The sequence below is a fragment of the Neolamprologus multifasciatus genome, chromosome 11 (assembly GCF_963576455.1).
Source record: "Neolamprologus multifasciatus chromosome 11, fNeoMul1.2, whole genome shotgun sequence".
Taxonomy (NCBI): domain Eukaryota; kingdom Metazoa; phylum Chordata; class Actinopteri; order Cichliformes; family Cichlidae; genus Neolamprologus; species Neolamprologus multifasciatus.
Genome location: NC_140449.1, coordinates 2,710,778 through 2,771,725, shown reverse-complemented (window position 1 = coordinate 2,771,725; position 60,948 = coordinate 2,710,778). Strand labels below are relative to the sequence as shown.

General features: G+C 41.6%; 5 protein-coding genes across 12 annotated transcripts in view; 2 read left to right on the top strand and 3 right to left on the bottom strand.

Moving 5' to 3' along the window:
• The first annotated feature begins 6,011 nt into the window (after window positions 1-6,011).
• On the top strand, window positions 6,012-27,191 carry slc6a20 (solute carrier family 6 member 20). 3 transcript variants are annotated; one of them, XM_085176706.1, is made up of 11 exons: window positions 6,162-6,447; window positions 7,791-7,931; window positions 8,346-8,437; window positions 8,550-8,777; window positions 10,885-10,995; window positions 11,096-11,337; window positions 13,963-14,131; window positions 18,004-18,205; window positions 20,305-20,464; window positions 20,601-20,766; window positions 25,158-27,191. In XM_085176706.1, exons 1-11 carry the CDS (start codon window positions 6,324-6,326, stop codon window positions 25,326-25,328), a joined length of 1,806 nt encoding a protein of 601 aa, XP_085032832.1. In that variant the 5' UTR covers window positions 6,162-6,323; the 3' UTR covers window positions 25,329-27,191. The 3 variants fall into 3 exon arrangements, with proteins under 3 accessions (XP_085032834.1, XP_085032832.1, XP_085032833.1); XM_085176707.1 differs by lacking the exon at window positions 6,162-6,447 and adding an exon at window positions 6,466-6,736; XM_085176708.1 differs by lacking the exons at window positions 20,305-20,464; window positions 20,601-20,766; window positions 25,158-27,191 and adding an exon at window positions 18,487-20,153 and having other exon boundaries at window positions 6,012-6,447; window positions 18,004-18,272.
• A 3,427-nt stretch (window positions 27,192-30,618) lies between these two features.
• Window positions 30,619-32,340, top strand: LOC146507586 (uncharacterized). Its single transcript, XM_085176761.1, has 4 exons — window positions 30,619-30,763; window positions 30,905-31,156; window positions 31,735-31,824; window positions 31,995-32,340. The coding sequence occupies exons 1-4, from the start codon at window positions 30,634-30,636 to the stop codon at window positions 32,252-32,254; spliced, it is 732 nt and encodes a 243-aa protein (XP_085032887.1). The 5' UTR covers window positions 30,619-30,633; the 3' UTR covers window positions 32,255-32,340.
• Window positions 32,341-47,250: 14,910 nt separating this feature from the next.
• Window positions 47,251-48,153, bottom strand: LOC146507585 (uncharacterized). Its single transcript, XM_085178007.1, has 2 exons — window positions 48,101-48,153; window positions 47,251-47,997 (listed from the first exon to the last, which is right to left on the bottom strand). Exons 1-2 carry the CDS (start codon window positions 48,151-48,153, stop codon window positions 47,379-47,381), a joined length of 672 nt encoding a protein of 223 aa, XP_085034133.1. The 3' UTR covers window positions 47,251-47,378.
• Window positions 48,103-53,340, bottom strand: LOC146507584 (uncharacterized). 5 transcript variants are annotated; one of them, XM_085176772.1, is made up of 7 exons: window positions 50,053-50,427; window positions 49,186-49,257; window positions 49,010-49,098; window positions 48,797-48,897; window positions 48,489-48,593; window positions 48,358-48,409; window positions 48,103-48,260 (listed from the first exon to the last, which is right to left on the bottom strand). In XM_085176772.1, exons 1-7 carry the CDS (start codon window positions 50,263-50,265, stop codon window positions 48,167-48,169), a joined length of 726 nt encoding a protein of 241 aa, XP_085032898.1. In that variant the 5' UTR covers window positions 50,266-50,427; the 3' UTR covers window positions 48,103-48,166. The 5 variants fall into 5 exon arrangements, 1 of the variants encoding a protein (XP_085032898.1); XR_014876758.1 differs by lacking the exons at window positions 48,103-48,260; window positions 48,358-48,409; window positions 48,489-48,593; window positions 48,797-48,897 and adding exons at window positions 49,669-49,757; window positions 49,854-49,886; window positions 52,864-53,340 and having other exon boundaries at window positions 49,083-49,098; window positions 50,053-50,138; XR_014876757.1 differs by lacking the exons at window positions 48,103-48,260; window positions 48,358-48,409; window positions 48,489-48,593; ... (1 more) ...; window positions 49,010-49,098; window positions 49,186-49,257 and adding exons at window positions 49,669-49,757; window positions 49,854-49,886; window positions 50,434-50,459; window positions 52,864-53,340 and having other exon boundaries at window positions 50,053-50,138.
• Window positions 53,341-57,313: 3,973 nt separating this feature from the next.
• The window catches only part of sacm1lb (SAC1 like phosphatidylinositide phosphatase b), a 45,358-nt gene continuing 41,723 nt past the window's right edge, over window positions 57,314-60,948 (bottom strand). For both annotated transcript variants that reach the window (XM_085176710.1, XM_085176711.1), the window contains 4 exons: window positions 60,479-60,572; window positions 58,832-58,924; window positions 58,697-58,754; window positions 57,314-58,620 (listed from right to left, as the gene is read on the bottom strand). In XM_085176710.1, coding sequence (XP_085032836.1) covers window positions 58,484-58,620; window positions 58,697-58,754; window positions 58,832-58,924; window positions 60,479-60,572 — 382 coding nt within the window. In that variant the 3' untranslated portion in view covers window positions 57,314-58,483. The remainder of the gene's footprint in view (window positions 58,621-58,696; window positions 58,755-58,831; window positions 58,925-60,478; window positions 60,573-60,948) is intronic.

Sequence of the window (60,948 nt, the reverse complement as noted above, 5' to 3'; positions counted from 1 at the left end):
TGTCTGTTTATCTTTCTTTTAATTTAAAAATGTCTCAAAACTCTCACAGCAGTGGTATCTGCCGATTGTTCCTGGGACACAGACTCTTTCTGTATCTTCATAGCTGTTCTTTGCTGAAAATAGTAACAATTTCCTTGTATCTATTAGTCTTCACATCAGCTGACTGTGTACATGTATTGTCTGGCATCCTGAAGGTTTTCACTCCACATCACAGTTTGTTGTGTTGCAGCCTTATTCCAAAACATTAAATGAATTTTTCACCTCAAAATTCTGCAGAATACTAAATGAACAAAAGTTTGCTTCAGATTCTTACAAATGTATCAGTATTTTTACAGAATGTTACATGTGTTTACAGGCTTTGCTCAGTGGCACAATGATCAGCACTGTTGCCTCACAACAAGAAGGTCCTTCAGTTCCACTACGTGGGTGCTCCTTGTGTGGAGTTTGCATGTTCTCCCTGTGTTTGCGTGGGTACTCCGGCTAACAATTTACAAAAGCCTTGATAGAAATCTGGTTTTCTAAACCTCATGCCCCCCTTAGACTCATCACTGTGATAGAAAGTGGAAGGCTACCTTCAGTTAGCTGCCTGATTTACAAATCATGTCAAACTAAGTTAACAGCTCATCTGTAGATTTTAATATAACTTCAGTAACTTTACTACAAAGCATCCATCCTGAGCTCTTCTGTGTGTGTGTGTGTGTGTGTGTGTGTGTGTGTGTGTGTGTGTGTGTGTGTGTGTGTGTCATCAGGTTTGTTGGTTGTGGTCAATACTACTGGAAGTCTAACTCATAACAGAACTAATAACTCACGGGAATATAAAGACAATACAACTAAAAATCAGTCAGTGGGAGTTACTTTGGCTGTGACAATGAGTTTTCTGTCCACTGCACTAAAATGGGGAAATCCCCCAGTTAGCCATAATGTTCGGGGTCTGTAAAGCACTTTATGAATGAGGACTGTGTGGAGGAGCCTGTATGAGTCAGGTGGTCCACCGGACTGACGAGCTGCAGCCAGAAACTGATTGTCCGTTTCTGGCCGAGTGTACACAGCAAATTCAAAAGTGTTAAATGTTTTGGTGTTAGTAGTCTTAGAGTTAATTTTACTCTAAGTAGAGTCACATTCTTTTAATGTAACTCTGAGGTGTAAAATGATAGTAGTTAAAATCGAGTGTTAAAAATGAAAGGTGAAAAGGTATTGTTTGCGGACAAATACCACAGCCTTGAAAAAAAGCTTGCATGTGAATTTTCAGTCAAACCTTTGGTCAAATACACCTAAAACAATGTCTAGAATGTAAATGTTGATATAATGGTGCTACTTGAAGCCTGAAAACGATCTCCCATAAAAAAAACGAGCAAACAGCAGTAGCAGATGTCCCGAGTCCCGACTGAGTTCTACGTTAGCATTTAGATCCTCCAGAGTTTTGTGCACACGGTTTAGGTAAAAATGAAAAAGGTTGAGGTTTTACATTTAGTTCAGTATTACCTGTTGCCTGTGTCCTTGTCTTTTGGGGAAATACTTTACACAAGTAATCGCTCAAAAAGGATTCCTTTTTTTTTACTGTGCTGCAATTGATTTGTGGCATTAATTAGTGTCAACTAATTTTTATTCAATCTCCACATAGGATATGCTTGTGAAGATGGAATATGGGGGAGAGCAGAAGTGCGTTGAAGTTCCACAAAGTGATGAATGAAGGACATGCATTTTGTATTTTGTATTTATTGAAATAAGTGATGAGAATGCTGTTATCTGCATTTACCAGCTCACCTATGTCAGACCTTTTGATAAACAAAATTCTAATGAAAGTGAGAACATGTACACTGTTACATCTTTCAGAAAATGTTTTGAAATTGTGGTGCACAGTTCAGAATAAATGTTTTTCAAAAACCAGTGCGTCTTTTTAGTAAATGTTTATTTCCAAAAGAAATTTCTAGAAGTTCAGAACAGTAAAATTCCCGCTTTTTAGAATTAATTAGAAGATAACTCTTATGTAGTTAAACTAAAATACTCTTTGAGAGTTAATATATAAACTCTTAACACCAAGTGTTAAATTATCAACTCCAGACAGATTTGGTGTTTAACACTAAATCAGAGTTAACGTACCAACTCTCCAAAAAGAGTTAAATTAACACTCTCTGGTGTGGACCCATATAGACACTTTAAAAGTGTTGAAATCAAATCTGACAGTGTTAATTTGGACATGCTGGATTTGCTGTGTACTCAGCAGTGCAATCAGCTGAAATTTGTGTCATTTTTTTCTGTTCATTTCATAACAGGATCCAGAGTCCACATTATTATCAACATTCACCCTGCAGAGGGAGAGCATCAGGACCAAGCTGGGTATCTTGGGTCTTGGTTTTGGAGAAATGTCCTCGCTTTCTTTCATCACAGCTGTCCCATGGCAGACGTTCTGTTGACCCACTGAGAGACGTCAGTTCAGAAGCCCCAGAAAGACTGAAACTCATTGCAGGGATCAAGCAGGAGTCACAGTCTTTACTGATAACTCCCTCAGTCCTGTAGAAACGTATATAATTATGTCCACAGTTGGTTTTAGCACATTGGGCTTTGCTGTTTTAATCCTGTTTCTTTTATTGTGTGGACAGCAGCTGTGTTAGGAGCAAACGGAGATATCAGAAACTACAGGCAGTCAGTGAGTGAAGAATACTGTGAGAACATCTTCATTCCTCAATGATTCATCTTCAGTTAAAAGTTTGTTAATGAGGAGATACTGAGTGCAAGCATTTGTGTAATTTGGTGTTGCTGTCCTTACGGTGGTCAGGAGACAGAAACATGCTGCTGTCTGCACATATTCAACAATCAGCTCTGCACAGGAGCTGAAGGAGAGCCCAGTCTGTTGTTTGATGATCTTAACACTCTGCTGTGGAGGAGCAGTACCTCTGATCTGAGCCCCTCCCAGCCATCTATCTGTACGGCCTTACCACGTATATTTGTGATCGTTCACTCAGTGTCCACAGGTAAGACCAGAAACAGTCTGACTGGTGAACAAACATTTTCACTTCTCATATCCAGCTCATTTCATCATAGCAGGCTGCAGACACTGTACCCCCTCAACAAAGGAACTCTGCGTGATGTGTGCTACAAAGGACATCATGTGGGAGTCCTTCTCCTTCCCTCAGCTGCTCCCTTTAGGGGACACCGTAGGGCAGGGGTCTCAAACCCGCGGCCCGGGGACCAGTTGCAGCCCACGTCACTCCTACTTGCAGCCTGTATATTGATGTGAAGAAATGCAGTTTGGGCAGTGAAGTGACTTTTTTTGTTAGGGAGGATTTGTTTGTTGTTGAGTGCAATGTTAAAATAAGTGATTTCATATGAAGGCAGCGTGAGCAGAGAGCACAAACATGCTGAGGGATTGGCTGTTAGTTCAGTGAGCGAGTCAAAATCTCACGTGTACACTAATGTCTGCATTTTGATTTTGTTAAACACACTGATAGCAGAAGTGCTGCCACGTGTCGCAGCAGATGGCCCCGCCCCTCCCTGAGCCTGGTTCTGCCGGAGGTTTCTTCCTGTTAAAAGGGAGTTTTTCCTTCTCACTGTCGCCAAAGTGCTGCTCATAGGGGGTCATATGATTGTTGGGTTTTTCTCTGTATCTATGAAGCGCCTTGAGGCGACTTTTGTTGTGATTTGGCGCTATATAAATAAAATTGAATTGAATTGAACGTGTGTGACCACAGAGCACCAGTGTGTTTATTTGGTAGTTCAATGAAAGGCTTCAGTTAGTTACAAGTGAGAAAAAAGCGTGTTCACATTGGCAGTTTTGTCTTGTTAAACAATATTTGAAATTTTAAAAAACACACTAAATGCTACATTTTTGGAAATATTTGTGGGTGTTTTCTTGCTTGTTTTTTCATATAAAACACTAAAGTAGCCCTCCAATGAGATGACAGCGCCAGCAGTGGCTCATTCAAGTTTGAGACCCCTGCCATCTGCCTGTTTCATCCTCTTTAGTCACACCAACCCTCTGCATGTGCTCCTTAACTACATCCATGAACCTCCTCTGAGGTCTTTTCCCGCCTTCCTACCTGGCATCGCTGTCTTCATCATTCTTTGTTCATTACATCCACTCTGCCTTCTCTGCACATGTCCGAACCATTTCAACCTTAACTCTCTAATATTGCCTCCAAATCACTCAACCTGAGCTAATGTTCTCATTTGTAGCCCACTCTGGTCACTTCCAGCTCTGCCTCCTACTTTTTTGTTGGTTGGTTGTTAGCGCCACCATCTTCAATCCAGCATCTTGTAGACCTGCTAACCAGGATGTTTTACCAGTCAGTGGTTGCTGGAGTACTTTTCTATGCTGTGGTGTGCTGGGGGAGCAGCACAGCAAAGAAGGTCTCATCCAGGCTGGAAAAACTGATCAGGAAGGCTGGCTCTGTGGTCGGCATGAAGCTGGACACTCTGGTGTCAGTGGCAGAGAAAAGGACACTAAAGAAACTGCTGGACATTATGGACAATGCTGGGCATCCTCTGCACACAGCCATTAACAACCAGAAGAGTCTGTTCAGTGACAGGTTGCTTCTCCCAAAGACAAGAACCAACAGACTTAAAAACTCCTTTGTCCCACACGCCATCAGACTGTTTAACTGCTCTCTGGAGGGGAGAGGGAGGGGGAGCAGGAGGACAAAGGAGGGGGGGGACAACTAAGCTGTAGTGCCTCTTCACTGTGCAATACTTTTTGTGCAATACTTTTTGTTAATAGTCAACGGTGCAATAGACCTCAATACTTGAAATGTGCAATTCACTTGTATTTTTATTTTTATTCCTATTTATTCTATTTCTTCATATATTTTATTTATATATGTCTCTGTATTTATATATATATGTGTATGTATATATATAATATTCTGTAACTCTATAACTTCTGTAACTTAAAGCCGAATTTCCCAGAGGAACCCACCCGAGGGATTAATAAAGTTTTATCTTATCTTATCTTATCTTGCCCAGTCATAAATCACCCCTGACACTCACTCCACTCTGCCTGCACTCTCTTCTTCACCTCTCTTGGCCTCTGTCAGTTGTTTTGAATGGTTGACCCCAGGTACTCATCTGGTTTCACTGGCTGTACTTGCAGCCAGTGTTGGGAAGGTTACTTTTAAAATGTATTCCATTACAGAATACAGATTACATGCCCCAAAATGTATTCTGTAACGTATTCCGTTACGTTACTCAATGAGAGTAACGTATTCTGAATACTTTGGATTACTTAATATATTATCATGCTGTTTACAACTACATGAATGTACTATTGCTGTGATTTATTACTGTTACTGAAGGTCCGCGGCTCCGAACCGTAGTAAAGGGACCTCTGGCTAATACGGTGGGTTCTTGTCGGCTCGTAGCTGAAAACTAGCTTTACTTTGTTGTCTGGGTCAACTTTGCTAGCAGAGACAGAGAGAGGCGTTGAAAGGCTGCTCCAACAGAACTTATTGTTTCAGAGGAAAACACGAACACGGTGTACAGTCGAGTCTTAATAGCTTACTTACAGCTGGGCTCGTCAGGCTCTCTTCTTGGCTGCAGTGGTTATTATTATATTTACATGCTTCCAGCTCCCGTTTCTGCTCGATGACAGCTCGTACTTTTCCTTTTTCTCCCTCCCTCGCTCACAGACACATAACGTGTATGGCAGTCCATTCTCCCTGCAGCACGGACTACACTGCCCATGATGCTACATTCTTTAGAGCTATACCTGTAGCATTCTGCCTGTTAGCTTAGCACAACAACAACAAAAAGGCCTCTCTCACCCAGGAAACAACCCTGTAACCATGGCAACCGTAACGCTGCCGCCTGGAACAACAGAACGTAGCTGTCAAACAAAACCCAAACAGTCCTGACCCGCCACAATATGAAACAGGGAAGTACCGCCGTGTAATCCATTTATTTCAACAAAGTAACTGTATTCTAAATACCACCTTTTTAAACGGTAACTGTAACGGAATACAGTTACTCATATTTTGTATTTTAAATACGTAACGGCGGTACATGTATTCCGTTACTCCCCAACACTGACTTGCAGCTTTGCTGTTACACCTCTCTCCCTCTCATTCACACACATTTATTCAGTCTTACTAGTATTGTGCTTCTTAAGGACTTTGTTTTTTCTTTGCCCCTCTCTCTGCAGTATGTATCAAATGAAACATCCACCTGGGTTATTTTCCATGCCTCACCCCCTTTACTAACACTTTGAATGACAGAAGCTTTTGGCTCCGCCTTCGCTACAGTCGCAGAGGGCTTATAAACCAGGCTCAGGTTGAGCACAGCTTCACCCACACAGCGGACACTATTTCTCACTGAGGCTACAGGACCGAGTCATGGAAAAAGATGCAAGACCCAACTGGGACAGCCCCATGCAGTTTGTGCTGGCGTGTGTATCATATGCAGTCGGACTGGGAAACGTGTGGCGGTTTCCATACCTCTGTCAGTTACACGGTGGAGGTAAGTCCGTGTGACCCTCTTACACTGAGTCATGAGCAGCACTTTCTTGTGCCTCTGAGTGCGGAGGGAGGTTACCAGGTTTGCGGAGATTATGTTTGATCCGCACAGAGTGTATTTGATTTGAAATGAAAACTCTCAACACACTCTCTCTCTCTCTTCAAAGATTCAGTGGAAAGCAGTGATGTTGTACATAACGGTTTTTACTCAGCTCAGCTGTTAACGACAGTTACTACAGCCATGTGTCCTGTAAACGTCCGTTTATAATTGTCTCAATACCATTGATTGAATTGTAAGTAAGTAACTTAATATTCTTTAATTGGTGTGAAGAGTTGTTGATTAAGATTTTATCAAAGGGGGCGGGGCGTTCTCGTGGTAAATTTCCTGTGGAATCCGTATCGGACTATTGTCAGCTGTCTCACTGCTGAAAACAATAATAAAAGTAGATGACGGTCATTAAGCGTTTGGAGCGAAAAGCAAATAATAATAATCAGAAGGGTTTCGAAGTCGGTTTGTTTAAACAGACTCCGTTTAAGTGATGAGAGTGCGCAATTTAAAGACGAACTTGTGTAAAATAAACGCAGCGCAAGCATTCAGACATTTAAAAAAGAAAAATGTTTTCGCTTCTTCCCTGGAAATGTTTCCAACATATGGCACTTTGTGCCGGGGGTGTTTGTCCCGATGTTTCTCTCTGACTGCCAGAATCGGACTCTGTGCGTCACCCTTCATTTACTGTGTGGATGTGGAATTTTTCAGCGTACTAATACGTACGACAGGACTGTGTCGACCGACACCATAACACTTTTTGTCTTGACAACAAATCACCTTTGTGAGTGTAATTAGAAACTCAGCACACTGTGAGTTGCAGAAGGAACAACGTGAAAAGATGTTTCACACATACAAGGTTGACCATAGCCAAGCACAGATAGATGGTCTTCTGCCAAGTAGGGGGACTGGTGCCAGTTGGGTCAGGGGTTTGTTGGCACACTGTAATGCTTGTCCTCAGCCACTTATGCAAAACACCTGAAGGTCACAAGAGTATCAGGTGAGGACACAGACAGGGGAAACGAGTGGAAACCAAGTTTATAGCAAAATGCATTGATTTTATTTGGGGTCATTTTTGACCCCACTTGTGGAAGAGTGTAGGTAGGTATTGGTAGATTGTGCATCCAAGGGTTAATATGGCTCCTATCAGCTTAGAAAGTGCGCTTCTGGTTTACACTCATGGGATTCTTAAAATGCTATGGTTGCATATTTTTATAATTATTTAGAATTGTGGTGATGTTTATATAGCAAATTTGTCCACTGTATAACACCTGTACTGTATTCACCCTTCATGCTTTCAGGGGGGTTCTTAATCCCGTATCTCATCATGTTGCTTTTGGAGGGGTTGCCCTTATTCTACATGGAGCTCGCCATTGGTCAGAAGATGCGTTTAGGTAGCATCAGGGCATGGACTTCGATAAGCCCGTATTTGGGAGGATTGGGTAAGTGCCTGATTAAAATGAAGTCACAATGCATTTACTGCACACTTTTAGCTACACTTTTGGAAAACTAGAGGTGTTATAAAGGAGTATCAGTGAGAGCCTTTCTCAAACAGTAAGCAGTTTAAATGTTGCATTAGAAGAAGCTAAAAAGGAGTCTGTGCAATGGAGCTACAGACAGAACGTAGAGTGCTGTGAATGAAAAACACCTGGACTTTGTTTAGGTTTTAATCTTTCAAATGAACAGTTTAATTTTATGTAGACAATTTGATTTCATTTCATTTATATAGCGCCAAATTACAATAACAGTTGCCTCAAGGCGCTTTATATGCAGGTACCCTACAATAGTACAGCAGGTATAGTAACAAGTGTCAATGTGAGATTGGTGATTTGATTTGCTGTTCTTCTCTGTTTTAGGGCTTGCTAGCGTTGTGACATCCGTGTATCTCTGTCTCTATTACAACGTCATCAATGCATGGAGTTTCTGGTACCTCTTTCATTCATTTCAAGTGAGCTGCTAATTTTCAAACTACTGCAGTTTTTTCAAACACATGCTACATTGTTGTAGCTCATTTGGATGTAACACATCTCTGCTGCTCTTCATGTTTATGTCAATTGCAGTCAGTCCTGCCCTGGGCAGTATGCCCCATAAATTCAAACCGAACGGGACCTACAGAGGAGTGTGAGGTGGCCACACCCACCCAATATTTCTTCTACAGGGAAACACTGAACATCTCTTCTTCTATTGAAGAGAATGGAGGCATTCATACAGGACAGGCACTGTGTCTCATGCTTGCCTGGGCAATAACCTACCTGTTCATTGTGCGAGGAGTAAAGTCAACAGGAAAGGTAAGGAGACTCATCAGTTTGTGTGATATGAGCACAACAATCGCCATCATGAAAATGCCACTTCATAAATTTTGATGCCAAGTAACATATCCCGAAATGCATTGTCACATAATTAAATGTAAACAAACCAGTTCTTATATACTGCTTTTCAACTCTGCCTGAGCACTCACAGTGCTTTATACAATATAACAAGTTCAATTCAATTTCAATTCAATTTTATTTATATAGCGCCAAATCACAACAAATGTCGCCTCAAGGCGCTTCATAGATACAGAGAAAAGCCCAACAATCATATGACCCCCTATGAGCAGCACTTTGGCAACAGTGGGAAGGAAAAACTCCCTTTTAACAGGAAGAAACCTCCGGCAGAACCAGGCTCAGGGAGGGGCGGCCATCTGCTGCGACCGGTTGGGGTGAGAGAAGGAAGACAGGATAAAGACATGCTGTGGAAGAGAGACAGAGATTAATAACAGATACGATTCAATACAGAGAGGTCTGTTAATACATAGTGAGTGAGAAAGGTGACTGGAAAGGAAAAACTCAATGCATCATGGGAATCCCCCGGCAGCCTACATCTATTGCAGCATAACTAAGGGAGGATTCAGGGTCACCTGGTCCAGCCCTAACTATATGCTTTAGCAAAAAGGAAGGTTTTAAGCCTAATCTTAAAAGTAGAGATAGTGTCTGTCTCCTGAATCCAAACTGGAAGCTGGTTCCACAGAAGAGGGGCCTGAAAACTGAAGGCTCTCCCTCCCATTCTACTTTTAAATACTCTTATAATTAACAGTATAAATCTTAGGCTGCAGACCCACAGAATGACAAAATTCCCAAACCTAATGAGGACATATATCTTTTTTTTAAAAAAGTCATATCAACACAAAACCAAAAACAAGGTGCACAAAGCTGAAAACCACTCAAGGCAGTCCTACATATTTGTTTAATATGTGCGTTGAAGGACATGTCCTGGTCCAAAATGACTCCAAGGTTCCTCGCAGCGTTACTGGAGGCCAAGGTAATGCCATCCAGAGTAAGAATCTGGTTAGATACCATATTTCTAAGATTTTCCGGGCCGAGTACAATAACCTCAGTTTTATCTGAATTAAGAAGCAGAAAGTTAGCGGCCATCCAGGTCTTTATGTCTTTAAGACATTCCTGCAGTTTAACTCATTGGTGTGTGTTATCTGGCTTCATGGACAGATAGAGCTGGGTGTCATCTGCATAGCAGTGTAAATTTATGCTATGTCTTCTAATGATGCTGCCTAAGGGAAGCATGTATAATGTAAACAGAACTGGTCCTAGCACTGAACCCTGTGGAACTCCATAATTAACCTCAGTGTGTGAAGAGGACTTTCCATTTACATGCACAAACTGGAGTCTATTAGATAGATATGATACAAACCACTGCAGCACAGTAACATTAGATGAGTCCACTGTCAGAGGCCATAAGAAGATCATTTGTAACCTTCACTAAAGCTGTTTCTGTGCTGCGATGAGCTCTGAAACCTGACTGAAACTCTTCAAATAAACCATTTGTCTTTTAAAATCACTCTTTTAAGATTTTTTTGAGATAAAAGGAAGGTTGGAGATTGGCCTATAATTGGCTAAGACTGATGGGTCAAATGATGGATTTTTAAATAACTGTAACAGTTAACTGTTTTAAGTTTATTAACAGTAGTATAAAAAGTGGCTGTACAGAATGTTCCATCTGTGAGATGGTTATGAGTAATTAGTTCTCCCAGTTCACTGTACTTAATATGAATCTAGCACAGTTCTTTGCGGTGTGGTGGAAGTGGAGATGTTCCTAGATATGGACCAACAGCAGCAACTGTGTGATGTTTTGTCAATATCCACCAAAATCTCTGAGCAATATTAACAAGTCTTCTATACCACACAGCATATGGGGTATACCCCATTAGCAGCAATGTGTACCTAATGGAGGATTTGGTGAATGTAATTTACAAATATTTTTTAAACCAGCAGACCCTAGTGCCTAACTAAAAAAATACTGTAACACAAAGTTACCAAGTTATGATAAAATTCATTAACATTCCATCATCACACTTACACATTTGACCTTTTCTATGATTGTGCTGGTTGGCTTCTACAGGTGGTGTACTTCACAGCTACATTTCCTTATCTGGTCCTGTTTATCTACTTGATTCGGGGTGTGACTCTTCATGGTGCCATCAATGGCCTCAAATACATGTTCACACCCAAGGTAAGAGTGTCTGGGAAATGTGCTACGCAGATAAGGCTCTTCAGGTTTCATACTTAGAGTGGTTTATCTTTTATGTGTATGTACATTTGTCTGCTTTTAGATGGCTGAACTTGCCAATCCTAGAGCGTGGATCAATGCAGCCACTCAGATCTTTTTCTCCCTCGGTTTGGGTTTTGGCTCACTAATAGCCTTTGCTAGCTACAACCAGCACAACAACAACTTTCAGAACCAGGCCATCGTTGTCTCACTTATCAACAGTGGAACCTCTATCTTTGCCAGCATCGTCACCTTCGCCATCTATGGCTTCAAGGCTACTCTCAACTACGAGAACTGCCTGGACAGGTATGTATGTTTTGTGCTAATGCAGGGTTCCCGCTACACATGCAAGCATGCCTGTAAATTTACAGGTGTGTCCCTATAGGCGTGATATATTATACGGTTCAACAAGTTATTACAAATCCAGGCATGTGTACTTCAATTTCCAAAAATCAGAATATCACACATGCTTTGTAACATGCTGTTATACTAGCTCATTTTTAAAGAGACTCTTTGTGGCCTCAAATCCAACTGAGTAACATAAAAAATACCACAAACTTTATCTTTGAACCAGTATTTTATATGTCAAAACAGCCAAATTTGCATGTCGTGATATGATGTTACAATTATAAGATCAGGATTGTAACAGTGTAAAACACTGGCATGGAAAATGACTTGTAAATGACTTCTGGTTAACAATACAAGCTGCAAACGACAATATTTAAGGCAGAGTGAGTAAACTATTGGCCATAATTGGCATCAAAATATCTTGAATAAATCTTTTTTCTCATCTTAGAGAAAATAAGACATGGGGATTTTTTTTCTGTTATGATATTTGTGAAAATAACGTGTGTCAGCTATTATTTTTAAACCATTCACCAAGCTAATCCCATATCAGTACTATCCACATCAGCACAGTAGGGTCAGCAACATTTATGTCTTGAGCAGGAAAAGTTTTAAATTCAGCATAATTCAGCATTCCCGGACCATGAAACTGCAAACGCATTTGTATGGAGGTCAAACAAGGCCGTCTACATCAGTTTTTAGGACTAGCCGTGCACATTACATTAGCTTGTTGGAGATAATACCAAGGACGAGTTTGTTTTAAGGTTATAAAAAAAATCAAAACAGCTGGTGCCCCAAACCCGGAAGCATTTGAGGTTTTAGTTTTGTTTTTCTTGGGTTTTCTTTTCATTCAGAGTGGTTTTAAATACGTCATAGAAGTCTTAAATCTGACTGACTTTGATGAAATAAATGAAATAAACCAAAACAAACAGTATACGTGAGCGTAGAGATACATATAAATCTGTTTGGTTTGTTTTTTCACTTGGACCCTAGACTACAGTTTAAACATAGCTCTGGCCTGTGGGCATTAACTGGGTAACATTAGCCACATTAGCCATTAGCCAAACACAATGGATTTTCCTATTGTTGTGGGGACATTGCATCAAAATAAAAGTAATCCACTGGGTCTTCAGTTCCTCAGATGCCGGGAGTGCGTGAAGACGTCTGTGTTTGCGCTCGCAGCCAACAACTGAACATTTGGTGAGTTTTGTTTGTCGCTGAGACATTTTAGCGTTAGTTAGCTAAAGCGACTCTAGCAAGAAGTTAACAGCAGTCGGTGATGCAGCTGCTCAGGGATGGAGAGTGGGTCCTGGTTGGCCATGCTAGGGCAATGTCTGAGACCAGTGGCTGCAAAGTTGTGAGATCACAAGCTTATGGAAGAGCAGCAAGGGCTCCAAATGAACAGTGTTTATTGCTGTCATCTAAACATCTTCATGCAAGTGCTTCTACAATGACACGTATTAGTGCTTTTACATGGAAACCATTTTTAAAAAGTCTTCTTTAGGATCAAGGTGAGGTGGTACAAACACATCAATCGTTCAACCAGGACGCTCGAGTAATGCCTGGACCAGTTGTTTGGGACCATTGTAAAACTGCGGTTTAGTCATTGTTTGGTTAGGTTGATGAACCGAAACTACTTGGTTATGTTTAGTTTTAGACGTTAGCATAAGGCTTATAAGGCATAAGCATAAGAACAAAAACTACCCGGTGAGGATGAGGAAAGAGTATGGTTTTGATTCTGTTACATTATTAACAAAGTTACAGACAAGCTCAACAAAACGTATCTGAAAATGACGACACCAGTGTACATTTTGCACTTCTCCAATAAAGATTACATTGAAATGAAGCTGTATGTTGTGATAACAGCTGACACCATGTTCATCGAGAGAATAGTCTGTCACTGTATTCTGAAAACAGGCCGTGTGCATTTCTCTGTCAGTTGAGTAATGTGGTACTTTAACATAGCATGTTGCTTTGCTTTATCACTGAAATGAAAAACACAGAAATGTTCTTTCTTTTGCACAATAGGACTTTGGACCTTGAATCTGGCATACAGAACGTGTCCAGTGTTAGATCACTTAATAACAAGACGTAACAACTCTGAACAAATATGTGTGGTTGGTGTGGTGGGGGGTTGGGTGGATGGGGGGGATTGGAGTTGATAGTAGTTGGGGGTTAGTGGTGGGGTGGGGGGCTGGTATGTGGTAGGGGTCAAAGTACCATCCACATGAATGCCAAAACCCAACAGAACATTGTATTTCATAAGTGTCATTCACTACACCTGCCAGTGGTTGGCAGCAAAACATGAAGTGAATAAATGCAATGATTTTACAAAAGTAATACAAAACAGTAAGAACGAAATGGTTGTTTTTTGCACTTGAAACAACTAAGAACAAAAACAGTTAAAACTGTCTCTCATCTGCCCCACAAACATAAGTGGACTGTAAATTTAGTTCAGTATCACATCAGTTCCCAGTCTAATAAAGGAAACACTTTGTGAAATACGTCTAAGTTCAACAGGTTGCAAAATGGCCTGTGAAGGTTGAAGGTCGGGGTTAATTTGTGCTCCCTTTTCTTCGTTTTCAGAATGCGCATTCTGCTGCTAAATACCTTCGATCTAGCAGAAGACGCCATCAGCATGGACAGCGTTCTCGAGTGGATTGAGAAGCTGAACGCAACATATCCAGAGCAGTTTGCCCAAATTGCTGACAAAGTAAGAGAGGGAGAGTGCAACCTGGAAAACGAACTAGACACAGTGAGTTACACTCATCTACATACAGTAACCACACAGGAAACACTATTCAGTTATAAAATAATGGAAAGTTGGAAGTTATTTAAATCGGGAAGAAAAAGAGAAACAATAAATGATCAACGTTTGTTACCCAGAGTCCGATCGTACAGTTAGGTCCATACGCTTCTGGACCATGACACAATTTCTGTCATTTGGCCTCTGTACACTACCCCAGTATATTTGAAATAAAACAGTGAAGATGTGATTGACATGCACATACCACTGCAATTTTAAAAAACTTAAGATCATGAGCTGTTCCTTTTGTCTGTCCAAGAACAGTGCACGCTTTTTAGATGTTTTCTGACAATCTAATCAGCCCTTTCTGTTTTGAGGGTAACCACTACCGTATTTTCCACACTATAAGGCGCACGTAAAATTTAATCTTCTCAAAAATCGACAGCGCGCCTTATGTATGAATTCTGGTTGTGCTTACTGACCTCAAACCGATTTTATGTGATACATGGCGCTCAAAAATCTGTCAAAAATGTTTTGGTATGACTTTGCTAAGCTATGAAGCCGCAGCGCTTCATGGATTGTTGGAGCGTTACGGCTACCGTAGTCAGGAGCCTCATGGTGTAATCTGGGTCCTAAACTCCGTCGGCTTCAGGTCCCAAAGTCAAACGAACACTAAGAGTTAAAAACTGTCTAAATTCTTTCATCTTTAATAAAATGATCAGTGTTGCTGTTTTACCAGGTGTAACAATTACGTTTAACATCCAGGCATCCATGAAAACAGAATTTATTAAAAGGATGAACGCTAACTTTTTTCCAATCGATAAAAGTTAACATGAAGGTTCTTGATGGTTAGGGACAAATACAGTCGTATGGCAGGATGCAGTAAACGGACCAAACTGCTGTAAACGGCCCTCTAACCACCACCAGTAGGCAATCATGGGGTTAGTATCTTGCCCAAGGATATTTGGCATGCAGCCTGGGATCGAACCATAGGCTGACCTGCTCTGCCACCTGAGCTACAGCCAATAACAATACGAGGTTAGTCATTAATATACTGCAACAACATGGGAATAGATGGAGAGGATTCAACATTAATGAATCAGTGGTAGGGAAATGGAGGAAGCAAGAAGAATGAGCTGAGGAAAGTTTGACTTATCTGACTGTTTTGTTTACCTCAATGCGCTGATCCTCAATGATCTCCTCCTTCACTTTGGAGTTCAAATTAAATCAAATAAAATTTGTTGTTGCGAGGTACTAACTAAACTACAAAAACACTATGCACCCTCTAGTGTCCAGATGTGGAATAGCATTTTAATACCTGAAACTGCCACAGTCCAACAAGAACGTTTAAATGACAGGTTAACAAATACAAACATAAACAAACAAAAAACTTCAGGTTTGGCAGTTTTTCTCGGTTTGTTTTCAATGCCGTGTTTTAACAGACAGCTATTTTCAGCTCTTTACACGGCCTTTAGGGAGAAATGCAAAAATAGAGCACACAGCATGAGGGGATGTATGACAGCGATGTGACTGGAGACTTAAAGACACACGACATAATTAGGGAGATGGAACTAAAACTGAACAAAGAGACAGACATAAGTACAAATAAGGACATAGGGACAAATAAGATGGGAAGTAACACACACTGAGACCCAGACTAAGACGTGAACTAGACACTGGGACCAGGAATAAACAGATACATGACAGACTGGAGAGCAGGGGCGATTCTAGGATCACTTTACTCATCACGATGAGACTTCTTCCCCGTCTCTGTCAGTCCCTGCATCCCTAAATGCCTCCAGTTGTCCCGAGTTCTCTCTGACTGCCTCCTTGGTGCATTTAAACCCCTGTTCCTCCCTGTCCTCATCGTCTGTTGTCTTCATCTCCATTATCAGTCATCATAATTTTACCATCTCTGTGCAAGTCTGCAAATTTCTTTATTAAATCATAAGTTTCTTAAATTCATCAAGTCACTCTGTGCCTGGGTCCTCGTCACAAAACATGACATCACTGTTTTGTACATTTCAACACAATTTAATCCCACATTTCTGAAAGAATAGCAAAACACTTTTTTGAAAAGTCTGTAACAAAACCATCAAATCTGATCAAGGTTACTTAAATGCTGTCAAAGAAGAATGGATTGGAATAAAAAAAAATACATATCCTAACCTTAATTACTGGGGAAAAATGATGAATGATGCTCATAGTGAGTAAAAAGTAAACTGTGTGCATTTTTTGGACAGAGATTCACTTCTAAAGTGTGTGTATAATACAATACAGATACAATACAGTGCTGAAGCACCTCCAAAACTGGGCTAAAATCGCCCCTGCTGGAGAGACAAAGGATGAAACAAGACAAGAGAGGAAACATAGACAGAACACAGACCAGACAGAGACATGACTGAGCTGAGGGAGAGAGACAGACACAGAGACATGAAATAGATGGGTAAATAAACACGGAGACGAGACTGACTTTCACAGGAGACGCTGAGAGGAGAAAACAGAGGCGGGACACAGAAGGAACCTAATAATATCAAACAAGAGACCACGAAAGACAGATGAACCCAGAGACACTAAAATAACTAAACTCAAGACTAAACCATACGAAGTTTGAACTTCAATCATCTTCTGAATGTAGAGGAAAGAATCATGAATCCAAAATAAACTCTAAACAATGTCAGAGACCCAGGACAGGAGCTGCTGTTCATGCCAGCACGACCACACTGACAGATCCTGGTTGAAGGTTTGAATGCCATCCAACAGCAGTGACCAAGCTGATCAAAATAATAATAATAATAATAATAATAATAATAATAATAATAACATGCTCCTGAGGCCCCTGTTTGTTAACTGTCAGTATGTGTTGCTTCTTTAATCATCCGTCCATCCAACCAACAACACCAAACAACTCAACTCAATTTGACTGCTTAAACCACAAATGTGTTATTGTAGACTTAGTCTCTCTGTGGTATTATATCACTTCCTGTTCCTGTTACAACACACAGTGGTTTTTTGTGTAGCCCATTTAATTAAAAACCTGTAGCTAATGACTAAAACTTGTGCTGCCTGTCTGTGCAACCCGATATCAAACACCCCGACCCACAGTGCCCATTTCACGCTTTGCCTCCAAAACGTAAAATCTACACGTTGCATTAAGTTGCAATAAGCTGCAGGACCAGCAGAGGGAAATATCTGATTTCCAGCCAACATGAAAATAATCACAAGAAAGCGTTTAAACAATATTAACACATTCGCATGTATATCCATATTAGCCGCTTAATCGTGACGATGCTGGGAGCCTGCGATGTACTTTGTACGTTACGATTTTGTGGCTTTAAATATATTTTCTCCCCCTGCTGGTAATGCAATTTCTGCATGCAGTAATGCAACTCATGCATGTTTGTCTCTCTCACGTTTTAGAGAGGCAAAGTGTGAAGTGGACACGGTTTTTACACATTTCGCTATGATACTGGGTTGGTACATATTTACACTCCACCCTGGCTGAATTGTAAAATATTATTACTTATTCAGGTTAAAAATATTTACTATATTACCAAAAACTTTAAAAACACCTCAGTACACTGTATTTTTTTAAAACTGTGCATAATATTTCTGCAGGAAATATGTTCCCCATCTGTATGATACATCGTCTGCATTTTCACAGACATGAAACCTCTTTACTGTAATTATAATTATTGAGATAAGGCATGTGCATCCATTTATAGGTATTTTATAAGAATGATCTCTGTGAAGCGTGTCTGTATGAATAATACTTCATAAAGAGACATTTTGAAGTCATTTTATTTGACATATGAATGTAAAACACTGACACTGAATTCAGTTTCTATTTCAACTATAAACTCCCGTTATTTTTGTTTCAGGCAGTAGAGGGGACAGGCCTGGCCTTCATAGTGTACAGTGAGGCCATTAAGAACATGCCTCTGCCCCAGCTGTGGTCTGTACTGTACTTCTTCATGCTCCTGCTGTTAGGAATGGGCAGCATGTTGGGAAACGTTACAGCCATCATCACCCCGTTACGTGATTTCAAGATTATGTCCCGCATGAGCAACGAGTTGTTCAGTGGTAAGATCCGTACTGATGTTGGTGGAGAAGGTCTTTGTATTCTCACTGAACCACACTTTTCCTGTCTGTCTGGTTGGGTTACAAACACACTGACTGTGGTAAAGATCAGCATTTATGTTTATTGCAGCTTATAAAACTAGTTTTCAGCTGAGTGCACAAAGTTAAATAGAATTCAAAGTACTTGTGATGCTCCTACTTCCTACGACAGGAAGTGCAGATATTATCAAAGTGATTCTTTATGGTCCTACCATTCTGAGCAGGCAGATATCTGGGAATACCAGGAGCTTTACGCTGTGTGAGAATTTGGCTTTTAGTAAAAAGAGCTTTGAGTGTTCAGAACAGACTTTATAATAGTTGGTGTGTGAAGCAGACAAACACAGACACACAGCTTCATTGCTGGGATGCCAGAAATACTAAACTAAACTAAACACAGGGAGTAACACACAGCTCGGAGGAAGAGGACGGTGGGAGACGCAGACGTAAATATGCACGAGGGCACAAACCACAGGAGGAACACAGCTGATCTAACTAAGGAGACAGGGCTATACAGAGCATTTATGCATTTACACTACACATTTAGCTGCAATAACCAAACGGGACCTTCATAATTGGTAACGGGCGCAAAGGTTATCCAGCTGACACTCCCCATCGCTGCACATCATCCCAGATGCTCGGCCAATAGAATCAGGCCCTGATTCGATTCCAGAGTTTTATCATATCCCATGGGCGACCGTGGTTCAGGGGGTTGGGAAGTGCATCTGTAACCGGAAGGTCGCTGGTTCGATCCCCGGGCTCTCTGTCCTGGTCGTTGTGTCCTTGGGCAAGACACTTCACCTACTGCCTACTGGTGTTGGCCAGAGGGGCCGATGGCGCAATATGGCAGCCTCGCTTCTGTCAGTCTGCCCCAGGGCAGCTGTGGCTACAACTGTAGCTGCCTCCACCAGTGTGTGAATGAATGAAGCCTTGAAAAGTGCTATATAGATCCATTATTATTATTATGTGAGCAGCCGAAATGATTTTTCGGGTGGCTCGTTACAGCCATTTGTGTTTGTTTTTTCCACCAGCTTTTCAACACTTGAAACTGGTTGTGTTCTTCTGGTGTCTCAGTCACTCGACACAATCTGTCTCCAATGAACACAAAGTGTGTTACTGTTACATCAGGGCACACTGTTTGACCATCAGTTTTCATGACTTGGTCAAAGGTTGAGTGTAGGGTGTTATTATGACACTGCTGCGGTGGAAAATCTATTGGAACCAACATGATCTCCTGTGAAGGCCCTGCTACGTCCCCCAGAATCAGTGTCGGATGACCCCAGCAGAGACACCGCATGCCTCTACCAGCTGTGAATGCACCACTGCGCACTGCCCCATTAACTTACTGAACCCGGGCCAGTCCGTTCCATAGCGAGATGCCGAGACACAACAGAAGAAAACATTATTGGAGAAGAATGGCGGTGCTGGGACTACTGGGGCCCTCTGGGGCCAGGACCAGCCAACCTCCTGCCACTGGCTAAACAGTCATGGCAACCTCAAGGCTTGCCTGCCAGTGACTGCAGACCCACTCCGCTGTTGCCAGGAGCTCCTCCACGAATCGTTCTGGGAACACCGTGTTCAGCAGCAGCTCCTGGTACAGGGCCAGGCTGCAGCCACCTGACCAGGATGTGTCCTTCAGTGTGCATATTAAACCAATATGTAGGACCGCTTTCTGCCATTTGTGCAACATCTCTAAAGTTAGAAATATCCTGTCTCAGAGTGACGCTGAAAAACTAGTTCATGCATTTATTACTTCCAGGCTGGACGACTGTAATTCATTATTATCAGGAAGTCCTAAAAACTCCCTGAAAAGCCTTCAGCTAATCCAAAATGCTGCAGCAAGAGTCCTGACAGGGACTAGAAAGAGAGAGCAGATTTCTCCTGTTTTGGCTTCCGGTTAAATCCAGAATTCTGACTTTTTTATCAGAATTCTTGAAAAGAAGTGAAAAAAGGACGTGCCCCCTTTCCCCCCCTGTGGCCCTAATCCTCTTCCATGTAAAGCAGCTCATTGTGACTGGTGTTGTAGTTTGGTGCACCAGTGACTGAGGTGTGAGCTTTTCTTGCAGGTTTGGTGTGTGTGTTTTGCCTGCTGCTGGGCCTGGGCTTCACCACCACCTCAGGGAATTACTGGTTTATCATATTCAACGACTACGCAGCCACTTTCTCTTTGCTGTTCATCGTCCTCATTGAGGTCGTAGCTGTTAGTTACATCTATGGAATTAAGAGGTATGTGCTGTCATTGTGATTGTTTCCACATTTGTTACTGTAGATTAAAACCTTTTTGTTCTGGCTATAAATAATGTACTACTACTCTACTGTAAAATTCAATAATCGATACGAACATGTTTTCTACTCTCTTTAGGTTTGAAAAAGACATAGAAGACATGCTTGGTCATCGTCCCAACTGGTACTGGAAAATCATGTGGGCAGTAACCAGTCCCTTGCTCCTTATTGCCCTCTTTATATTTTTCATCATTAACTACATCCAAGGAGGGGCACCCACTTACCAAGCATGGAATAAAGAGCTGGTGAGTTCTGGTTTCAATATTCCCAATGTGTAGACATTTTTTCTTTCTCCTCAACAGACAGTATGGATTATCATTATTGAAGGTTTGGGTTAGGTCGTGTTTAACAAAGTCTCCTGTGATACCGTGCACTCCAAAAAGGAAATGAGTGGAAAAGTCTGGTGGAAAATGGTAAAAAAGTTGGCGTAGTGCACTATTAAATAGGATAGTTTAGATTTAAATGATGCTGTGAATCGACGACTTCCAAATAGCTCAACAACTCAAGAAGCAAAAGTAAAGGAAATGTTTTTTTCATTAGCTCATCCAGCCAAAGGACCAAAGTCCGTCTGCCATCCAACAAGGATTAACATGTAATAGTTTTTTTTACCCAAACTGTGCTCAAGATCAAGATTTGTTGCTTCATGAGCAAGAATGAATCGCTGTCAGGAGCTCCATGAATTCCAGTGTGAAGTATTCCACAGTGAACTGTTTGTGCGACTGGGAATGGGAGCTGAGGTGCAAAGGCTGCCATCTTTCTGCAAAGTCAATCTCTACAGACCTCCAGATATCCCATAACCTTCAGACTAACTCAAGAACATTGCACAGAGAGATTAATGGAAGGAGTTTCCATTTGGGCGATCGTGGCTCAAGAGTTGGGAGCTCGTCTTGTAATTGGAAGGCTCGGACAGTCTCGGTCGTTGTGTCCTTGGGCAAGACACTTCACCTACCGCCTACTGGTGATGGTCAGAGGGGCCGATGGCGCGATATGGCAGCCTCGCTTCTGTCAGTCTGCCCCAGGGCAGCTGTGGCTACAACTGTAGCCTCCACCAGTGTGTGAATGTGAGAGTGAATGAATAGTGGTATTGTAAAGTGCTTTGAGGGGTCCTGAAAAGCGCTATATAAATGCAATCCATTATTATTATTTCCACGGCCGAGCAGCTGCATCCAAGTGCAAAGTGTCTGAAGCAGTGATCTCAAAGTTTGCTGAATGTCTGGCAATCCAATGGACCAGTCTGTTTTGGTGGTTGCTAGGAGAAAGGTACTGTGTAATGTCTGGGTGGGGCAGTTTATGGTGTGGGGGTGTTTCCCAGGAGCTGGGCTCAGCCCCTTAGTTCCTGCAAAATTCCATTAATGTTTCAGCATACCGAGACAGTTTGGACAATTTTATGATCCCAACTTTGTGGCAACAGTTTGGGGATGTTCAATGAAGAACAAGTATCTGTCATTTCATTTATTTATTTATAAAGCACATTTAATAACAAAAAAGAGTTGACCAAAGTGCTGTACAACGTAACAATGAAACAATAACATTAACATCATCAAACAGGTGGGAAAATTTGAATAAAAAAATTGGTAACTCTCATGCAGTATAGCAGTGGTTCCCAAACTTCTTTTTGTTAGGCCCTCCTTTGTTTTACAAGACAATCTTCAGGCTCTAGAGGGCGTGCAAAGCTGCAAAAGGTCAGACAAATAGTTTGTTGCTTGGCCATTTAGCACTTTATAAGTCAAAAGATTTTAAAATTTAATCCTAAAACGCACCGATGATGTCAGGGTTCCTGGGTCATCGACCCAGTGCTTTCAGTTTTGTTCATGTTCAGTTTATTTTGCCACTGCCTGTTTCACTTCCTGTTTGTTCCTGTGTCAGCTCGTCTCGTGCCATTAGCCAGATTATGTTCAGCTGTGTACTCACCGGTCTCTCATTATCATCCTCATCAGTCTGTGTATTTAAGTCTTCTGTTTCTACTCGTTCTTTGTCGTGTCATTGATGTTACGTTGTCGTTTGTTCAGTCAGTCCGTCCGTCAGTCAGTCCTTCATTCATTCATTCAGTCGTCCAGCCAGCCAGCCATTTCCTACCTCTGTTCTGTTTGTTCACTCCATCGCAATAAACATCAACCTTCACCTAACTATCCACGAGTCCTGCGTTTGGGTCACTTCCTCGCCTCCACTCAGCAACCCCTGACAGATGAAGAGAGGCAAGCGCCGCGGTGATATGTTGTCTCCTTACACGGGTCAAGAGGCTGGCTGCAGCGTTGTGTACGAGTTGAAGCCGTGCCAGACTGGACTGACACCAGCGTATAGCTAATTAATCTGGGGCATAAAAGTAAATGGAGCTGTGGAGGACGTAAAATAATCCTCTCGGAGAGGTAGGACCTAAACCATTCCAAAGGCATACCTTTAATATCACAACCTTGCTCCAATCGCAGGATCAGATTACTGTGGTCAACGGTATCAAAGGCTGCAGTTAAATCTAGAAGCAGGAGCACAGCGGAGTCACCTGAATCGGTGATTAATAAAATGTTATTAACAATTTTTAGTGCTTTTTGTGTGTGTGTGCTGTGGTAGGTTTTGAAGCCCGGCTGGAATTTCTCAAAAATATTATGACTATTTAGAACTCAAGATCAAAGACTGATCTTGAGTTTATCGTGGTACAGAAAAACGAGATTTGCTAAACTTTCTGAAGAGTTGTTGATGCTCCTCAGACTGAAGCAAATCTATCATTCACCAAAATCCTAATCAGACAGAATTCTTGGAAGCACGGAGATATTTTGATATAGGGAAGGAAGTTTGATACCATCCATGTACACAGAGATCAAACTGAAAATTAGCAGTCAAAAAAGTATAATTAAATGAATCAGAAACAGGAAAAACACCCTTCTGACACAATGTTAGTGATGACATTTTTATTTAGCCATACCTTTCACTAGAGGTGGGAATCACCCTACATCCCACGATACGATATTATCACAATACTTAACGCACGATATGATATTATTGCAATTTTTAAAAATATTTTTGCGATATTCAGATTCTGTACGTAAAGGTAAACTTTATCAATATTCATTTTCTCTAATATCAAAGTCTCACACTCAGTCTTTCTCTCATTTCAGTTTGATTGTTGACAAACTGAACGGTTTGTATTACAGTCTAGTCCAACTTAACTGAACAACCATCTGGTACAATTATAGCTATTCTGAACTATGCAGTTTATGAAAACTATGCAGCCCCTTCAGCAACTGAAGAATTTGAAAGTAAATGAAAACAAAATATAATTTTACATTAAATAAAAAAGTTTTAAACTTAATTAAAATAAAACATGTCTTAAATTAAAATAAGTAAACTGTCATGTTTATTGCTGCCAAAAACAAGTTAAACACATTTGGACAGTGAAGGAATGTCAGGATTCTTGCTCAGAAAAAGGATCAACATGCTCTGAAGTCAGAGCACAAAAACCTTTTTGTAACAAAATATCGATTTCTGCTGTCCCTGTATCCATACATTATTAATTCAATTCAATTCAATTCAATTCAATTTTATTTATATAGCGCCAAATCACAACAAATGTCGCCTCAAGGCGCTTCATAGATACAGAGAAAAGCCCAACAATCATATGACCCCCTATGAGCAAGCACTTTGGCGACAGTGGGAAGGAAAAACTCCCTTTTAACAGGAAGAAACCTCCGGCAGAACCCGGCTCAGGGAGGGGCGGGCCATCTGCTGTGACTTGGTTGGGGTGAGAGAAGGAAGACAGGATAAAGACATGCTGTGGAAGAGAGACAGAGATTAATAACAGATACGATTCAATACAGAGAGGTCTGTTAACACATAGTGAGTGAGAAAGGTGACTGGAAAGGAAAAACTCAATGCATCATGGGAATCCCCCGGCAGCCTACATCTATTGCAGCATAACTAAGGGAGGATTCAGGGTCACCTGGTCCAGCCCTAACTATATGCTTTAGCAAAAAGGAAGGTTTGAAGCCTAATCTTAAAAGTAGAGATAGTGTCTGTCTCCTGAATCCAAACTGGAAGCTGGTTCCACAGAAGAGGGGCCTGAAAACTGAAGGCTCTGCCCTCCCATTCTACTTTTAAATACTCTAGGAACAACAAGTAGGCCTGCAGAGCGAGAGCGAAGTGCTCTAATAGGGTGATATGGTACTACAAGGTCATTAAGATAAGATGGGGCCTGATTATTTAAGACCTTGTATGTGAGGAGCAGGATTTTGAATTCAATTCTGGATTTAACAGGAAGCCAATGAAGGGAAGCCAAAACAGGAGAAATATGCTCTCTCTTTCTAGTCCCTGTCAGTACTCTTGCTGCAGCATTTTGGATTAACTGAAGGCTTTTCAGTGAGTTTTTTGGACATCCTGATAATAATGAATTGCAGTAGTCTAGCCTGGAAGTAATAAATGCATGAACTAGTTAGCAAACAAAATATCACCATGCTACACAGTATCCATTTTTTCCCCACCCCTACCTTTCACATAGTTCTGAGTCCTTACCAAGATTAGGATCTGTATATGTTTGCAGCTGCACTGCTCTACAGACTGATGCCGTCACAATCAGAAAGCAAAGTAAATATTGTGAGTTGATAGCAAAAGTTTCTGCTAATGGTGAACTGTATGTGTGGCTTCCCAGGGTGCATCAGTAGTGACGGAGTACCCCGTCTTTGGTCAGGTCTTCATCGCGCTGCTGCTGGTGTCGTCAGTCAGCTGTGTTCCCCTCACAGCTCTGTATGCCTTCTGCAGGAAGAGGAAAGATCGAGCCTATGAAAATCCTCCATCTGCTGTGAGTACGGTATCAGTGTAGGGACCAAACCTGTCCTGCTTCCTGGACCTCTCCATATCTGCACTTCAGCTGAGCAGCAGGAGTACAGTAGTTCTTACCTAATACAGAGTGTGTGGTGTTTGATTTGAGTTTCACCTTAGCGACGGCCCTTTTGGACTGTTTGTCTGCAAAAACGACGTCGTCCCAGTGTTGCCGTAGTAACAGCTTAGGCGCCATCAAACTCAGGCGTTCTTTGTTCAGAATACTCTCCATATTTCCTTTGAATCTGTTGTTTCTCTCACTATTAAAGTCAGACGTCTGTCAGTACTCAAGTCTAAACGTTCAGAAGAATATCCTCTAAATCTCAACTGTGGAACATTATTGCTCACATTATCAGATGTAGTTTGTCTGACTGTCAGATGTTTAAATATAGTTGGAATTTGTTTGTCGTTATTTTTCTAAATAGTAGTACGGTACTATGAATGTATGTACATAAGCTACTACGAGTTTTAAATGTATTGTTTTAATCATTTTTTTCCCCATCTTACACACTGTAAACATGCTTTAAAGCAGTAGTGCACAGAAGTGAGCACTAAAATATCGTAGGTATCAAAAAAGGAAGTCCTGTCCTATCACACTATAACATCGCACTATAACATCGCACTATAGTGGACTCGCCTGTTTCTGTCTAATAAGAATAGTGATTGGTTAAATTCTCACACACATGCTAGATTAGAGCCTGTGACAACAATCTCATTACAAAGGTTCTACTTCCTGTTTTTAAGTATTTTTGAGCAAAGAGGCATTTTTGTATCACTACCAAAAATGACACTTGATTCAAGACTCGAGCTGGAACTGTTGGACTGCACAACAGCTGAGACGTATCAAACCACATCGGCTGATTTCCTTTCTTTCTTTCTTTAAGGTAAATATGACATATCAGTCATTGGGTTTTTCTGTCGTCTAATTATAGCTGGCACTGAATTATGTGTGTACAAATTATCTGCTTTCTACAGGATTTTTGATAACTAGTTTTTTATTCATTTTAAAAGGGCTGGCAGCTCATTGTGAACCAAAATACCTGTATGAGCCAATAGTGCTGTGCCAAAACACAATTGTAATAAAAAAAAATGTCTTTGTAGATTCTCAAATAAGTCAAATGTGTATATACTGTTGGATATGTGTCATCGAATGACCGAATAATTGGACTAATCAAAAATGTGATTTTTGCTTTTTAGTGCCAGTGAGTAAATAAATGATGAACTGTTAGTTTTCTTGGACATAAAGCATCTTGTAAGTCACCATGTTGTCTTTCAGCTTCATCTGAAATTTATTTGGGGGGTTTTGATTAAAGAAGTAAGACATTTGTGTGCGTGTGTGTCTTTTAGAAGACAGACGTCTCTTTTTTTCTTGATGGATTCTGTCCCAGTACTTCTGTAAATACAGAGTTTGAAACCTTGAACTGCTTCTTATATAAAAACCAGTTGACCTTTAACCATTACAAACATCAATGGAGTGATGTTTGTAATCATTTGGACTCAGATTTTGCAGTATCATAACTGACTGTAGGAGTCAAATGTAAATTCCATAATAAACTCCTGACCTTACATGAAAATGTCTGTTCCTGTGTCTTGTTTTTATTGACCTTGTTGGATCTAAATGTTCATGCATATTTCATATAAGATGATGAGATGATGAGATAGCCTTTATTTGTCAGTTGCAGGTCTTTTGCCCACAACCGAGATGACAGACCTTGCCGACCGTACATACAATACACAAACATCACATTGGGGAGACAGGTCAGGCTAGGTAGCGAGGAAAAAAACATGGAAATGTGTAACACAGAAGGATAATACAGGAATGCACAGATATCAACACACCATAGTACAATAAACACAGACAGCAACATGGGAAAGAGTTCCAGTGTGTACATCTGATCTGGGATCGCTGCAATCTTCGACTGCGCCTCCAACTGACCCGATGTCATCCTCAGAGGGGAGGTAAGCGTTGGAGGTGGCGTTGGATCCGGGGTGGGGAGGGTGATGCGTCAGTGAGTGCTTATCAGTATCAGTATATGTGTGTGTGTGCGTGTCCATAGTTCAGCTGAGACAGTGTCCTTCGCCCTGCCAGGCGAAGTAAACAGTCTTCCAGCAAACCCAGGTGGCCTTGTAGGGAACGGGAAGAACAGACTCAACACAGTCGTTATCAGGGTGTTTTGTTCAGCTCCAGCCTTGAGCTCCGGCCTTGAGCCCACGGCTGGTGCCGAAGGGGTAGCCGCATTATGATGGTAATTTTTCTTTTGCAACAACTCATGAGAATTTCAAAGCTGTTCTTTAACACTCCGACACTGGTCTCTCAATCTCCCGTTGGAGAACCGCGAGCTTCCCCATGATGTTATCAAACTTGCTGGTCTTGTCATTCTTTTGCTCAGAGAGCCGATTCTGAGAACTCACGACTGCAGTCAGCTGTTCCACGATGTAATCCAACTTTCGCTCAAGGGTGTTATTCTGAGCAGGCCTCTCCTTGATGTATCCCAATATACGTTCAGAGGTGTTATTCTGAGTATTTACGGCAGCCATAAGCGTCTCCAAGATCTTAACCATGCTGCTCTCAATGAGCCCTTTCTGAGAAGTCACGCCTCATCCCATCGTTTCAATCCCAGCAAGCAACCTTGTGGGGGTTTGAACAGCCGGTTCCGCTTTCTTAATTCTCCGATAAGCCAGGGCCAAGCCAGCTCCGATCAGCAAGAACCCTGTTATCATGGTTCAGAATAGGTAGATATCTTCAGCGTCCTCGATCGACAGTCCCGCCAGGCACACGATCCTCCATGTCTGCCACCCGTCCATCGTGTATCCGGCAGGGAAAGTCCCTCCAGGGCACTCGGTCTCTCCCGAGCCCAGACTTCTCGTTAAAGGGTGTCAATAGCATTCAGAGACCAGTTGATCAAATCCATAATTCTCTTTAGGTTTAGAAACAGACTGTGAGAGACTGTTCCATCCTTGTTATGGATACATTTTTATGAACTTCAGTTACAGGACAACAGGTGGTTTCATCAGTCAGGGAGGCGCTAACCTGTCACTGTTAAAAGGGAGTTTTGCTCTTGTGCGGTCGTCTGATTGTTGGAGTGTTCTTTGTAGGATCTTTCACTTATAATGTAAAGTGCCTTCAGACAACTGTTGTACTGATTTTGCTCTATATAAATAAAACTGCAAGGGTTTAGAAATATGCTGAAAACTAGATATCAGCAGGTCTATGACACGATGCTGACATTCTAAACAGATCATGGGGTAGCCGTGGCTCATAAGGTGGGTTGGAAAGTTGGTGGTTTGCTCCTCGCTTGAACGTGCAGACTGGAATAGCTATCCTTGGGCAAGATACTAAAGCCTGAGCTGTTTCTGACGCACAGTGAATTGTGTGAATGTGAAACAAGGTGCATATACAGAAAAAAGCACTTTGAATGACTCTTATCCTGTCGTTAAGTCTGACGTCACTAGCCGTGTCTGGGCCTAAACTCCGCTGCAGGTCCATATATCAAACGATCACTATGGCATTACTGAGAGTTAAAAACTGTCTAAAGTCTTTCATCTTTAATAAAATGATCAGCGTTCTGCTCTACCAGGTGTAACAATTGAGTTTAACATCCAGGCATCCATGAAAACGGAATTTATGACATTTAACGGAGTTAGAAGTTAGCAGGAAGTTAGCTCACTAGCTTCTATCTAAATACAAAATAGCATGTCCTGACTTCGGGGTTTTGGAAACAAATTAAAACGTACAGCTCTGTTATCACTTCCAACATAAATGAAGACAGAAAACTAAACAGCAGTGACGTTTGTAGGGTTACTGAAGTTTGGCTAGCTGGTATATAATGATGTGCTACGTGACCGCTAGCGACACAGCTATGTTAGCATAATATAAACAAGCTAACTTTTTTTCCACTCGATAAACGTTAGCGTGAGTGTTCTCGGTGGTCAGGAACAAATGTAATCGCATGGCAGGATGCTGTAAAAGGACCAAACTTCAGCCAGGAGAACAACTGAGATAATCCATCCACAATACGAGGTTAGTCATTCATATACTGCTGCATGGGCTGGGCTGTAGTTACATCCTAAGGTTTTAAAAACTGAGCTTAAATAAATGATTAGCGGTAATAAAAGCCGAGGGAGGTCAACAGTGATCACTGACTCTTTTAGGAGCTTTTTGAGATTAAATAGAAGAAAATACAAAACATTAAACATGTTAACAACACAAAAGCCATATTAAACGCAGACTACTTTAGGCCCGGAAGTAGGATTCGTCACGTCATCACTTAACGACCGGATAGAAAAAGCATCGCCAGCTAAAAAATGTCAGCTGTAAAAGTGTGATCTGGCTCACTTAATCCCAATACCTGAAAACTGATTACACATTACACATTGATGGACACATTTATTTATTAATGTACTGTTTTTGGTGTACTGAAACTATTTAGCAGCTACCATACTTTATACACACGATACCTGAAAGCCTGTTTCTCTAAAGTGAAAAAATAAAATGTCTATACCCATATAAAGACAGTGGGAAGCTGTATTTTATTCTTGGTTCTTGGTGTTTTGCAGGTTTGACCTGTGGGAGGTCGCCCAGCATATTTCTCTTCTTGAACATTGAGGTTAATCTGATTTGGTATTTTAAGCTTCCTTGTTTCGTCATCAACTGATCCTCATCACAGCAAATTAGTCCTTGAGTACACCGAGGTAATTGTTGTTATGAAATGACACTGTATACAGAAACCTAAATCTAATTCAATGTAAACAGTATGGTATTACTGCTACTCCTAAAATCCTTTTGTTGAACAAGAGTGAAATCTTTGTATAATTAATAGTAGGGCTGCCACGATTAGTCAACGACTAATTTAATAGTGGATGTGTCATTTGAAGCTTTGTAAGATCCCAAAAGACACAGGAATAAGTAGTAGGATTTAAGAGTGTAACGGTGTGTTCACACCGAACGCGATGGACGCGAATAGAGCGTCAGGTTTACATGTAAAGTCAATGGAAAAGCGTGATGACGCGCGATTGCGGGTCCCGCGAAAATTCGGAAGCAGATTTGCGTCGCGAAAACGCCAAAACGCGTGAAACGCGCGTCAGTGTAGCGCGTCTGGTGCGTTTGACTCGCGAATAAAACCACGCGCGTGAGTTTTTGTGTTGCATTTTGTGCATACGCGCGTTTCGCGTCTACCGCTCGAGTTGGAAAAATCTGAACTCCAGCGTCAAATCGCGCCGCGACAACCAATCAGGAGCCTGGTGACGTGGCTCTGACCTAGGTCAAAGGGGCAGATCCAGCCAAAGCCCTTGATTCTTCATTCAGTATGGAGGAAAAGCTAATCAGTGCCGTGGCTAATCACCCAGAGCTATATGATGCTAGCTACTACTTCTACCGAGACAGGAATAAAAAGGACCTAGCTTGGAGACACATAAGTGAGGAGATCGGGCAACCTGGTAAGTTCATTCCTTCTTCTTTTTAATTTTCAGACTGACCCGATGAACCCGCGCAAAAGCTAGCAAGCCCGCCTACTGTCCCGCTATTTTCCCACTGATGTACAAATACCTTTCCGCTAACAAGATAATGCGTTTATTCAGAGGACATCTGCAGGAGAAAGTGGAAGAGCCTCAGGGACACTTATAATAAGGAGAAGAAGACAGAGAAGGAGAAGAGGAGTGGGTCTGCAGCAGGATCGGGGAGAAAATGGAAGTTCTTCGCGGTCATGGGGTTTCTGGACCCCTTCCTCACCCCGCGGGAGACTAGCGGTAATATGGTGCGGACCGTGGAGAACTTCTCCCCCGAGGACCAGGGACAGCCCGAAGAGGCAGCAGGGGAGTGTCAGTCAGAAGGTATGTTTACATAGAGTTAATGTAGGCAGTTAATTTATGCGTGTTGTCATACAGGAACATATTTTGTTTATTAATAAACAGTATACAGTAGTCCCGCTGTTCATCCATCACTGCCTCGCCTTTTCACTGATTTTTTTTATGGCACCGTACAGCTTTCAACAATGCGCATTGCATTCTGCAGCCCAAATGACAAATCTCCTCCGTGTCGTGTCTCCTGCGCTTGCCAAACTTATCATGTTTGGTTTTGATAACCATCACGTCCAATAGAAAAAAAACAGCACAAAAACACTGATAACTATGACCCTTATTCGGAAATAGACACCTGCACCAGGGAGCAAAAAAGGCGCACAAAAGTGGCGCCGCAGATGGAGAAAAAGCGCGGCATAATACTTTTACGTTTTAAAATCGACAAAGGTTTTCACTTTGAGAATCAACTTGTGAGAACTGTGACTACTGCTCATGTGCTGCAATAAATGAGAGACCACTGTATATAATAATAAGTATATAAGTATATAATAATATAATATTCTCTATGACTATTGTCTTCAACCTGTTAACATTTAATATTGTCTTCATAGAGTCAAGTAATCATGCAGCAGAGTCCTCCCCTGTCTCTTCTCCTGGCTCCCCAGTCCCTGGTCCCTCAGCTCCTGCTGCTGCACCCACAGGTATGAACATCAATCACTGACAGCTTTTTACTTGCTTGAATTCCCTTGTGATCACCTTTACTAAATATCTACAACCAATCTGTTTATATCATGTTTTTTTCAATTTTGAAAATGAAAATCTAATAGCAGCCTTCTCATTACTTTGTGTTGTTTTGTGCTGTGTTTTACAGGCCCACAGAGGAGGACAGCTCGAAGGCGGGCGAGGGACGGGTCCCAGGACGGTCCATCGGCATTGGAGCTGGCCATCCTGGAGTCCCTAAAGAGGCCACGCCCGTCTCCAACTGAACATTTCCTCCTCGGCCTTGTTCCTGTTCTGGAGAGCATGCCGCCTCAGACACGAGAATTCGTGAAATTTCAAATTTATAAATTAGCTTTTGAAAACAGCACAGCTGTGTTAAATTTGGAAACATTGGACCCTAATGATCAGTAGTTTTCTGATGAGGCAGCAGCTCTCCAGGGCAGAAACAACGTTCTTATTTTTCTCCTCCTTCTCCCTGAGGCTCTTCCACTCCAAGCTGGGTCCTTTTTATTCCTGTCTCTCTGTAAATAGTTACATTTCATATATTTATGATAAATGTTTTTGTTAATGAATTTATATATTTTTTCAAATAAACATTTATAATGACAAATGTCTCTGTTCTACTACACAGCAAATATTGGCACCCGACTTGACACAAGTAGAATTTATTTCATATTATACTAATGACAAAACATACTAATACAGTGGGATGCAAAAGTTTGGGCAACATTGTGAAAAGTAATTATTTTCTTGTACAAATCATTGGTTGTCACAATAAAAATAGTCAGTTAAATATATCATATAGGAGACACACACAGTGATATTTGAGAAGTGAAATGCAGTTTACAGAAAGTGCAATAACTGTTTAAATCAAGCAAGTGCATAAATTGGCGACACAAAAAAAGAGAAATGAAATAAATATTTAGTGTATATCAATGTGTGTGTCTCCTATATGATATATGTAAGTGACATTTTTCATTGTAACAGCGATTCATACAGGAAAATAATGACTATTAATAAGGGTGCCCAAACTTTTGCACCACACTGTATATAGGAACATAGTGAAGACAAGTTACTTAAGAGAGTAAAAAGAGGGTAGTTTATTTTGGAGTAGAGCTCCATTTATTAAGAAAAAATTAAAAAGACAGGAAGACTCTTTAGAGGTTTGTGGGTGGCTCTTAAAAGAGCCGTTGTGGGGAAGTCACTCGGACTTCAAACAGGCTACTCCTTTGGTTGCCAAGACACAGCTCCCTCCACCGAGAAGTGAGCCATGAATTTCTCCCTCACCAGGACAGCCTCTCTGGAGGAGTTGTTTGCTGGCAAGGAACCTGGACAAAATTGTTTAAAATGAGTATTATGTGTACTGCAGTTACAAAATACATTATTGAAATTACAAAATTACAAATTACAAAACATAAATCTTACATAAAACATTTTGTAATTATAAGGATAATTACATGATATATATTAGATATAATCTAAAACAGTCTGCGGTGATTATATACAAATATTCAACTATCCCAGAATTAAACCAGGTCTAAATAAAAAGGAGTGAGCATCACTACAAAGGTTAACTCAGTGGTCCTAATGCTACAGTTTGATATCAGCAAACACCGAGCGCATACATTGATATGACACCACAGCCATGCTATCATTGCAAACACTGATAACAGCATAAATCGAATTAAATCGGGACTTGATGAGACCTTCTGAGTATCACTAGAAATATTATAAACAGTCGTCTCCGTACCACAGTTTGCTATCAGTAAACACCGAGAGCATTCACTGTTAGCATAGCACATCCATGTTAGCAGTGTATAAATGGATGGTTTAGCATGTATTAGCACAGGTATCAATAAAGGACTACCGTATTAAATACTTTTACTAACCTCAGGCAGATGGACAGGCACTCTGCAGGTGGGATTGAGCGCCTGTAATTGGTGTCTAGGCGGGCGATTCTGGGACCGACCCGGGGAAGCAGGTCCTCAAACTGGCCGAGTGAAAGACAGTGATGTCACTGGAATCGGCCGTCATCCAGGCGCAGCTCCTGGAGCAAATGGTGAAACTCACCAAACTGCTCATGCCTCTGGAGGACCTGATGGACCCAGGTACGGCGAGGGCGTCTTTTACGCCGCTGCTCTGCTCTCCACAGTACATAGAGAAGGGAGACTCTCTCTTCAAGCGCTAGCTCGACAGCTGCCATCTTGCAAAGATACCGGTCTGGCACAACTTCCTCCCACATCCCTCCCACATTTCCGGTTCACGCGCGTCAAAATATCATATTTTGACGCGCGATGGATTTTTCTTGGACACGCGTTGAGGCGCGAATGTGCACGCGTCAAATTAGGAGCGTTTGGGGCGTTTTTGTTCGCGTCCATCGCGTTCGGTGTGAACACACCGTAATAACAGACTGAAACAGAAGAAGGCAGCACTGCATGTACAAGGATGCCAGCTGCCGTTAAACCCCGAAGAAGAAGAAGCTGTGTCCCAAAATTCATAGCGCAGCCCAGCTCAGTTTCCAACAATGGCGGCAGCTAGTTAGTTTTAATATTACTCTTATTATTCTTTCTGGGTCACAAAATAAACGTTTAACATATTTTCAGGCGAGAATGTAGCTGTGTAAACCTCAAATATCTGCTCAGTTTATCAAGACACCACATATTTTCAAAAGCGCTCCGACGTTTTCGGAGACGTCTGTTAGCCACTAGCTCGATAGCTAGCCGGGGGCTAGGCTAACTAGAGCCGTGAGAACACCAGACTCCCGGCTAATCGTTTTCAAACCCACCGCCGTCTTTCGCTACTCAGGTTAAACATGATATATAAGTCACTTAGATAACTTCAAAATGTTATTGTTTGGCTTTTTTTAGTATTTTATTTGTTCCTGAGTAAATCGGTTTGGCTGAGATTAAAGTTATAGTTTTTACACAGCTGAATAAACGTCAAGCAGACAGCTGATTATCAGAAGTGTGAGATGCTCGAGAATTTACTCCGGTGTCCTGTTATATTTTAGATAGCAAGGAGTTTATTAAACAGTTCCTATAATTCCTATAATAAACTCCTTTATGTAGAAACACTTATGTGCATTGTTGAGAATAGAGATGGCACGATACCACTTTTTTATGTCCGATACCGATACCGATATCATGAATTTGGATATCTGCCGATACCGATATGAATCCGATATAGTGTGTTTTTTAATCAATAAAACGTTTTTTTAATATCTTGCTGCATTTTGTATAAGTTTATACTCAAGTTTAAATAAATAACAACACTAAAGCTATTCTGTTATACCTGTATGTAAAAAAAAAAAAAAAAATACACTGCGCCCAAAATATTTCATAGTTCAGCAACACTGATCAATCTAATAAACTTAAACCTACTCAATCCTTCCTATTATGGTATTTTAAAGAGTACTTAGCAGAAATATTAAGCAACCTAACTAATAGGGTTGCAAACTCCCAGCAAAAAACAAACAAACCACCCTCCACCTCATGATGCTTAATCGATGTAATCAAATTTAATTTGATGCAGGGGGGAAAATGCACAGAAATAAATTATTTTTCAAGAATAATTAAATAGATTCAACATCTTTCTTCAACAGAATTGCAGACTGCACAGATGGTATCTTCCCAAAGGAAAAGGTACTATAGCTTACTAGGGTATATTAGACTTAACAGTTACTATATACAGTAATGGACTTCTATAGATTTTACATCAGATTAAAACTTTGGGTGTAAGAGTCAGATAATTATTTATTAAAAGCTAGACATTTTAAATGAGAATAAGAAAGAAAAGTATGTCTTTGTGCCCCCTTTTCCCTGTTCATGCCCTAAACTTTGCTAGATCCGCCCCTGCACAGTTACCAGTCGTCAGCTGCGTGGAAAAAGATCCTGGTGTAGAAAGTAATATTAAATAAATTATAACAACAGCTTATCAAGCTTAAACATGCTGCTGTTGTTCAGCCGCTGGTTTCCTCTTTCTGGTGAGAAGTGGGCCAAAAACTAAGAAGAGAGACGGACTCGCGACAGAAAAGCCGATCAGCTGATCATTAAGCAGTTTCACGATTGAAGTAGCAAAAGGAGAGAGAGAGAGAGAGAGAGAGAGGCAGTCGCTCCTAATATCTGTTGTTAAGCTTAACATGGGAATGCTTTACAGACATTCAGAGATGAACTTACACACTTGCTTTACTTCTCTCTGGGATAACTTCCTCGGAGATGAAATGCTGGTTTGCTAGTGAGGCTACAAATACACACAGCTGCTCTATCACGTGACCACACTGCTGCGACGTGCTACGGTTATGAGCCGAGTTACGCCTTGTAGCAAGTTTTGTGAGGTGCTTTTTTGATATTTAATGGATCGGATTACATTTTTTATTTCTCACCGATATCCGATCCAGTAATTTGGGTCAGTATCGGACCGATACCGATACGTAATACCGGATCGGTCCATCTCTAGTTGAGAATAGATTCTTTAATGTACATCAACGTTAAAGAGAATATAGTTGTGATGTCTTGCAACATTATAATATTGTGGTAATGGGTGTAAGGATACAAAATAGAAAATAGGCCTGGGATGGGAACAAAGAACTGAGGTGCAGGGCAGAAGGACAATCAACCCCCACCCCCAGGGCATGAAGCAAGAGTTACTGAGGGTGAGGGGCAGACAAAGGGCAAACGGACACTGCCTTAAAAGGAGGTGGGGGTCAGGGTGTCAGCACCCTTGGCCACTGTACTAGTGTATTTCCATTGTGGGCATGTTTACTGTAGGGGGAGGAGACCAGAGGTTATAACTGTAACTGTTGTGTGGAGTTCTTTAGATCAGCCTTTAGCACAGGACTGCATAGGAATGCAGTGTGCTGATCGCTATCTGTAAGAATAATGGGTAATAAAAGGATTGTGTAAAACATGGAAACATCTCAGCGTGATCTCTACCAGGACCAAAAGAATCGGAGAGACCGGCGTCGTCTCAACAGCATCAAAGGCTATAAAATCAAAGTTCAAAGTACTTCAGTCATTACTCTGATATATGACAGTAGTTAAGATCAGATCTAATCAAACCTGATAAAGCCATCCTGAAATAGTCTTCAGCAGTAAACACGAGTCGCTGCGAGGAGGAAACATATTTTGCAGCATTCAAGGAGGTGAAGAAATATATAAAAATATCATTATGCTCTCACACACATTCTTAGTCAGCCAGACTCATCACAGAGACAAAAGCCTTCAGCTCAGACTGTCTGGACTGGAGCCGACAGTAATTGATGGTAGTATAATCTGAATTAAGGCATAGGTGTCTTCAGAGTGCACGGGTTCTGTAAATATCACCCTGAAGCATCAAACCATATGAATTCATTTGCCTGCAAACACGGACGATCTGATATCCTCGTGTTGGCGTTGTTCCCACATCATCATAATTAATGTTGTTCCAGGGTCCACATTACAAGTAACCAATCACCTTCTTGTGACGTCATACTTTTGCGACTTCGAAAAATACCCGCCTTAAAAAAACAAATGTTCTTCGAGAAACCGCCTTTTGTCCGCCGGTCCAGCAATTTCAATTCCTCTCAAGATACTTTTCTTTAATAAACGGTAAGCATAATATATATGTTTTCCTTGAAATGGATAGCTGTTTGTTTGCTAGTGATAGGCTACTTGCGAACCAGTGTTCTCCAGACAGAGAATTGCGTGTCAAGGTATTATGATTTATTATGAAAGTACAGGTGAATATAGCTCTCCCGTCAATATATTATGATATATAATAAATGTACAGGTGAATATAGCTGTCATAACAATGTCAGGCAAAATTGCAGTAGCTTCCCTGATCTTTTTACAAACATAAGTGAAGAGAATTTGAACTAAAAGGCCTAGACTAATGGTTGTGTTGAATCTATGAATCAAACTATCACCTGGAAACATAATTAACTGTCCATAGCTGTGAAACTGGACATGAGTTCTTGATTCTATGGAGATTAACAGTAATCCAGAAATTTACAAATTTGTCCTGGGCCATCGTGTAAACGTTGTCCCTGGGCCATCGTGTAAATGTTGTCCCTGGGACATAGCGTAAATGTTGTCCCTGGACCATTGTGTAAATGTTGTCCCTGGGACATAGCGTAAATGTTGTCCCTGGGACATTGTGTAAATGTTGTCCCTGGGACATCGTGTAGAAGTTTTCCCTGGGACATAGCGTAAATGTTGTCCCTGGGCCATCGTGTAAATGTTGTCCCTGGGACATTGTGTAAATGTTGTCCCTGGGACATAGCGTAAATGTTGTCCCTGGGACATTGTGTAAATGTTGTCCCTGGGACATTGTGTAAATGTTGTCCCTGGGACATAGCGTAAATGTTGTCCCTGGGACATTGTGTAAATGTTGTCCCTGGGACATCGTGTAGAAGTTTTCCCTGGGACATAGCGTAAATGTTATCCTTGGGACATAGCGTAAATGTTATCCTTGGGACATTGTGTAAATGTTGTCCCTGGGACATTGTGTAAATGTTGTCCCTGGGACATAGCGTAAATGTTGTCCCTGGGACATTGTGTAAATGTTGTCCCTGGGACATCGTGTAGAAGTTTTCCCTGGGACATAGCGTAAATGTTGTCCCTGGGACATTGTGTAAATGTTGTCCCTGGGACATCGTGTAGAAGTTGTCCCTGGGACATCGTGTAAATGTTGTCCCTGGGACATTGTGTAAATGTTGTCCCTGGGACATAGCGTAAATGTTGTCCCTGGGACATTGCGTAAATGTTGTCCCTGGGACATCGTGTAGAAGTTGTCCCTGGGACATAGCGTAAATGTTGTCCCTGGGACATCGTGTAGAAGTTTTCCCTGGGACATCGCGTAAATGTTGTCCCTGGGACATCGTGTAGAAGTTGTCCCTGGGACATAGCGTAAATGTTGTCCCTGGGACATCGTGTAGAAGTTTTCCCTGGGACATCGCGTAAATGTTGTCCCTGGGACATCATGTAGAAGTTGTCCCTGGGACATTGTGTAGAAGTTGCCAGAGACATACCATATGAAAGTTTAGCTTCTTTTAGGCCCTGTTTGTTTTATATTATATATATATTGTTTTAATATTATATTTAATATTTACATTGTATTGCAAAAAACCCCAAAACAAGTTAAAATGAATTAATGAATATTGACTAATTAAACCTTTGTTATTTTTCCACCAGAAATGGACGATATAATTAGAAGAAGTGCTCTGAATGATGAAAAAAAAGAACTGGAAAAGATGTCTCACAATGCCAGGAGGACCCATTCAGTGTTGTGTTAGAAAAATTGAACTCATTAACCCTTCATGGACATTATAAATGTTTAAATGTGGCCTCGGGTAAAGACAGGAAAAGATACTATCACAAATTCAACTGCATCAGAGCTGGAAAAAAAAGTCGAAACAGCTACAGAGCAGTGGGCTGTAAGGCCTATGTTTCATTTAGAGTACTCAAATGTTGGAAAGACCACACAGTCATCGTGCAACGTACATATGATAAGCATGATGGGCATGATCCTTCGGACCCAAAAGACGCACATTTCAACAATATTTCCAGTGATTTGAGGAGGAAGATTGAGGAACTGCTTTCCCTTGGAACTAAGCCAGCCATCATACTAACCGAATGTCATAAATGGGCCAAAGAACATGGACACAGAGATTTTCACAACAGAGAGCATTTTGTCACACCACATGACATTGACAGTGTTAGAACCTGCATGAGGAGGAAGAAGCACTTTAACTGTGGAGACAGTCAAAGTGTACATACCTTACTTAATGGAAAACATCAAGAACATGTTGTCTTCTATCAACCATACACATCTGACCAAGAACTAATGATTGTTTTGCAGACACCTGTAATTAGGGATGCACCGATACCACTTTTTTGGAAACGAGTACGAGTACGAGTACTTGCATTTCAGTACTCGCCGATACCGATACCGAGTACTTAATAAAAACATGATTAAAATACCAGGTAACAGCTTTAGTCCTATAATTTAACAAAAAAAACAACAACAAGGGACTAGTTTGGAATTAAGAACATTTATTTAAAATGAAAAGCATGTTGTATGCAACATATTACAGAATAAATAATTATAAAAAACAAAATTTATTTTAAATTTGTTCGTCTGTTTCTCTGTTTAGAAGTCTCACTAGCACAGTCACAGCTGGGATGACATCAGAGGCTAGTGCGTCGTAGCTGCTCAATTTTTTAGTTAGTTCCTCAAAGGGGGCGAGGACGGCAACAGTCGTCTCCATAAGAGCCCATTGGTGAGCGGTGAGATAGTCAGGGAGTTCGTGCTCGGACACGCCCAGCACTCGCTTTTGCTCAATGAGGGACTGGAGCAGGTAATACGTGCTGTTCCAGCGCGTCTGTACGTCCTGCTGCAGTCTTTTTATTGGCTGGTTGAGCTGTCCCTGAATGTCCTCGAGGCGGGAGTAGGCTAAGGCGGAGTGTTTAAAATGCCCAACTATTTTCCATCCCACTGCTGTAGCATCAGCTATGCTCCTCTGTGCTAATAAGCGTGGGTAAATAAGCGTGGGTAAACTCTTTGTACTCGTTGTCGTGTTGGGATTTTGGTGCTTGATTAAATTACTTGTGTTAAATGCGCTACCTTTAGAGCCTCTGGACAATTTCGCTGAGCACAATTTGCAGTCCGCCTTTGTTTTCGCGTCTTCGTTCACTTTGAAATAGTTCCACACGGCTGATATGTCTCGCCTGCCCTTCTCTCAGCTCTGAGCTGCAGCCAGGGCCTGGAGGCGGGCACTCGGGGCCTGGAGGCGGGCACTCGGGGCCTGGGGGCGGGCACTCGGCGCCTGGGGGCGGGCACTCGGCGCCTGTGATTAACCCCTTACATGCCGCTCAAACATAGACAGGTCTCAGCCCGTGGTATCGGCCCCCGGTATCGGGGGACTTTTAATGAGTACGAGTACTTTAGAAAATGTGGTATCGAGGCCGATACCAGATACCAGATACCAGTATCGGTATCGGTGCATCCCTACCTGTAATGAAATCAAACATGGAGAACTATGCAAAACAGTTAGTATTTGTTGACACCACCCACTGTGTTAACCAGTATTCATTTCCCTTATTCACACTTGTTGTAAGAGATGATCATGGGCATGGAGTCTCTGTGGCCTATGCTATTGTCAGCAACGAAAGTCAGAAAACCCTGGAAACTGTTCTTGGAATAGTTTGTGAGCATTTCCCAACTTCTCCGAGGTAAATAATACATTGACAGCTATTAATCTTGAAATAATTCCTTTTCAAAAAAGTTATAACATGCCAGAATCTAATGCTACAGCTGCAGCATGGGCTGCAAAAAACTTTCCTTTCCAGTTGTTAAAGTTATTCCTATAGGCTGTATGCAGTATTTTATATATCTACTTGTGAGTTGAAATGTTTAATTTGGCATTGAAGTGGTGCTTTGAGATAGCAAAAACATGTTCATACTGTTTAATCTAATTTAGTGTTTTCTTTTTTTCTGTAGTCTAAGGAGCTTGCAAAGAAAAGCGTCTGGACTTCTTTAAGTTGCTTGAAGACGTTTCACGTCTCATCCCAGAAGCTTCTTCAGTTCTAAGGTCAAATGGTGGAGAGTCCCAGATTTAAACCTAGTGGGAGTTTCCCCCCACAGAGGGACAAAAGGACCCCCTGATGGTCCTCTAATCGCCTGAGCCATTTTTTCTGTAGAGCATTTATGGTTGACAAAGACTTTGTGGAAATAAATGCTTTGCAGAAGGTTTTTCCAGAGTCAGCTATCCTTCTATGCTGGTACCATGTCTTGCAGGTAAACCACATTGTTTTCTTTTCACGTTGTCTAAGATGCACCTGAAACACATTTTTACAACAGGGTCCTGTTGTTATGATTTGCCTCACTGTGATATTCACCTACTTAATGAATATAAAGGGATAAAATGTTGAGTGACTATGTCCATCCATTTAAGACCACAGTGCACTCATCTTCTGGTGGCTGCTTCCCAAATTTAAAAATCTGTTTGCCTGGTTGATTTCTGTAATGCACAGGTCCTCTTGTCCAGTGAGTGACAAAGTTATTTTTGGACGTCAGCTTTCTTTTTTGCTTTTTGTACAGCTGCTCCTCTGTCTCTCTCTCCAGATTAACTTTTTTTCTCTTACATTCACAGGCTGTTAATCGATGGCTTCGGGGTCCATGGGCTTTCTAACACCCAAAAGAGAAATGAAATCATTTCTTTCTTTTGTAAGCTGAAAGCTTGCACATCTGTAAGTGTAATTTGTCTATTTCACATTTTGATTTCTTGATTACACTAAGAGCATAATAACTTTCAGTTGCTAAAAAAAAGTTACAGAGAGATACAAAATAGATTTTTGAAATGATTTCTAAAACTGGCTTCATCAAAACAAGTACTTGAGCTGTGCAGACCATCATTGTGTCACACACTGTGCAGTAGAACTTGTGAGTGGGATTCTTTCACAGACAGATGCTGAAACCAAATATGCTTATAGGTTTAGTGTTCCTTCTTAGCCATTGTAAGGGAAGAAATAATTGCTTCGTAATACAAAAACACGACATATTATTAATAACTTAAAATTCTTAATGTTATTCAATAAAAGGAAAAAGGCTTCAATACATAATATTAAAGATTTCAATAGGTCTGTTAAATGGATTGAAATATATTCTGTTGCATCCAGTTCTCTTAGGAGGAAGACTTTAAAGCCACATCAGCAGAGTTTTGCCAGACATTTAAGCAACAGTATTTTCAGAAGCACTGGGAAGGCATTGGCCACATGTGGCGTGACTACGGCCGTCGCTTCAGTCATGCTCGTTCTGAAACAAACAATGTGATTGAAAGGTATGATTTATTATTTTGACCTCATTCAATGTTATTGCTGAAAAAAAAGATATTATGCATTAATCCAAGAGGCTAAACTAAGTAGGTTCTTCATGTCATTGCCAGAACAGCTTTTAGGCAAATCCTTTAAATTCTAGCATTGTTTTTTATGTTATCACAACAAAAAACAAAGTAGGTGGATTTGCCTAAACCAGCTAAACCGGCACAGAGCATTCCTTTATAAAAGACGTGTGCAATAGGTATTCCAACTTTTTTAAAAATAATACAGTCTTGATTTAAACTTTAAATTCCTTCAATTACAGTTACTGATCAAATAACTTTTTTTCAGATTTTTCCACCGCCTGAAATACCAGTTTTTATACAAGAATAGGCGTCTGGATGATCTAATTGAAGTGCTCCTAGGGAAGGCCGACGACTACTTCTCAGTCATAAAAACCCTGCAAGATGTGGGCCGCATGAAAAACAGGTTTGCTGACACCTTGTCTCAAGTTTCAGACTCTGCTTCAAGACTGATGGAAAGCAGTTGGGCTCTTAAAACTACAGTCAAGAACAGCCATGGAGTTAATGCATATCAAGTCCCATCTGAGTCAAGAGAAGACATAGTGTATGATGTCTGCCCTGTTGAGTCCTACTGCAACTGTACATATGGCTTACGAGGACTTCTTTGCAAGCATCTAGTGTTACTTGCAAAATTAGCAGAGGTTGACAATGACATCTATCCAAACAGACATTTCTACCTTGGCAAGAATTGCAGTGAATGTAGGCATTACTTTGTACACTGTGAGGACTTGACAGTGATAAAAATGCCAAGTTTGTTTGGAAATCTGTGTTTTTTTGCATCGGCTGAAACACTTCAGTGCACTTGTTGTACGTTCTCTCACTATAACACACGTGCTTGCCTGAAGGTGGCTTGTAGCCATTTTAAACCAATGAAAAACTCTCTGAAAAGTCCTTTATCAACTTTGAATGACACTCCTGTAGTTGAAAGCACAGACAAAAAATGCACAGAAGAAGAAGAAGAAGATGTGGTTGGAAAACTAAATGCTGTTTTAGACACAGTTAAACAGTGGGCATTCATTCCAGAGGGCATTACTGCAATGATAGATGAATTGCATACAAATGTCTTAAAAACAAAACAAGAAGTAGGCAAAAGTATATGTCAGTATGAAATAAAGGCGACAGATAATGCACGCAAAATTAGGCCATTGCATTGTAGCAGGAAACGTTCGGCCAGCATCGACACTCCAACAGTCTGTGAAAATGAACGTGAACAGTCGATGACCACTGAAAGGGAGACATCCTCTGGAGAAAATGAAAACCTTTTGGAATACAAAACAAAAAAGAGAAGAGTTAAAGCGAAGTATATGCACAAGTAGACATTTCAAAGGGACTGCATCCGTTACTTCTGTTTGTTGAAACCTAAAGCTGAATAGCTGTCTTAACTTTCTGCCAAGGAACAGATGAAAAGAAATTGTTTGCTCTCTCAAGCAGTTGTTATTTATGTGTGTTATTCATTACTTTGGCTTGGTTGCTGTTTTTGATACAAATTCATCTGTGCCCATTGTAATATTTTCACATGTTACTATTTTTATATTGCTATGTATTATAAATAAAGGATTACTTATTACTATTAAAGGTCTGCATTTGTAATTGTTGGTATTATTTATAAAATATGCGCTCTTAAGTTTTTTGCTCCATAAAACGATACCTGTCACTTTTTGGACATAGGGTATCAGCTGTTGAGGACCCCTGGCTCATACAAAATAGAAGTAAAAGGTTTCAACATCCAGCCTTTTTATGATTACATACAAAGTGTAATAACAGAGTTATCGGGGTGTGATTTTGTTAATAGTTAGTCTTAAGTATAAGTTTAATAGTAATGATGAGTAAGAAAATATCGCCAGAATAATGGAATGAGACCTGACCTCACACTGAGATTTGGTATGAAGTGGCCTGTTTGTGCTAATGCTGACATTGTGGCTCAGAGTTCCTGTGTGTATATATTTGTGAACGTTAACTTGGCTAATGTTGGATTGTATCACACAGAACGGGGATAAGAGCACCAGTGGCCGTGCACACCCTCATCTCTCTCCTTCACCCGATCATTAGTGTTGGAAACCAGCATTAGCTCAGAGTAGATTAGACTTCAGTGTAGTGCAAGTGATTTGATTTTATGATTATTTGATTCAGTTTTTTCTGTGTTCAAGCTTAATTACTTTAATAAAATATGATGAATTCAACATTTATAAACTGTGGACATTTACCCGTTTAAACCTTTCTGAAACAAGACAGGTAAAAACCAGTGTATAAAAGTTTACATAGGTATAAATAGCTCTTTACTCCAGCCTTTAACCTCCTAGGACCTGGCGTCCACATATCTGGACATCACATTTTGGGTTATTTAGACCAAAATACTAAATCTTGATCAACAAGTGCCTGATATACAGTTACGAGGACATTATACTGCAACTGTTCTATCGAAATTTCAAATGAATGTCCTCATATGTGGCTCTCATTTTTCTCAGAAACAAAAATTAGGTAAAAAAAAATAAAAATCTGGTAATTCTTTGTTTTTACATTCATCAGGTTCCAATCGGCCCAAATATCAAAGAGAAATTAAAAATGCTGCCATGGAAGATTTCGGGTCTTAGGGGGTTAAAATGACCAGATCCCTGGGGCCTGTTTTCCAGGCCACTAAATTAAACCCCGTCAATTACCAAGTGCACAGAATAAAAACCTACGAGGTCCACTAATAGTCCAAAAGTCCAAATCTTTAACAGAAAAGACAGGCAGAACTCAAACACACAAATACACACTGGAAAGTAAATAATTATAAGTTATTAAATCAGACTAATTAAATACAGTAAAACTAATAAGGGAAGACAAACACAAGGGAAATAAAAATGACAACAGTGTAAACATACCAAAACTCACAAAATAAAACAGGAAAGCTACTACAAACCGAGTGTGACACAGTTACATTCATATTGAAACAAATGTGATAATTTTCTTTCTTTGTAGCATTTCTAAGATAAGTGTTAGAACAGTCATTATGCTGTTTGGATTAGGAACCAAACATTTTTGCCAAATAGTTAACTTAATACAAACTTAGAACAACAGTGAACAGTTTTCAAGATTCTGATTTACAGAACAAACAAAAGTCACAAAAGGTTTCATTATTTAAGAGACAAGATCAAGTTTTTCACACAGGAAAGAAACGACAGTGCAGCAGGGCCAAAGCTGTGTGTCAGCAAACTGAAGGTTGAGGAATCAGTCAGTTCATGTTTAAGGTTGTGTTGGATTTTGAGAAGAGTCTGTCTGTTATTAGAAAGTAAGATTAACAATATTACACCAATAACCCAAATACGGAGAAATGACAAATAATACCAAAAAAGATACAACTTTCATATTATTTTACTAACTTACTTTGTCATATCAGCACTTGAATGGTCGATGCCTTTACAGACCATGTCTCTTGTGACATCGCAGGCCAATCTTCCGGCAAACCCGAGGGCTAGCTCCCCAGCCTCCTCTTCACTCAGAACACTAAACACTGTTACTTTAGTTTTGGCCTTCTTAAACTGCCCGCAATGATGCCTGTCAAGAATCATTGCGGGCAGTTTAGCTTTACGGCCCTAAAACAGAAAAAGTGCAAACACCAAAAGAGCAGAGAGACACAAACAAACAAAGTTAAATGATTTTGTTTACATGGTGTAATTGTGTATATGTTGCAGCAAATGCACAATTTCCAGCCACATTGTCACTTCATTGATACGAGCAGTGTTGGTCAAGTTACTTGAAAAAAGTAATCAGTAACTAATTACTGATTACTTCCCCCAAAAAGTAATCCCGTTACTTTACTGATTACTTATTTTCAAAAGTAATTAATTACTTAGTTACTTTTTAAAAACACGATTTACAACCTGAATAGGTGATAAAGTGATAGATCTTTCAGCCCAATTCTACTTTTTCTGCATAATCATCATACAAAATGTAATGAAATGGAAAAGTCTCTTTTTAAAACTTGTTTTATTAGTTTTAATCTTTTAACTTTATGCATCAAGCAAAAAATTTAATTATCTGCAACATTCTCTGACTGGAAGAAATTAGTTTAACATTTAAACCTATTTTCTGCACATTCCAGCACATAAAATAAAATATTTTGTGTGTTTACACTCAGTCTTTCAAATAGATGCAAGTAAAACACAGCAGAAAATAAATAAAGTCAAAGACTAGCGGTCCTGTTGCTCTATTTTCACCTGTAAAGCAGGAGTGGGCGGAGGTTTAGGCGGAGGTTTACCCTGGTGCAGGTGTGCAGCGGTCAGTGGAAGAATCCGCGAGTTTCTCTGTGAGTTTCCCATTACGTCGTAGCTACTCGGTGCTTGTTTGGAAGTTTAGGGGTTTTTTCGCTGTAAAAAGAAGTTTTCTTCCCACGCACAACGGACACTAATGTTTTTGTCACTTTTTATGGAATCAAACTCAAAGTAAGGTCAGTACTTCCACGCTTTAAACGCTGCACGCTCATACTCTCTCTGCACTCGATATATGATCCATTGTTGATCTGCACACAGCTGTTGTCACGAACGTCGCACTCGCTTACGTCACTGTCATGAGACATTCTCGCAAAAAAATCACGGTTTTAGTAACGCAGTAACGCAGCGTTCCTACGGGAAAGTAACGGTAATCTAATTACTGTTTTTGCAATAGTAATCCCTTACTTTACTCGTTACTTGAAAAAATAATCGGATTACAGTAACGCATTACTGCCCATCTCTGGATACGAATAACCGGATTTATTTCAGGTGACATCAAAATCACGAAATGTAAACCTACCCCAATCAAAGCTCTGAAAACATGAACTGACATGTTCTCTGCGTGGATTCTGCGCTTGATCTCGTCTTCTGTTATTGTGTAGGTTTTCTTTTTTGAGCTTGGTACAGATAAGCGACCATGCACACTGTAAACTGTACTAGTTCCCTCTGAATCAGTTTGAAATTCTGTATCTGCATCGATCCTGTCAACAGCAGCAGCAGCAGCATTATCTGTACTCAGACTTGTGCCGTATACTTCTGTTTCTTTTTCTTTGTCTTCAGTCTGTGTACCTTCATCTCTGACTGTCAGTCCTCCTATCTCACTGTTACTTGTCGGTTTGCTGCAGATGTCTTCTCCCTTAGGAACTTTTCCTTCGTCATTCGCTGCCTGATGCTTTCCCTGATGACATTCTTCGCTGGCTACTTCTGTTGCTCCTCCTGTATAGCCACCTACTATGCTGCACAACTCCTTTCCCTCTGCTGTGCTGCACTGTGCTGTTACATAAAGAAGAATGATATAAACAGCACTATATCAATTTAATTGTGAAGGGAAATCCCCACAATACGACACAGTTATGTCTAAAATAGTTTTGTGTAAAAACTGGATCTTGAAACGTCCACTTTAATTACACAGTCCTGGTGTGCAAAGGCAAAATTACGAAAAAAAATTTCACTTTAAACATTTTTGGACATTGTTTAGTTATATTGTGACTTACTCTCACAGAAGATACAGATACCACAAACAGACTTTGAACAACGCATGTGCTTGTATGCACCACATTTCTGGCACCTGTGAATTAAAAAAAAAGAAACAAACAAACAAAAAACAAATGAACAAAGTCCATTATATAAACAATCTATATGGCTAAGGACATGTCATAGCGTACCCGGTCTTTGCTGCAATCACAGACCAGCACTGACTGCACTTCCTAGTTTGATCTGCAAAATATAATTTGTTTAAGTACAAGTTACATTTTCCAATGTTAGAGAAAAAGAAGGCGGCTAATTTTATATTTACCTATTGAGGAAAATAAGTAGTGGCAAAGTCGGGACCTGAGCTTTGGGATTTCAGTGTTGTACTCCTCCACATGTGTTTTACCCTCAATGAGAGATTGGGCAAACTAATAATTGACGAAGAAGAAAAAAAAGAAGAAAAAAATTTTGATTAGCAAAGAAATGTCCCCCCCGCCCCCCCGAGAAAAAAAAACAGAGCAACCAAAGCAAAGCATTGCTGCTGAAATGGTTCAATCTACAAAAAAAATTGAGATTTTACCATCCTGCCTCTAAAGCTTTAAAAACTGAATAGGCAAAAATGTAGACATTACTTATATAGGTTAAAGCTACATGAGTTCCCATCCTGTTGATGTGGGTGGCTCACATGTGACAAAGTCCACTCTCCAGTGCAGCCTCTTGCTGAAGCAAATGAGCTGAGAGATCGCAGTTATTACAAATAAAAAGCATATAGAGAAATCAATAACCACGTTCGGTAATGATTTCAATTAAATTAAATATGTTATGTTAAATATGTTAATTAATTACCTCCAGTTTTTCAACACCGCACTTTTTCTGACCTCCGACTCTCCAAATGAATTCATATAGACTATGGTCCTCTCGGGTATGTCACAAAACTGTTTTGCTTGCGCCTTGAGCTTTCCTAATGAGGGACACTGAAAAGTATCATGCACTAGAGAGAGTGCAAAATCTGTGCAACTTACAAACAAGGTCCAGTGGCTTCCGTTTTCCAGACAGGCTCCGATCAATTTCTCATACATCTGAAAGATGTTTTTCTGGAAATAAAAAGTATGTGACAAGTATGTTTTTCTGTCAAGAATGACACTGCATAATTGCGAAAGCTTGTCAGGTGAGACTTGTAATTAATTCTGCAGATACACAAACATATAGAAAGTGTCATTTTTTGTTTACATTAATTAAGTTTTATAGTGTGTACGAAACAAATCAAGACCACAGACTCAACACGCACCACTCAATTTTTGGTGTTCTTTATCAGATGGCCAAGACAGAAATGTTTTCATCTGTGTGCATTGCTTTTGAGCAAATCTTTACACAGAAAAGGTTTCAGAAAGGTATTTTTCAGGTTCTTCTGACAAGGCTTCAATTTTGAAAAATGCTGTTTGTTTATAGTGGCAACTTATAAACCCTTGGTGATAAGAACATAGTTACCACAGTCCAAGTCATACCTTCAAAAAGTATGCACTTTGTGCTCTTGTGGACCCATCCAAAATTTTCCAGTGATTTGGCTTGGTATTGGATAAATGTGAGGGAAATTCTATAAAAATAACATAATTACACCTATGTTTTCAAATACATTACAAAAAATGTAAATATGCTATGTCATTATGATCAAACCAGCTTTTCAACATACCTCACACTGCAAATAGATTAGGCCATCTATTACCTTATAAAACAAATAAATAAATGCATATAAATAAAAACAGAACTAAGGAATACGATTCATTAAGTAAATTGTACAATAAAGTGTATTTAAAGCAGAATTTAACATTAGTTAACCACTTGGGTACAAAGTTATTACAACATAAAAGGATTTTTATGTCAAGAGGTACCTCATCTGAAATGTTTGTCTGGTCAAACAGGGATTTCAAACTTGAAATACCAATAGAGTTTGGTCCAGCTACTCCCACAAGGTAATCTGTGAGAAAGCATATGCTGTAGTCAACAGATATCGTTTCCTTTTTGCATGCTGCAACCATCATCCATTTCAGTCTTCTAGGAGCTTTGTCTGGTTGTAGTTCTTTTTTCTCCTCCTCTCCCCTCATCTATTAATTAAATTGTTTTCTGACCTTCCTAACTGTTTCCGACCTGTCTTCCCAATGTGATGTTTAAACAATATATGTATGGTCAGAAGGGGGTGAAATTTTCATTGCAGTTGTACGTGTAACATTGCATGTGATAATAAAAGGCTTGATTGGTGAGTTGACATTTACCTGACATTGTGAAGGAGTCGCAGTTTCTGTAAGGATGTAAGAACATAACATGTGGATTTGTTACACTTTTTTTTCACAAGCTAATAACAATCAATAATTTTCATTCCATTATTAACAAGCTATCACACGATGTCCCAGGGACAACATTTACACGATGTCCCAGGGACAACATCTACACAATGTCCCAGGGACAACATTTACGCTATGTCCCAGGGACAACTTTTACACGATGTCCCAGGGACAACATTTACACGATGTCCCAGGGACAACATTTACACAATGTCCCAGGGACAACATTTACACAATGTTCCAGGGACAACATTTACACAATGTCCCAGGGACAACTTCTACACGATGTCCCAGGGACAACTTCTACACGATGTCCCAGGGACAACATTTACACGATGTCCCAGAGACAACTTCTACACGATGTCCCAGGGACAACATTTACACGATATCCCAGGGACAACTTCTACACGATGTCCCAGGGACAACATTTACACGATGTCCCAGGGACAACTTCTACGCGATGTCCCAGGGACAACATTAACACAATGTTCCAGGGACAACATTTACGCGATGTCCCAGGGACAACTTCTACACAATGTCCCAGGGACAACATTTACGCTATGTCCCAGGGACAACATTTACACAATGTCCCAGGGACAACTTCTACGCGATGTCCCAGGGACAACATTTACACAATGTTCCAGGGACAACATTTAGACAATGTCCCAGGGACAACATTTACAGGATGTCCCAGGGCCAACATTTACTCGATGTCCCAGGGACAACTTCTTCGCGATGTCCCAGGGACAACATTTCCGCTATGTCCCAGGGACAACATTTACATGATGTCCCAGGGACAACTTCTACGCGATGTCCCAGGGACAACATTTACACAATGTTCCAGGGACAACATTTAGACAATGTCCCAGGGACAACATTTACGCGATGTCCCAGGGACAACTTCTACACGATGTCCCAGGGACAACATTTACACAATGTCCCAGGGACAACATTTACACGATGTCCCAGGGACAACATTTACACAATGTTCCAGGGACAACATTTACACAATGTCACAGGGACAACTTCTACACGATGTCCCAGGGACAACATTTACACGATGTCCCAGAGACAACTTCTACACGATGTCCCAGGGACAACATTTACACGATATCCCAGGGACAACTTCTACACGATGTTCCAGGGACAACATTTACGCGATGTCCCAGGGACAACATTTACGCTATGTCCCAGGGACAACATTTACACGATGTCCCAGGGACAACATTTACACGATGTCCCAGGGACAACATTTACGCTATGTCCCAGGGACAACATCTACGCGATGTCCCAGGGACAACTTCTACACAATGTCCCAGGGACAACATTTACGCTATGTCCCAGGGACAACATTTACACAATGTCCCAGGGACAACTTCTACGCGATGTCCCAGGGACAACATTTAGACAATGTTCCAGGGACAACATTTAGACAATGTCCTAGGGACAACATTTACGCGATGTCCCAGGGACAACATTTACGCTATGTCCCAGGGACAACTTCTACACGATGTCCCAGGGACAACTTCTACACGATGTCCCAGGGACAACATTTACACGATGTCCCAGGGACAACATTTACACGATGTCCCAGGGACAACTTCTTCGCGATGTCCCAGGGACAACATTTACGCTATGTCCCAGGGACAACATTTACACGATGTCCCAAGGACAACTTCTACGCGATGTCCCAGGGACAACATTTACACAATGTTCCAGGGACAACATTTACGCTATGTCCCAGGGACAACATTTACACGATGTCCCAGGGACAACATTTACGCTATGTCCCAGGGACAACTTCTACACGATGTCCCAGGGACAACTTCTACACGATGTCCCAGGGACAACATTTACACGATGTCCCAGGGACAACATTTACGCTATGTCCCAGGGACAACATTTACACGATGTCCCAGGGACAACTTCTACACGATGTCTCAGGGACAACATTTACAGGATGTCCCAGGGACAACTTCTATGCGATGTCCCAGGGACAACATTTACACGATGGCCCAGGACAAATTTCTGGATTACTGTTAATCTCCATAGAATCAAGAACTCATGTCCAGTTTCACAGCTATGGACCAGTTAATTATGTTTCCAGGTGATAGTTTGATTCATAGATTTAGCACACAACCATTAGTCTAGGCCTTTTAGTTCAAATTCTCTTCACTTATGTTTGTAAAAAGATCAGGGAAGCTACTGCAATTTTGCCTGACCCAACCCCCAGGCCACGAAACACCCAAAAATTAGGGAACGCTGGTCTAGAGAACACTGGCTAGCTAATGCTGTCGTCAAGTAGCCTATCACTAGCAAACAAACAGCAAGCCAAGTGAGGAAGATATGTATAATGCTTACCGTTTATTAAAGAAAAGTATCCTAAAAGGACTTCAAATTCGGCAGACAGGCGGCGGTTTCTCGCAAGTGAAGAGGGCGCGCTGGATTGACAGACAGAGGCGGGCAATTTGTTTTCTTCACTTGTATTTTGAAATACTCAAAGGCGGGTATTTCGAAGTCGCAGAAGTATGACGTCACAAGAAGGTGATTGGTCATTTGCAATGTTGAACCTGGAACAACATTAATTATGATGATGTGGGAACAACGCCAACACGAGGATATCAGATCGTCCTGCAAACACATTAGTCACAGAGTTTTATGGGGTTCCACTTCTCAGCTGTTTTCTATAAACCTTTACATTAAACCAACAAACGATTTGTACTTCTTATTAACATAACCACAGACCAAATTCCCCTCTGAGATCCAAAGATATAACGGTAATTCGTTGGTGCTGTGTTGGACATTCCTGAGGTACAAATTACATGTTGAAAACTCAGCATTCTTCCCCCAAACTATTATCTAAAACCCCCCAAACTATTATCTAAAATATACAGAACACTTTCTAAAATAGATGAATCAATATCCCTTCCTATTGCAAAGTGGGAAGCAGATTTATCAGTCAGCTTAGACCAAAACGTCTGGTCTCAGATTTGCTTAAAAACCTTTAAATTGATTAAAAATCCCAATCTGCAATTAATACAATACAAAATACTGCATAGAGTGCACTATACAGGTCATCGAATGTTTAAGATGGGCTTTACATCCGCCAACAACTGCTCACACTGTCAAGGCAATACACCAGACAGTTACATCCACGCTCTTTGGTTCTGTCCACCAGTGCAGAAGTTTTGGCACGAGATATGTGAGGACTTATCAAAGTGTCTGAAATGTAAAATTCCAACCTCCCCTTTAGTATGCTTGTTGGGAAATTTGGATGATGTCACTACAGAAATTAATACAGTCCACATGGTTTTTATTGCCCTATGCATCGCCAAGAAAACGGTCCTCATGAACTGGAAAAATAAAAATAATCTTAATTCTAGCCAATATAGAAACTATCTAATAGATCACATTAGTCCCGATATAGCCTCTGCCACCACATTAGATCAATCCCTCTGGGCTCCTTTGATCGGCTCCATCACCTAGCGGGGGTAGGGGGTCGTGGTTTGGTCCCGCCTTGGCTATTGTGGTTGATGTGGAGGTTGGGATGGGCTTAGGGCACCTGGAGGACCCCTAGAGACGTTATCCCTGGAGGGCTTAACCCGGGGGTTGTGTTCATAACCTGGTTAGTGGCTCTGGTCGCTCTCAGAGGTTGTTCTCCTCGTGGCCGCGTGCAGCGGGGCTGGAGGATGGTCTGTGCTGGCGGACGTAGGTTACTGGCCTGGTGGCCTGGCTGCCCCTGAGTGGATCCGGGGCGGGCGTGGGGGTTTGGGGTTCGGGGGTGCTTCGCCTCCGTGCTGGGGCTCTGGCTGGGCCTTGGGGGCTTCGGTCCTCGTCGGTGTGTCGCCGAGGTTGTGGGCGGGTGGGTGCACGGGGGCTCAGCCCTGGCGCAGGGGGCCTCTTGTGCATCGGCCTAACCGGGGGGCTCTTGAACCGGCAGGGAGGTTGTTCCATCTTTGCAGGAGTCCACTCTGCAGGTGGGGGAGAGACATAGGAGAGGTGGAGAATAAACTTAACCTGGGTGTCTGTGTCTTGTGTAGTCTGGGAGATGATTGAATGTTGGGGTGGGTACAGTTTCCTCTGCGGTGGGGTGGGGTGGGCTGCCCCGGGTCCTGTGGGGCTTGGCGGTGCTGCTGCCGTAGGCCCCGGTCTGGATGGGCCTGGGCTCCCTTGCCTTGGTGGATACCGGAGGACGGGGGTGCATATTGGGGTCAGCGGGGGAGCTGGCCCTAGGGAGGGACACCCTCCCCTCCCTTCTTTTCCTCCCCATCCCCGGCTGCCTCCCTCTTCCCGCTCCACCACACCCACCCACACAGGTAGGGCTTTGGGGTGCAGGTGTGTCACCAGGGTGCAGGGGAGACATTCCCCCCCCCCTCTGTCCTCTTCTGGCCACCTGTGCCTCAATTTTATCTCACAACTTAGACATCCACATTACTTACACTCTCATAACACACACACATATATATATATATATATATAGGGCCTTGAGGGTGGGTACGTTAACGGCGTCCAGTAGACGGTCTGTGTATTCAAACCTACCTCTGGCGCCGGTGCCCACCTCTCAATTTTAAATCCATGTAGACATTGAGGGTTCTCGGGAGGGGCCGTGCTAACACCTGCTGCTCTCTGGCAGCAGCACCATGCTCTCCCTTGTTTTAAATACACTTTAGAGCAACACGCAGCAACACTACATTTGAGCGGGAGGAGGGAGGTATGGGGTCTTAACACACCCCCGTTCTCTGCTAGCCATCGGGGCGGGGGGGCTGGGAAGAGATGCTGGCTGTCCGATTGGCCTCCCTGCTGCTGCGGAGCCTGGGGCGGTCTGCTTGCCTCCACCCCGGAGGGAAGGGTAACATCTCTTGGGTCTGGGTGCCGTTTCCATCTCTGGGGGTGAGGATACCTGGACCCGGGGTATAGAGTATGTTTGGGGAGTGTGATTGTGTGTACATGTCCATTTACGTTTATTCCTACGTTGGGCGAGTGCTGAGTGTTTGTATATGTGTGCATGAGGGTGGGAATGCATGTCTGTGTCTGTGTGTGCCTGTTTGTCTGTGTCTATATGTCAGGTCGGGTCTTAGACTCCACCTCTCTGGGAACTCCAAGGCCCTCCAAAGTGTGGAGGCCTATCTCCCCTCACCACACTCCCTGCCGGTGACTGATGCCCTCAGGGGTCGGTGCATTGTTGGTTCTTGGTGTCCGGGGCTGGGCGCTCGGGTATGTACCAGCTCACTCCCGGTGGCTACTTGGCGGGGCCTGGCGCCTGCTGCTCGGTCAGGCCTCTTCCGGGGCGCGGGGGGCCCTCGGGCCTCCGGCCTCTGTGCCTGCGGCTCGGTTCACTCTGGCACAGCTGGCTGCTGGCGGAGCCGGCGGGCACGCCGGTGCAGCCCCCTCTAGCTCCTGCCCGGTGGCTACTGGGTGACCCCTCGTCTGGGGATCCTCAGCCCTTCCCATGAAGGTGGCACGGATGCCCCTCTGGTGGTCCTCCTTGGGCTCTTGCACTCTGGGGCCTCTGGATGTCTGGGGCCTGGATCTCCTCCATGCCTGCTTCATGCCCTGGGGGACGGGGCTATGGCTCTCTACATCCTCTAGCAGACCATTACATGGGGAAACCATTTGAATACAAGCGCGCCGATCCACACAGGTGTGCACATGGGTGTTCACTGTTCGTAGACTTAAATCACACCTTTCTTGGCTGCTACTTCAAAGCACATTGTGCGCTGTCTGTCCTGCGTGCTGCACAACAACATTCAATATTTAGTATTTACTGCTGTTTACACTTAGCTAGATTAATGCGATGGTGTTGTGTATAGTATATTGCTTTGTTTTGTTTTTTTTTGCTTGTTTTCTATTCTTTTTCTCTCAACAGGTGATCCCGGAGATATTTTTTCCCCCCCTTTCTCACTGTCCCTCTCCCCTTCTGTTTTTCTTTTCCTTCCTCTTTCTTTTTCCCTTTCCTATCCCTCACTCATGTCTGTCCCGTCTGTAACAACTGAAAATAAAATAAATAATAAAAACAAAGGTCGATCAAATGGACCAATACGGCAATGCCATGATGATCCATTTGGCAAAATAAATCCATTGGGTATCCTTGTTGGTCTTCAGACAACAATTCTGATGGCTAAAGAACCAAATGGGACAGGCGAAAAAAAAAAAAAAAAAAAAAAAAAAAGAAAACTCAGCATTCTTGTTCATCTCTGAGCTGATTTTGAGAACAAAGTACAAAAAGGCTCATCTGCACTGTTTGATACTGCAACTCTACAACAAATGTAAAGACGGGCACACCTGTAATTACATAACTGCTTCATGCAGTCTCAGTTCAGTAGAGTTCATCTTAACAATAAAGAGATAACAGTTAATGATTATGTGCAGTTAGACAAGTAGGCCACCATTAAACAGTGAGGTGTGACTTAATGATAAAGGGTAAAATCAAAGCTGAAGAGGCAGCGAGTGTTTGCACACACAGTTCCTTCTGCAGCAGTCACAGCGGTGCCGTCACACAGCTTTCTATAAATAAATCTATGTTTACCTTGTTTGGCTTTTCTACTTTCCTGCTGCTTTTTTAAAAATGTTTTACTCACCTCATGTTTTCATACCACTGTAAGGTGACCTAGAGGGTCTTTAAAGGCGCCTCCAAATAAAATGTATTATTATTATTATCCAAAGATTGGAATTAAATGAGTGTGTACTAAGTACACAGGGAGCATGAGCTCTGTAGTGTTTCAGCATTCGTTTGGTTTTACAGACGGGACGTCACAAAAACAAACTTCAATAGTGTTTAAAAACGGGAAAAAGGAATCTGAAACCAAACAAATAAATTTGAAGCTGAAAAAACAAATTTATTCAACACATTTTTTTTATTTTAAATAGCAAAACTTAGAATTTCATTTTCAAATCACTTTTCCCAACCCTGACGTAGCTCCACACGGCTCTGCTGCCCCTCACAGCTGAGCTCGGGTTTGTTCACTGCCACAACAGTGCTGATTGTTGGGTTTTATCTTTTATATTGTAGATATTTGTCTTATTAATAATAATAATGATAATATAAAGCACATATAAAGCATTTGAATTGCAGTGAAATTGAAGACTCCAGGCATGTTTTCAAAATACATGAACATGCACAGACCTAGAGGGCGAACATTTTTAATTTGGAGCCAAAGAAATGACATCAGCACACTGTCAGCCACGATGGCGTCTCTGTGAGGAGAATACTGTTCTCTGATTTATCCTTTAGTACCACAGTGAAACAGATTTATTCAGATTAGGATTTCAAGTCAAAGGAGTATTTTTCCTCTGGTGAAGTGACATGCAAAATAGTTCACTCAACGTAACACAAGAAAACGAGTTAATGACAACTTTCTTTCTCGAGGTTTCCAGGATAAATCCCCTTTCTTCATCAAGGGACCATTTTTAACTCCACAAGCATAAATCTTGTTCTAGCTGACTGGATTCTGAAGGACGAGCACACTTGGACACCTCGTTGCAAAAACTCCAGAAAAGAAGCTGAAACCATTAAAGCTCAAACTGATCTTAAAACGCAGAGTATGAAATACAGGCAGAGCCTAACCTAGGACACACCAGGTCTACATGAGGATTTGCAAATGAGGAATATCTTCACAGCTTTGCTGTTTGAAGTCTGATCCCCATGTTTTCATAAAAGGAATGAGAACAACAAGAAATACATTTAAACAGGTCCACAGCATTCCAGTTAAATGAGGAACAAAGACGTCGGGTCAGACCAGCTCCTGAGTTCAGTGTCGACCTGTGGACAGACCGTCAGTCCACTGCAGTGTGGAGAGCAGCAGGCCTGTGCACTCTTCAGTCTCTCCTGCTCTCGTGCACAAAGCCGCCCTCGCTGCCCGCCGACCTCCTCGCTCCAGCGTTAGTAAAGGCTCCAGGCCTGCTGATGCAGGTCGAGTGATGACGAGGTGGAGGACGAGGCGGTGAGTTTGCGAGGGCCCAGCTGCTTTCCACACACACACATTCAGTCCAGCTTCTCCTTCTGGACCAGCTTAGGAGTGTCTACAAAGTCCCGTCCATAAAAGAGGATAAGCCCACCGGTGACTGCGCTGGCTGTTCCCCAGAACAGGACGTAAGCCAGCGTCTCAGTCCACGTGTCACCTGACAGGAGACAACAGGTCGAACTGCGTCAGTGGAGCAAATTTATTTTCATTCAGTTTATTGCAGTTAGTCTTACCGGCCATTAGAAGGCAGATTATACACATGGAAAAGGCAACGACCATGATGATGGGCAACTAGAAGAAAGAAAAGCAGCATCACGTTAAAGACATCAGAGAAAGAAAATGAGTCGAGCTTCTTGAGCTCTTCTTACTGTCAGAAACTTCCAGTCCTTGGGGTCTCGCAGTGGAGTGGTCCAGTCAGCTTCATCGACAGCGTAGTTCCCCAGAAATAAATCGATGGAGTCCTGCAGGAAAAACAGCCCAGCTGAACTCTGCAGCGGCATCATTACAGCTACGCTCTTCTATATGAATCAGTTTTAACTGCTGGGTTGTTGCAAAAGATTTTGCAGTGACTTTGAAGTCTTTTTGCATGCAGGTTTAAGATGTTACCGATGTCATTACTGATCTGCAACAAAGCAATGAGGTGCACACTGAACACAGTTTAACAGTTTTTATCTCTGCTTACAAAAGAGCAACCAGCGTAAAAGCAAAGATGTTTTAAGGGGATCAGCAGTTATTTCACTGAAGTGTGTGTAGCTCCTCGAGGTCGTGGCTTTAAAAGAGTGAGACAGGACTTGTTTAAAGACTTTTCACCTCTCATCAGAGGCTTCTTCATTCTGGACTGTTGTTAAAAGAAGTGGGAAACATGGCCTTGCCTCTGAGCTTTTCTGAGCTCATATTTTTCTCAAGTTAAACATGTTTCCATGTTTGATTCGGACTAAAAAATATGGCTTAATGAGATTTGCAAATCACTGCACTCTGTTTTTATTTACATTTCACAGTGTTGTCCAAATCTCCCCACCATCAGTGCTGAGCCCTGCTCGACTTCTGCTGCTCATGACCTGATTTTAAAAGAATACATGCCTGTAAAGCGAACTGTACCTGCAGCGGTCTGATTACTCATAACATAATGATTACGTGAGAGTCATTAGCAGCTGGTATTATTGTGATATTGCTGTAGTGTCTGATGGAACAGATTCATTTCACTTTGCAATATGGCATTCACACTATTCCACACTAATGAAGTAGCAAATAAAGGTCGACCTGAACCCACCAGTGATGTGTGGTCAGCAGAGGTCATCATAATAATAATAATGATAATGAAATAAATGAAATCATTTCTTTATCGAATGGTTTGATCTATGAACTATTTTTTATGAAACAATCTGATTGCACAGACTCACACAAACTGTGCCCTGCCATGCAACGAGGCACTGATAGGGGGCGCTCGTGAGTCCATGGTGCAAAAAAAAAGAGGGTGGTGTGTGGACTTCATTTATAAGTGAAGGTGAGACCATAATAAGGTTCATTTAAACAGTTTGTATGTGTAAAGAACGCTGATATGAAACATGTTAACTGCTGCGAATCAAACGGGAGGAAGGACCGGCTCAGCAGCAGGACGCAGTGGTGCTTCTGGTCTGCAGCAACTCCTGCTGCTGTGATCATGTGTTTCTATTTGATAAGGCAGTCGTCATTGCTGTGTTAGACTCCACGGAGCATTTCCATTCATAATTAATCTCTCAACATCTGTCTCAGCCGCTGCCGCTGTGCACTGAGGCAGCTACCACTGACTTCCCACTAAATGAAAGCAGAAATCATGTAACGAAATGCTACTAAAAAGTTATATCAAATGTCCAGAACAGCAGCAGCTGCTTCACCGGCAACACGAAGGCAGGAAGCAGGAAGTGCCTCTACTAGCTGGCTGGAGCCAAATGGTGAATAATTTACTCTGTTGGGTTCATATATTTGTAGCTCTGGTGGATGAGCCATGAAGCTCAGCGCACGTCTCTGGTACCCACCTGTCTAAAGCCATCAGAGAAGTTGTTTCTGTAATATCGGATCATCGAGTTCCAGCCGTCCATCAGCAGTCCCCAGTGTGTTCTCTTTCCTGTCCTGAAATATCAACATGAAATTCAGCACCATTAAGAAAAGCAGCAGCATTTACAGTATTTTATCATTTTAATAACTGTTAAAGTACAGAACTCGCAGGAAAATTAAGGAGCTCAAGGACGGTCCGCAGAGGAGAACCTTTAAGAGCAAGATCCAATTTGGGTTTTTGGTTTTGCCTTCGCAAACTAAACAAACTGTAATACTCTGATGATGTGTGGCTGTAGTGATCTTTAAATATTAGACTTCTCAGCAGGCTAGAACCAGGTCTTAACCACCAACACTAATCAGCAACAGTTGCAAAGACCAGGCAGGACGCTCTTCCCAATCACATCCCTGCCGTGCCCCAGTAGCCAGCCTCGAAAGCTGCGGATCAGTTCAC

Bases quoted from the DNA above. Each gene is read 5' to 3' on its own strand.
- slc6a20 (XM_085176706.1), top strand. From the start codon at position 6,324: ATGGAAAAAGATGCAAGACCCAACTGGGACAGCCCCATGCAGTTTGTG. The intron at 10,996-11,095 runs GTAAGAGTGTCT...GTCTGCTTTTAG, and splicing joins AATACATGTTCACACCCAAG to ATGGCTGAACTTGCCAATCC. The intron at 14,132-18,003 runs GTGAGTTACACT...TTTTTGTTTCAG, and splicing joins TGGAAAACGAACTAGACACA to GCAGTAGAGGGGACAGGCCT.
- LOC146507586 (XM_085176761.1), top strand. From the start codon at position 30,634: ATGGAGGAAAAGCTAATCAGTGCCGTGGCTAATCACCCAGAGCTATAT. The intron at 30,764-30,904 runs GTAAGTTCATTC...GCGTTTATTCAG, and splicing joins TGAGGAGATCGGGCAACCTG to AGGACATCTGCAGGAGAAAG. The intron at 31,825-31,994 runs GTATGAACATCA...TGTGTTTTACAG, and splicing joins TCCTGCTGCTGCACCCACAG to GCCCACAGAGGAGGACAGCT.
- LOC146507585 (XM_085178007.1), bottom strand. From the start codon at position 48,153: ATGTTTAAAGTGAAATTTTTTTTCGTAATTTTGCCTTTGCACACCAGG. The intron at 47,998-48,100 runs GTAATTAAAGTG...AAATTGATATAG, and splicing joins CCTTTGCACACCAGGACTGT to TGCTGTTTATATCATTCTTC.
- LOC146507584 (XM_085176772.1), bottom strand. From the start codon at position 50,265: ATGAGGGGAGAGGAGGAGAAAAAAGAACTACAACCAGACAAAGCTCCT. The intron at 48,594-48,796 runs AGTAATGTCTAC...TCGTCAATTATT, and splicing joins ATGTAGCTTTAACCTATATA to AGTTTGCCCAATCTCTCATT. The intron at 48,261-48,357 runs GTACGCTATGAC...TTTAATTCACAG, and splicing joins GTGATTGCAGCAAAGACCGG to GTGCCAGAAATGTGGTGCAT.